Source organism: Ranitomeya imitator, chromosome 8 (genome assembly GCF_032444005.1).
Source record: "Ranitomeya imitator isolate aRanImi1 chromosome 8, aRanImi1.pri, whole genome shotgun sequence".
NCBI classification, from domain to species: Eukaryota; Metazoa; Chordata; class Amphibia; order Anura; family Dendrobatidae; genus Ranitomeya; species Ranitomeya imitator.
In genome coordinates this window covers 8,585,002-8,657,090 of record NC_091289.1, presented here as the reverse complement: position 1 = coordinate 8,657,090, position 72,089 = coordinate 8,585,002, and the positions used below count along the sequence as shown (strand labels likewise).

The following is a 72,089-nucleotide window of genomic DNA, read 5'->3' as shown; positions in this document are numbered from 1 at the left end:
GCAACAAAAAAGCAAAAGGCACTTAGCTATACAGAGCAGCAGGTCACAGGAACAATCAGGAGAAGCTCAGATCCAACACTGAAACATTGACAAGGAGCAAGGATAGCAGCATCAGGCGGAGTTAAGTAATGAAGCAGTTAACGAGCTCACCAGAACACCTGAGGGAGGAGGCTCAGAAGCTGCAGTACCACTTGTGACCACAGGAGTGAATTCAGCCACAGAATTCACAACAGAACACCCACTGAGCTCAAAACCTGCAATGCTACCAGCAGGGAACACCCACTGAGCTCAAAACCTGCAATGCTACGAGCAGGGAACACCCACTGAGCTCAAAACCTGCAATGCTAGGAGCAGGGAACACCCACTGAGCTCAAAACCTGCAATGCTACAAGCAGGGAACACTCTCTGACCTCAAAACCTGCAATGCTACCAGCAGGGAACACCCACTGAGCTCAAAACCTACAGGGAACACCCAATGAGCTCAAAATTTGCAGCTCAACAAGCAGTGAACGCCCACTGAGCTCTCAACTTGCAACCCCATGATCAGGGAATGTCTGTGATAAGCAACGGAAGCAGATTGAAAAAAATCAGCCAATACTTTGTGACACTGTAGACTGAGCGTCCATCCAACCATATCTATGTGTATAAACGGATGTGTTTTATATCGGTGGCTGCGTGTTTCCATGTGTCTTTGGAAAAGAAAGCTTTTGGTACCGTAACCAGCTGAAAACAGATTCATTGCTCTCAGTAGGAGAAGCAAAATAGTAATTTTGTAGTTAAGAGACATCTTAATGGCTAACACAAATAAAACTACAAGATAATTATTTTGTTTCTTCTGCTGAGAGCAATCAATCTTTTTCCATTTATCTTTGGCTTGCGTGTATGTTTTTCCTAAGGAAAATCACAGAAATTAAAACCTTTTTTTATCACCATAAACTGCATCAAATTGCAATCCCAGCTCTGCTGCACTCTGTACAATTATCAGAAATCGGAATTGTTGAATTCTCGAGATGTCTCGTTACGCAGGGATTTTTTGAGAACCGCCCCATTTTCAGGCACACGCACTGGCGGTTTCTGAGAATCCCGTGATATGTAATTTCACAAACACCTGCCAAGCCCGCTGCCTGCACGCAGAGCGGCGAATCCTGTGCAGGGCTGGTGCCCATTAAAGAGGTGGCGGACGTGGAGCTGATGCCTCCATTCCACGCTGGCCGACCAGGACGTCCTAGACCTGAGAAAATAATAGAGGAAATGGATGCTGCTGGGGCTCATGTCTTGTTTTTTTGTTGCTCCTCTGCCTGCTGGGAGTTGTAGTTGTCAATACAATAGAGTAGGGACTATGTCCCTTATTATTAAATCCCCGCCCTCCCATCACATGGAATTATATCTTTCAGAAATTCATGGGGTTCAGATGTTTGGCCTTGTTTGTGACAACCTTTCTTCTGAGGTTGAAATGTGCTCAGAGTGGTTGTCGCTTCCCTTCATGTGGTGCAATGAAAACCCTGGGGATTCCAATAAATTAGGTGATAATCCCCTTTGGACCATGTGCACCCTCAGCACCACGCTGCCCCTTTTCTGCGGATTACCACCCTCCTCACTCATTTGGTTCCTCAAATGCCAAAATTATTTGTGGTGGAATATGACAGCGATTGACCGATGCTTGTCAGTGTCCGCTACCAGGGATGTATGGGTTAAGGAAAAAGGGAGTTTTGAGTCACGGTTCAAATTAGCTGATAAATGTAGTCGTATTAATTGCCTGTAAATGCAGTACAGAGTGTTTCAGGAGAGCAGTGTTCAGTCACAGACTATAGTTACGTAGTAGAAGAAATCGAGGATGGCAGGAGAGAAGTGTGCCGATCTCATGAGATGTCAGAAACCAAAGTTTCATAGAAAAGCAGCAGCACAGAGTATTTCTGGAGTGTGGTGTTCTTAGTGGAAGGAGCAGGGTCTCTGGCAGCGCAGAGTGTTTAAGGCAGTGCTATGCTATTCATACTGGAGGTCACAGGCTGAACGTTACATATTGGTAGAAGTCCGGTCCCTAGTAAGTATTTCAGGAGAGTTGACCTTGTGATGGGGAAGGTTACTTTTACTGTGGGATAACACTGGCCCTCAGGGACCCCTTGTGCTTATGGGGTTTTTCTAACAACAGTTTTTGGGTAGATCTTGGCCATTTCTCAGGTGATTCCATGTTTCCCTGTCGTGTCCTCAGGTAATTCAGTGTTTCCCTGCCATGTCCCCAGGTGGTTGTGTTTCCCTGCCGTGTCCTAAGGTGGTTCAGTGTCTCCTTGCCATGTCCCCAGGTGATTCAGTGTTTCCCTGCCGTGTCCTCAGGTGATTCAGTGTTTCCCTGCCGTGTCCCCAGGTGGTTCAGTGTTTCCCTGCCATGTCCCCAGGTGATTCAGTGTTTCCCGGCCGTGTCCTCAGGTGGTTCAGTGTTTCCCAGCTGTGTCCTCAGGTGATCCAGTGTTTCCATGCCATGTCCCCAGGTGATTCGGTGTTTCCCTGCCGTGTCCCCAGGTGATTCAATGTTTCCCGGCCGTGTCCTCAGGTGGTTCATTGTTTCCCGGCCGTGTCCTCAGGTGATTCAGTGTTTCCCTGCCGTGTCCCCAGGTGATTCAGTGTTTCCCTGCCATGTCCCCAGGTGATTGTGTTTCCCTGCCAGGTGATTCAATGTCCCCAGGTGATTCAATGTTTCCCGGCCGTGTCCTCAGGTGGTTCAGTGTTTCCCGGCCGTGTCTTCAGGTGATTCAGTGTTTCCCTGCCGTGTCCCCAGGTGATTCCATGTTTCCCTGCCGTGTCCCCAGGTGATTGTGTTTCCCTGCCGTGTCCCCAGGTGGTTCAGTGTTTCCCTGCCATGTCCCCAGGTGATTCAGTGTTTCCCGGCCGTGTCCTCAGGTGGTTCAGTGTTTCCCAGCCATGTCCTCAGGTGATTCAGTGTTTCCCTGCCGTGTCCCCAGGTGATTCAGTGTTTCCCGGCCGTGTCCTCAGGTGGTTCAGTGTTTCCCAGCCGTGTCCTCATGTGATTCAGTGTTTCCATGCCATGTCCCCAGGTGATTCGGTGTTTCCCTGCCGTGTCCCCAGGTGATTGTGTTTCCCTGCCGTGTCCCCAGGTGATTCAATGTTTCCCAGCCGCGTCCTCAGGTGATTCAGTGTTTCACGGCCGTGTCCCCAACTGATTCCGTGTTTCCCTGCCTTGTCATCAGGTGGTTCAGTGTTTCCCTGCCGTGTCCTCGGGTGATTCCGTGTTTCCTGGCTGTGTCCCCAGGTGATTCAGTTGTTTCGCTGCCATGTCCACAGGTGATTCAGTGTTTCCCTGCCATGTCCCCAGGTGATTCCGTATTTCCCGGCCGTGTCCCCAAGTGATTCCGTGTTTCCCTGCCTTGTCATCAGGTGTTCCGTGTTTCCCTGCCATGTCCCCAGGTGGTTCAGTGTTTTCCTGCCGTATCTTCAGGTGATATACTCGTATATGGAAGGAACTAAAGCTCAGAGATCATAGAAAGAGCCACGGAAACTTCAGGATGAGAAGACTGTATGAAAGAATTGGCCAAAATCCCACCTGAGCAATGTCTGCGACTAGTTTCTCCATACAGGCGGCGTCTTGAAGCTTCATCACTAGCAAAGGCTTTTATACGAAGTATTAATCACGTCAGTAAGTGTGTGCAAAACTTTTTCCCAGTGTAATTTCTCATTATTACACAATTTATGGACATCTATGGTGATTTTCTTTCCTGTGTGGATTGGATGGATTACCAACATCTAGTGAGAATTTCATGTCAATAGCAGCTTTACAAATAGATTTCCTTATTTTACTCTCAGTAGGTGTATAAAAAACGGACATTACTGAGCGGCAAACCAGTTATTCAAACAGGAACCTGATTTTAAGAGCTTACAATCTACAAGGAAAAGAAGGACACTGACCACAAGAGCTTACAATCAATAAGGAAAGGAGGACACTGACCACAAGATTCTACAATCTATAAGGAAAGGAGGACACAGACCACAAGAGCTTACAATCAATAAGGAAAGGAGGACACTGACCACAAGACCCTACAATCTATAAGGAAAGGAGGACACTGACCACAAGAGCTTACAATCTATAAGGAAAGGAGGACACTGACCACAAGACCCTACAATCTATAAGGAAAGGAGGACACTGACCACAAGAGCTTACAATCTATAATGAAAGGAGGACACTGACCACAAGACCCTACAATCTATAATGAAAGGAGGACACTGACCACAAGACCCTACAATCTATAAGGAAAGGAGGACACTGACCACAAGAGCTTACAATCTATAATGAAAGGAGGACACTGACCACAAGACCCTACAATCTATAATGAAAGGAGGACACTGACCACAAGACCCTACAATCTATAATGAAACAAGGATACTGACCACAAGACCCTACAATCTATAATGAAAGGAGGATACTGACCACAAGACCCTACAATCTATAATGAAAGGAGGATACTGACCACAAGACCCTACAATCTATAAGGAAAGGAGGACACTGACCACAAGACCCTACAATCTATAAGGAAAGGAGGATACTGATCACAAGACCCTACAATCTATAAGGAAAGGAGGACACTGACCACAAGACCCTACAATCTATAATGAAAGGAGGACACTGACCACAAGACCCTACAATCTATAATGAAAGGAGGACACTGACCACAAGACCCTACAATCTATAAGGAAAGGAGGATACTGATCACAAGACCCTACAATCTATAAGGAAAGGAGGACACTGACCACAAGACCCTACAATCTATAATGAAAGGAGGACACTGACCACAAGACCCTACAATCTATAATGAAAAGAGGACACTGACCACAAGACCCTACAATCTATAATGAAAGGAGGATACTGACCACAAGACCCTACAATCTATAATGAAAGGAGGACACTGACCACAAGACCCTACAATCTATAAGGAAAGGAGGATACTGATCACAAGACCCTACAATCTATAAGGAAAGGAGGACACTGACCACAAGACCCTACAATCTATAATGAAAGGAGGACACTGACCACAAGACCCTACAATCTATAATGAAAGGAGGACACTGACCACAAGACCCTACAATCTATAATGAAAGGAGGATACTGACCACAAGACCCTACAATCTATAATGAAAGGAGGACACTGACCACAAGACCCTACAATCTATAATGAAAGGAGGACACTGACCACAAGACCCTACAATCTATAAGGAAAGGAGGACACTGACCACAAGACCCTACAATCTATAAGGAAAGGAGGACACTGACCACAAGAGCTTACAATCTATAATGAAAGGAGGACACTGACCACAAGACCCTACAATCTATAATGAAAGGAGGACACTGACCACAAGACCCTACAATCTATAATGAAACGAGGATACTGACCACAAGACCCTACAATCTATAATGAAAGGAGGATACTGACCACAAGACCCTACAATCTATAATGAAAGGAGGACACTGACCACAAGACCCTACAATCTATAAGGAAAGGAGGACACTGACCACAAGACCCTACAATCTATAATGAAAGGAGGATACTGACCACAAGAGCTTACAATCTATAAGGAAAGGAGGACACTGACCACAAGACCCTACAATCTATAAGGAAAGGAGGATACTGATCACAAGACCCTACAATCTATAAGGAAAGGAGGACACTGACCACAAGACCCTACAATCTATAATGAAAGGAGGACACTGACCACAAGACCCTACAATCTATAATGAAAGGAGGACACTGACCACAAGACCCTACAATCTATAATGAAAGGAGGATACTGACCACAAGACCCTACAATCTATAATGAAAGGAGGACACTGACCACAAGACCCTACAATCTATAATGAAAGGAGGACACTGACCACAAGACCCTACAATCTATAAGGAAAGGAGGACACTGACCACAAGACCCTACAATCTATAATGAAAGGAGGATACTGACCACAAGACCCTATAATCTATAATGAAAGGAGGACACTGACCACAAGACCCTACAATCTATAATGAAAGGAAGACACTGACCACAAGACCCTACAATCTATAAGGAAAGGAGGACACTGACCACAAGACCCTACAATCTATAATGAAAGGAGGATACTGACCACAAGACCCTACAATCTATAAGGAAAGGAGGACACTGACCACAAGACCCTACAATCTATAATGAAAGGAGGACACTGACCACAAGACCCTACAATCTATAAGGAAAGGAGGATACTGACCACAAGACCCTACAATCTATAAGGAAAGGAGGACACTGACCACAAGAGCTTACAATCTATAAGGAAAGGAGGACACTGACCACAAGTCCCTACAATCTATAAGGAAAGGAGGATACTGACCACAAGACCCTACAATCTATAAGGAAAGGAGGACACTGACCACAAGACCCTACAATCTATAATGAAAGGAGGACACTGACCACAAGACCCTACAATCTATAATGAAAGGAGGACACTGACCACAAGACCCTACAATCTATAATGAAAGGAGGACACTGACCACAAGACCCTACAATCTATAAGGAAAGGAGAACACTGACCACAAGACCCTACAATCTATAAGGAAAGGAGAACACTGACCACAAGAGCTTACAATCTATAAGGAGGACACTGAGCACAAGACCCTACAATCTATAAGGAAAGGAGGATACTGACCACAAGAGCTTACAATCTATAAGGAAAGGAGAACACTGAGCACAAGACCCTACAATCTATAAGGAAAGGAGAACACTGACCACAAGACCCTACAATCTATAAGGAAAGGAGAACACTGACCACAAGAGCTTACAATCTATAAGGAGGACACTGAGCACAAGACCCTACAATCTATAAGGAAAGGAGAACACTGAGCACAAGACCCTACAATCTATAAGGAAAGGAGAACACTGACCACAAGACCCTACAATCTATAAGGAGGATACAGACCACAAGACCCTACAATCTATAAGGAAAGGAGGATACTGACCACAAGAGCTTACAATCTATAAGGAGGACACTGAGCACAAGACACTACAATCTATAAGCGGATAATAAATACATGAATGTGCAGTCTTCAGCCGGTATCTGTGTGGTCGTTAAGTATCTGAATGAGTAAAAATGATTTCAAGGTGACATGAGCGGGGATTTAAGGTCCCAGAGTCTGAGCAATCTGCATATTAATAGTGAGCGGCACAGAGCGCTACTAACATGAAGGAAGCGGTGATCCGGAGCTTTCATCTACCACTGTTTGATGTCAGTGTATAGAGCCGCAGGAGAGGGGTGATCTTCCCATTCAATGGGGGAGGGGGATGTATTTATGTTTATTACTCCAGCAGACCCATCCCCCGCATTGTTATTATGGCTTGGGTTTCGAGTTTGAGCTGGGTTGGTGCATAGAGCTCCTCTGCTAATGAATTAGCGTGACCCCTGACCCGGCTTAGAATCTTACAATAATGCACCTGGAAACCTGAGATTTCCATATTATCCGGCAGGTGAATGGCTCCATTGTGCGGTGATCGATGCCGAGTTATCACATCTTTATATGTAGGAATTCAAACTATTCGTGACCTGTTATTACATTGATATGAGTAATTAAAGGGAAGGTTCTATGTTTCATGTTATTTTAATGAAAAGGTAAATCTAACAGACAGTTATTCCTGAGTTATGACCCCTACACTAAGCATTGGTCTAGTCCTCTATTCAGTGTGGTTCCCATTGTAGCACCATGGATGAGAGTATGCGGGTAGCTCCCCCTACTGGAAGCTGCAGACAATCTTATCATGTATCTCTATACAGGAGCTCCCCCTAGTGGTGACTGCAGACAGGAAGCTGCAGACAATCTTATCATGTATCTCTATACAGGAGCTCCCCCTAGTGGTGACTGCAGACAGGATTTTATCATGTATCTCTGTATACAGGGAGCTCCCCCTAGTAATGACTACAGACAGTATCTTATCATGTATCTCTGTACACAGGGAGCTCCCCCTAGTGGTGACTGCAGACAGGATCTTATCATGTATCTCTATATACAGTGAGCTCCCCCTAGTGGTGGCTGCAGACAGGATCTTATCATGTATCTCTATATACAGTGAGCTCCCCCTAGTGGTGGCTGCACACAGGATCTTATCATGTATCTCTATATATACAGGGAGCTCCCCCTAGTGGTGACTGCAGACAGGATCTTATCATGTGTCTCTGTATACAGGGAGCTCCCCCTAGTGGTGACTGCAGACAGGATCTTATGTATCTCTGTATACAGGGAGCTCCCCTTAGTGGTGACTGCAGACAGGATCTTATCATGTGTCTCTGTATACAGGGAGCTCCCCCTAGTGGTGGCTGCAGACAGGATCTGATGTATCTCTGTATACAGGGAGCTCCCCTTAGTGGTGGCTGCAGACAGAATCTTATCATGTACCTCTGTATACAGGGAGCTCCCCCTAGTGGTGGCTGCAGACAGAATCTTATCATGTACCTCTGTATACAGGGAGCTCCCCCTAGTGGTGACTGCAGACATGATCTTATCATATATCTCTGTATACAGGGAGCCCACCCCTAGTGGTGACTACAGACAGGATCTTATCATGTATCTCTGTACACAGGGAGCTCCCCCTAGTGGTGGCTGCAGACACGATCTTATCATGTATCTCTGTATACAGGGAGCTCCCCCTAGTGGTGACTGCAGACAGGATCTTATCATGTATCTCTGTATACAGGGAGCTCCCCCTAGTGGTGACTGCAGACAGGATCTTATCATATATCTCTGTATACAGGGAGCTCCCCCTAGTGGTGGCTGCAGATAGGATCTTATCATGTATCTCTATATACAGGGAGCTCCCCCTAGTGGTGGCTGCAGACAGGATCCTATCATGTATCTCTGTATACAGGGAGCTCCCCCTAGTGGTGACTGCAGACAGGATCTTATCATGTATCTCTGTATACAGGGAGCTCCCTCTAGTGGTGACTGCAGACAGGATCTTATCATGTATCTCTATATACAGGGAGCTCCCCCTAGTGGTGGCTGCAGACAGGATCTTATCATGTATCTCTGTATACAGGGAGCTCCCTCTAGTGGTGACTGCAGACAGGATCTTATCATGTATCTCTGTACACAGGGAGCTCCCCCTAGTGGTGACTGCAGACAGGATCTTATCATGTATCTCTGTATACAGTGAGCTCCCCCTAGTGGTGACTGCAGACAGAATCTTATCATGTATCTCTGTACACAGGGAGCTCCCCCTAGTGGTGGCTGCAGACAGGATCTTATCATGTATCTCTGTATACAGGGAGCTCCCCCTAGTGGTGACTGCAGACAGGATCCTATCATGTATCTCTGTATACAGGGAGCTCCCCCTAGTGGTGACTGCAGACAGGATCTTATCATGTATCTCTGTACACAGGGAGCTCCCCCTAGTGGAGACTGCAGACAGGATCCTATCATGTATCTCTGTATACAGGGAGCTCCCCCTAGTGGTGACTGCAGACAGGATCCTATCATGTATCTCTGTATACAGGGAGCTCCCCCTAGTGGTGACTGCAGACAGGATCTTATCATGTATCTCTGTATACAGGGAGCTCCCCCTAGTGGTGACTGCAGACAGGATCTTATCATGTATTTCTGTATACAGGGAGCTCCCCCTAGTGGTGACTGCAGACAGGATCTTATCGTGTATCTCTGTATACAGGGAGCTCCCCCTAGTGGTGGCTGCAGACAGAAAGTTAACAATGTACCTGAATTCCAGGTTTCTTTCCTCACAGGATTGTCCAGACTGGATACAATTGTAACGCTTTATCAGTTGTGATAAGTTTTTTTTTGTTCATTGACTAATAATAAGCAAAAACCCTGTACAATTGAATCACAAAATGTGAGCAAGTTACAAACGTTTTCACCATATTACAATAACTTTTCCCCAGTATTACTGCCCCCTATAGAAAGAAGTCTTTTCACATCTGACTGTATTTGCTCTGTCTCCCATGTTGCTGTGGACATGGTATAGGTTTGATCTTCGGCTTCTGCTCCCTGGTGTAATGTCCTCCATAGAATCGCTTGTTCCTGAGATTTGATCAGACTTTGCATATCTCTCCCGATTCTTGGCTCTGTTCTCCACATCTGTTCTTAGTTGGGAGCTGCTGGGGATGGCGTCCATATCAGAAGGTGATCCTGGGCCGGCTCTGTAGGTGTGTGTCTGTGCCGAATTCCATTCTAAATGGATGAGATTACCGAGAGATCGACTCCATGGAGATAGGAAGCCTGTCATCTATCTACCTTCCCCTATGTGCTGTCATAATGCGCTATACAGTAATCACGGAAGGCATCACAAGCGAGGAAAGTGCGGATTGTAAAAATGAACTGTTGGCGACTGTTCAACAGCTCCAAGACGTACAAGATGTGAAACTCACGCAATCCGTGCAGCGAGACACTAAACGGCAGGATTGAATGACTCTTACTCTTTTATACTGGGCTCTAACCAATCGCATCCCTCGATCTGTGCTACTGCTAGAGCCAATCAGGCAGCAGAACAAAAACTGCACTGGGCATCATAATTGGCTGTTACTCCTGAACTTCCTCCTGAGATGCATGATTAAATGTCTGTCTGCTGCCACCACTAGGGGGAGTTTAGAGGTGGTTATTGTATGCTAATTGTATAGTGATGGCTGCAGGCAAGATCTTATCATGTATCTCTGTATACAGGGAGCTCCCCCTAGTGGTGGCTGCAGACAGGATCTTATGTATCTCTGTATACAGGGAGCTCCCCCTAGTGGTGGCTGCAGACAGGATCGTATGTATCTCTGTATACAGGGAGCTCCCCCTAGTGGTGGCTGCAGACAGGATCTTATCATGTATCTCTGTATACAGGGAGCTCCCCCTAGTGGCGGCTGCAGACAGGATCTTATGTATCTCTGTATACAGGGAGCTCCCCCTAGTGGTGGCTGCAGACAGGATCTTATCATGTATCTCTGTATACAGGGAGCTCCCCCTAGTGGTGGCTGCAGACAGGATCTTATCATGTATCTCTGTATACAGGGAGCTCCCCCTAGTGGTGACTGCAGACAGGATCTTATCATGTATCTCTGTATACAGGGAGCTCCCCCTAGTGGTGACTGCAGACAGAATCTTATCATGTATCTCTGTATACAGGGAGCTCCCCCTAGTGGTGGCTGCAGACAGGATCTTATCATGTACCTCTGTATACAGGGAGCTCCCCCTAGTGGTGGCTGTAGACAGGATCTTATGTATCTCTGTATACAGGGAGCTCCCCCTAGTGGTGGCTGCAGACAAGATCTTATCATGTATCTCTGTATACAGGGAGCTCCCCCTAGTGGTGGCTGCAGACAGGATCTTATCTTGTATCTCTGTATACAGGGAGCTCCCCCTAGTGGTGACTGCAGACAGGATCTTATCTTGTATCTCTGTATACAGGGAGCTCCCCCTAGTGGTGACTGCAGACAGAATCTTATCATGTATCTCTGTACACAGGGAGCTCCCCCTAGTGATGGCTGCAGACAGGATCTTATCATGTATCTCTGTATACAGGGAGCTCCCCCTAGTGGTGGCTGCAGACAGGATCTTATCATGTATCTCTGTATACAGGGAGCTCCCCCTAGTGGTGACTGCAGACAGGATCTTATCATGTATCTCTGTATACAGGGAGCTCCCCCTAGTGGTGGCTGCAGACAGGATCTTATCATGTATCTCTGTATACAGGGAGCTCCCCCTAGTGGTGGCTGCAGGCAGGATCTTATCATGTATCTCTGTATACAGGGAGCTCCCCCTAGTGGTGACTGCAGACAGGATCTTATCATGTATCTCTGTATACAGGGAGCTCCCCCTAGTGGTGGCTGCAGACAGGATCTTATCATGTATCTCTGTATACAGGGAGCTTCCCCTAGTGGTGGCTGCAGACAGGATCTTATCATGTATCTCTGTATACAGGGAGCTCCCCCTAGTGGTGGCTGCAGACAGGCTCTGATCATGTATCTCTGTATACAGGGAGCTCCCCCTAGTGGTGGCAGCAGACAGGATCTTATCATGTATCTCTGTATACAGGGAGCTTCCCCTAGTGGTGGCTGCAGACAGGATCTTATCATGTATCTCTGTATACAGGGAGCTCCCCCTAGTGGTGACTGCAGACAGGATCTTATCATGTATCTCTGTATACAGGGAGCTCCCCCTAGTGGTGGCTGCAGACAGGATCTTATCATGTATCTCTGTATACAGGGAGCTTCCCCTAGTGGTGGCTGCAGACAGGATCTTATCATGTATCTCTGTATACAGGGAGCTCCCCCTAGTGGTGGCTGCAGACAGGCTCTGATCATGTATCTCTGTATATAGGGAGCTCCCCCTAGTGGTGGCAGCAGACAGAATCTTATCATGTATCTCTGTATACAGGGAGCTCCCCCTAGTGGTGGCTGCAGACAGGATCTTATCATGTATCTCTGTATACAGGGAGCTTCCCCTAGTGGTGGCTGCAGACAGGATCTTATCATGTATCTCTGTATACAGGGAGCTCCCCCTAGTGGTGGCTGCAGACAGGATCTTATCATGTATCTCTGTATACAGGGAGCTCCCCCTAGTGGTGGCTGCAGACAGGATCTTATCATGTATCTCTGTATACAGGGAGCTCCCCCTAGTGGTGGCTGCAGGCAAAATCTTATCGTGTATCTCTGTAAACAGGGAGTTCTCCTTCAATGGAAGTCTTCAAACAGAGGCCGGACAGACACCTGTCTGGGATGATTTAGTGAATCCTCCTTTGAGTAGGGGGTTGGACCATATGACCCAGGAGCTCCCTTCCAACTCTATGATTGTAGTACAATGCACCAAATAACGTAGCCCATCTTTATCTTTCCACCATTAAGATATAGTGGGTTGTGCTGTAGTTTGCATGATTTTCTGGATTAAGTGATAGTGAATCTGTCAGCCCATAACTTTTCACCTCCCCTCCTCTCCAGCCTCCAAAAATTATGGCCATTAGCAACAAGCTGCTAATTTTCCGAATGTCTCTAGAATTCACGGACGGTTGGGAGGCAGCTGCCCGCCTGGCATACGGTGTTGGTATTTTCTTTTGCTGCTTTAAATGTGTGAATGGTCTTGTATATTTTTTACGGTCCATTCAGCTCTGACCCAACCGCATAGGGAGAACCGTGTCCTGCAGCGCCATCTAGTGGCCACCATAGAGTGGCACAGCCCCCTGCCCACAGTATTCAGTGCTCCTCTTGTGCAGAAGGCTGTGCCACCTCTCCCTGCTCCTCACTCTCTTCAGTCTGCAAGATGTGAGGGGTTACTAGAGAGGAGGCTCCTGAGTAACAGTCAACCTGTGGAGGAGGGAGGGTCAGGCAGTTATCTCACAGAGGTGAGGAATCTCTCCCTGGACCTCAGCTGGGGGGTTCTTTTGGGGACCGTGGATGTTGACTCCTCTTCTGCAGCATTGTGTGGACTGAGCTTCTTGGAGACCACTCTAGCCTGGGCATTGCACAGAGGGTGGTGGTCCTCCTCACCAGGGGTTTAGGTGCAACATTTTGGACTTTTTTGTCTGTGACGAATGCTAGGACCTGAGCTACCTGCATCTGCTGGATGTGACCTTCTGGGACTTATCCTAATCTATCAGTATCTATACAATGCAAGAGGCTGCACTCCGCTTTTCGATAACTGTCCAGGGGGGGTCTACATGTCCTGAGGGGAAGGAGGAGCTGGCGGAGACCACCTCTTAACCTCATATTCAAGCTTGAAGATTGCAAGCACTGGTCCAGTCACTGGTTTGGAGAGACCCTGTGCTGGTTGGTCCTGGGGGGCCAGGGGAGATGCTCTCCTCCAAGGGATGATGCCAGTTTAAGAAAACTAAGTGGATTTCTAGCTGGACCTGGAGATGGCGGGATTGTGCCTGAATATAGATTGTTCTGAGCTACTTAACGCTTCATGGGTCAACTCCAGCATGGAGAACCAGAATCACAGCTCCAACACCACCAGGGACCCCCTAAAAAGGAACGAGGAGGTGGCCAAGGTGGAGGTGACTGTGCTGGCCCTCATCCTGTTTCTGGCCCTGGCTGGGAACATCTGTGTCCTCCTTGGGATTTACATTAATAGACACAAGCACTCTCGCATGTACTTCTTCATGAAGCACCTGAGTATCGCGGACTTGGTGGTCGCCTTGTTCCAGGTGCTCCCTCAGCTCATCTGGGACATCACCTTCAGGTTCTATGCTCCAGACTTTGTGTGCAGGCTGGTCACTTACCTGCAGGTGGTGGGGATGTTTGCTTCTACCTACATGCTCCTGCTCATGTCCCTGGACAGGTGCTTGGCCATCTGTCAACCCCTGAGGTCTCTGCACAGGAGATCAGACTGTGTCTATGTCCTCTTCGCCTGGATCCTCAGCTTTCTTCTCAGCACCCCCCAAACCGTCATCTTCTCCCTCACAGAGGTGGGCAATGGGGTCTATGACTGCAGAGCTGACTTTATCCAGCCCTGGGGACCCAAGGCTTATATCACATGGATAACCCTGGCTGTGTACATCATCCCAGTGATGATCCTCAGCATCTGCTATGGGCTTATTAGCTACAAGATCTGGCAGAACATTCGCCTGAAGACTGTGTGTGAGAGCAACCTGAGGCTGAGCACCAGCAGAAGAGCCACCCTGTCCAGGGTCAGCAGTGTCCGGCTCATCTCCAAGGCCAAGATCAGGACTGTCAAGATGACCTTCATCATAGTGCTGGCGTACGTCGTGTGCTGGACGCCCTTTTTCTTCGTCCAGATGTGGTCAGTGTGGGACCCCAACCCCCCTAAGGAAGGTAAGAAGTTCCTAATGGCTGCAGGCTGAGTCTTGGCTGGAAATGGATGAAACCTTGGAGCCAAAATCTGCTACAATGTGTTCTGCACTTTTCACAAACCTCCCTCTGAGGATGTTGTGTTTCGCCTTCACCCTGGTGCCTCTGGTGGTTTTCTTCAGTCTTCTCTCTGGTTGGACACTTGTGTCCTCTTTTAAAGTTGCATGTTCTTATTGACTTGGCCCCAGGGTTGAGGATTTGTGCACTGCACAGGAGTGATGATGATTGCACTGATGTGTAAATGTATCTTTCCTGTTATGCCCAGGAGTCACATTATTATTATAGTTCTATCCATTTACTGATGTCCGACAGAGTTCAGACCCCTAGAAATGAGGCCGTATCTGCTCCCAATCTATCGCTGCGGTACTTTACGCCACTATTTGCACAGAAAGTATGGTGGTGCATGCCGGCAATAAATCTGGTGCATTCATCTCTCCCCATTTTCATAAGTAGTTTAAAAAAAAGCGTAACGATATCTAAAATGCATGATCACTTTGCCGCTCTATTTGTACAGCAGGTTTTGCTGCATTTTACTGCTTCGTTTTTGCTGTCTCTTGTGCATGCTGATAAAGGTTAGTGCCCCCCCTCCCCCCCCCCCCCCCCCCCAAAAAAAAAAAAAAAAAATTGTGATGCATCTTCCTTCCTTAATGTTTTTGCATCAGAAACCCAGCAAAACCTGATACCTGGTTTTTTTTTTTTTGCTGCATTTTTGCACTTGCTCAGTTTCCTATGGATGTAAAAACGCTGCAAATACGCTGAAAGAAGTGATATGCTGCAGTTTTCCAAATCTGTCAGTAAAAAAAAAACAATGTGTGTGCTTGACATTTCTGAAATCTCATAATAATAAATAATAATAATTGTATTTATATAGCGCCAACATATTCCACAGAGCTCATAGACTTTGCTGGTAAGGTAAAATGCAGCTGAAAATTTGCTTTAAAAAGGCAGCAAAAAAAGCTGCAAGAACGCAACGTGTGAACATAGCTTTAGAATCCCTTTTCGCCTCTTGCGCTCCTGTCCTTTGCTCGGTTACATTGTTCCCTCTACTCTTCCATCTCCTAATAATCCACAGACTCCGATCTCCCTGATAAATGTCAAAAAACGGACATTTCCTGTTGCTTTTAACCCCTTCATGACCCAGCCTATTTTGACCTTAATGACCTGGCCGTTTTTTGCAATTCTGACCAGTGTCCCTTTATGAGGTAATAACTCAGGAACGCTTCAACGGATCCTAGCGGTTCTGAGATTGTTTTTTCGTGACATATTGGGCTTCATGTTAGTGGTAAATTTAGGTCAATAAATTCTGCGTTTATTTGTGATAAAAACGGAAATTTGGCGAAAATTTTGAAAATTTCGCAATTTTCACATTTTGAATTTTTATTCTGTTAAACCAGAGAGTTATGTGACACAAAATAGTTAATAAATAACATTTCCCACATGTATACTTTACACCAGCACAATTTTGGAAACAACATTTTTTTTTGCTAGGAAGTTATAAGAGTTAAAATTTGACCAGCGATTTCTCATTTTTACAACGAAATTTACAAAACCATTTTTTTTAGGGACCACCTCACATTTGAAGTCAGTTTGAGGGGTCTATATGGATGAAAATACCCAAAAGTGACACCATTCTAAAAAATGCACCCCTCAAGGTACTCAAACCCACATTCCAGAAGTTTTTTAACCCTTCAGGTGCTTCACAGCAGCAGAAGCAACATGGAAGGAAAAAATGAACATTTAACTTTTTAGTCACAAAAATTATCTTTTAGCAACATTTTTTTTATTTTCCCAATGGTACAAGGAGAAACTGAACCACGAAAGTTGTTGTCCAATTTGTCCTGAGTACGCTGATACCTCATATGTGGGGGTAAACCAATGTTTGGGCGCACGGCAGGGCTTGGAAGGGAAGGAGCGCCATTTGACTTTTTGAATGAAAAATTGGCTCCACTCTTTAGCGGACACCATGTCACGTTTGGAGAGCCCCCGTGTGCCTAAAAATTGGAGCTCCCCCACACGTGACCCCATTTTGGAAACTAGACGCCCCAAGGAACTTATCTAGATGCATAGTGAGAACTTTGAACCCCCGGGGGCTTCACAAATTGATCCGTAAAAATGAAAAAGTACTTTTTTTTCACAAAAAAATTCTTTTAGCCTCAATTTTTTTCATTTTCACATGGGCAACAGGATAAAATGGATCCTAAAATTTGTTGGGCAATTTCTCATGAGTACACCGATACCTCACATGTGGAGGTAAACCACTGTTTGGGCACATGGTAAGGTTCGGAAGGGAAGGAGCGCCATTTGACTCTTTGAATGAAAAATTATCTCCATCGTTAGCGGACACCATGTCGTGTTTGGAGAGCCCCCGTGTGCCTAAACATTGGAGCTCCCCCACAAATGACCCCATTTTGGAAACTAGACCCCCCAAGGAACTTATCTAGATGCATATTGAGCACTTTAAACCCTCAGGTGCTTCACAAATTGATCTGTAAAAATGAAAAAGTACTTTTTTTTTTCACAAAAAAATTCTTTTCGCCTCAGTTTTTCATTTTCACATGGGCAATAGGATAAAATGAATCCTAAAATTTGTTGGGCAATTTCTCCCGAGTACGCCGATACCTCATATGTGGGGGTAAACCACTGTTTGGGCACACGGCAGGGCTCGGAAGGGAAGGCGCGCCATTTGACTTTTTGAATGGAAAATTAGCTCCAATTGTTAGCGGACACCATGTCGCGTTTAGAGAGCCCCTGTGTGCCTATGCATTGGAGCTCCCCCACAAGTGACCCCATTTTGGAAACTAGACCCCCCAAGGAACTTATCTAGATGCATATTGAGCACTTTAAACCCCCAGGTGCTTCACAGAAGTTTATAATGCAGAGCCATGAAAATAAAAAATAATTTTTCTTTCCTCAAAAATGATTTTTAGCCTGGAATTTCCTATTTTGCCAAGGGTAATAGGAGAAATTGGACCGCAAATGTTGTTGTCCAGTTTGTCCTGAGTACGCTGATACCCCATATGTGGGGGTAAACCACTGTTTGGGCGCACGGCAGGGCTCGGAAGGGAAGGCACGCCAATTGGCTTTTTAAATGGAAAATTAGCTCCAATCATTAGCGGACACCATGTCACGTTTGGAGAGCCCCTGTGTGCCTAAACATTGGAGATCCCCCACATATGACCCCATTTTGGAAACTAGACCCCCAAAGGAACTAATCTAGATGTGTGGTGAGGACTTTGAACTTCCAAGTGCTTCACAGAAGTTTATAACGCAGAGCCATGAAAATAAAATAAAAATTTTATTTTCTCTAAAATGATCTTTTAGCCTGCAATTTATTATTTTCCCAAGGGTAACAGGAGAAATTTGACCCCAAAAGTTGTTGTACAGTTTCTCCTGAGTACGCTGATACCCCATATGTGGGGGTAAACCACAGTTTGGGCACATGTCGGGGCTCGAAAGTCAAGTAGTGACATTTTGAAATGCAGACTTTGATGGAATGCTCTGCGGGCGTTACGTTGCGTTTGCAGAGCCCCTGATGTGGCTAAACAGTAGAAACCCCCCACAAGTGACCCCATTTTAGAAACTAGACCCCGAAAGGAACTTATCTAGATGTGAGGTGAGCACTTTGAACCCCCAAGTGCTTCACAGAAGTTTATAACACAGAGCAGTGAAAATAATAAATACGTTTTCTTTCCTCAAAAATAATTTTTTAGCCCAGAATTTTTTATTTTCCCAAGGGTTACAGGAGAAATTGGACCCCAAAAGTTGTTGTCCAGTTTCTCCTGAGTACGCTGATACCCCATATGTGGGGGTAAACCACTGTTTGGGCACACGTCGGGGCTCAGAAGGGAAGTAGTGACTTTTGAAATGCAGACTTTGATGGAATGGTCTGCGGGCGTCACGTTGCGTTTGCAGAGCCCCTGGTGTGCCTAAACAGTAGAAACCCCCCACAAGTGACCCCATTTTGGAAACTAGACCCCCCAAGGAACTTATCTAGATATGTGGTGAGCACTTTGAACCCCCAAGTGCTTCACAGACGTTTACAACGCAGAGCCGTGAAAATAAAAAATCATTTTTCTTTCCTCAAAAATGATGTTTTAGCAAGCAATTTTTTATTTTCTCAAGGGTAACAGGAGAAATTGGACCCCAGTAATTGTTGCCCAGTTTGTCCTGAGTACGCTGATACCCCATATGTGGGGGTAAACCACTGTTTGGGCACATGTCGGGGCTCGGAAGTCAAGTAGTGACGTTTTGAAATGCAGACTTTGATGGAATGGTCTGCGGGCGTCACGTTGCGTTTGCAGAGCCCCTGGTGTGCCTAAACAGTAGAAACCCCCCACAAGTGACCCCATTTTGGAAACTAGACCCCCCAAGGAACTTATCTAGATATGTGGTGAGCACTTTGAACCCCCAAGTGCTTCACAGACGTTTACAACGCAGAGCCGTGAAAATAAAAAATCATTTTACTTTCCTCAAAAATGATGTTTTAGCAAGCAATTTTTTATTTTCTCAAGGGTAACAGGAGAAATTGGACCCCAGTAATTGTTGCCCAGTTTGTCCTGAGTACGCTGATACCCCATATGTGGGGGTAAACCACTGTTTGGGCACATGTCGGGGCTCGGAAGTCAAGTAGTGACGTTTTGAAATGCAGACTTTGATGGAATGGTCTGCGGGCGTCACGTTGCGTTTGCAGAGCCCCTGGTGTGCCTAAACAGTAGAAACCCCCCACAAGTGACCCCATTTTGGAAACTAGACCCCCCAAGGAACTTATCTAGATATGTGGTGAGCACTTTGAACCCCCAAGTGCTTCACAGACGTTTACAACGCAGAGCCGTGAAAATAAAAAATCATTTTACTTTCCTCAAAAATGATGTTTTAGCAAGCAATTTTTTATTTTCTCAAGGGTAACAGGAGAAATTGGACCCCAGTAATTGTTGCCCAGTTTGTCCTGAGTACACTGATACCCCATATGTGGGGGTAAACCACTGTTTGGGCACACGTCGGGGCTCGGAAGGGAAGGAGCACCATTTGACTTTTTGAATAAAAGATTGGCTGGAATCAATGGTGGCGCCATGTTGCGTTTGGAGACCCCCTGATGTGCCTAAACAGTGGAAACCCCTCAATTCTTACGCCAACACACCCCTAACCCTTATCCCAACTGTAGCCGTAACCCTAACCACAACCCTAACCGCAACACACCCCTAACCACAACCCTAACCCCAACACACCCCTAACCCTAACCACAACCCTAATTCCAACCCAACCCTAACCCTAAGGCTATGTACCCACGTTGCGGATTCGTGTGAGATTTTTCCGCACCATTTTTGAAAAATCCGCGGGTAAAAGGCACTGCGTTTTACCTGCGGATTTCACCTGCGGATTCCTATTGAGGAATAGGTGTAAAACGCTGCGGAATCCGCACAAAGAATTGACATGCTGCGGAAAATACAACGCAGCGTTTCCGTGCGGTATTTTCCGCACCATGGGCACAGCGGATTTGGTTTTCCATAGGTTTACATGGTACTGTAAACCTGATGGAACACTGCTGCGGATCCGCAGCGGCCAATCCGCTGCGGATCCGCAGCCAAATCCGCACCGTGTGCACATAGCCTAATTCTAAAGGTATGTGCACACGCTTTGGAAAACGCTGCGGATCCGCAGCAGTTTCCCATGAGTTTACATTTCAATGTAAACCTATGGGAAACAAAAATCGCTGTACACATGCTGCCGAAAAACTGCACGGAAACGCAGCGGTTTACATTCTGCAGCATGTCACTTCTTTCTGCGGATTCCACAGCGGTTTTACAACTGCTCCAATAGAAAATCGCAGTTGTAAAACCGCAGTGAAATGCGCAGAAAAACCGCGGTAAATCTGCCATAAATCCGCAGCGGTTTAGCACTGCGGATTTATCAAATCCGCTGCAGAAAAATCCGCAGAGGACCAGAATACGTGTGCACATACCGAAACCCTAACCCTAACCCTAACCCTACCCCTAACCCTACCCCTACCCCTAACCCTACCCCTAACCCTACCCCTACCCCTACCCCTAACCCTACCCCTAACCCTAACCCTAACCCTAACCCTACCCCTAACCCTACCCCTAACCCTAACCCTAACCCTAGTTCTAACTCCAACCTTAGTGAAAAAAAAAAAAAATTCTTTATTTTATTATTGTCCCTATCTATGGGGGACAAATGGGGGGGGTCATTTACTGTTTTTTTATTTTGACCACTGTGATAGATTATATCACAGTGATCAAAATTCACATTGGAACGAATCTGCCGGCCGGCAGATTCGGCGGGCGCACTGCGCATGCGCCCGCCATTTTGGAACATGGCGGCGCTCGGGGAAGAAGACTGACGGACCCCGCCAGGATCGGTAAGTATAAGGGGGGGAGATCAGGGCACAGGGGGGGGAGATCAGGGCACGGGGGGGCGTCGGAGCACGGGGGGGGAGGGATCGGAGCAAGGGGGAGAGTGATCGGTGTGCGGGCGGGTGGATCGGTGTGCAGGGGGGGGGATCGGTGTGCAGGGGGGGTGGTTCGGAGCACGGGGGGGGATCGGAGTGCGGGGGGGTTTGATTGGAGCACGGGGGGGTGTGATTGGAGCACGGGGGAGCGGACAGGAGGACGGGGGAGCGGAGCACAGGACGGAGGGGAGCGGGCCACAGATCGGGGGGCTGGGGGGGCGATCGGAGGGGTGGGGTGGGGGCACATTAGTATTTCCAGCCATGGCCGATGATATTGCAGCATCGGCCATGGCTGGATTGTAATATTTCACCATTTTTTTAGGTGAAATATTACAAATCGCTCTGATTGGCAGTTTCACTTTCAACAGCCAATCAGAGCGATCGTAGCCACGAGGGGGTGAAGCCACCCCCCCTGGGCTAAACTACCACTCCCCCTGTCCCTGCAGATCGGGTGAAATGGGAGTTAACCCTTTCACCCGATCTGCAGGGACGCGATCTTTCTGTGACACAGCATATGCGTCACAGGTCGGATTGGCACCGACTTTCATGACGCATACGCTGTGTCACAGGTCGGGAAGGGGTTAAAGGCTTTTAAATTGAATTTCTAAAACTTTCTAATATACTTTGTGTTTCGATTCCTCCTCATTGTCCAGATCTCTGCTTGCTGTTGGTGAACAGGAATATTATTATTCACACTCCGGACTGAAACTCTCTACAGACCTAACACTTCTCACTTCTGAGGTTTTGTTACACTTACATCCAGTCCAAACCATGCTCTGTGAGCAGAACACATCTCCAGCACATATGTCTCCTGTCCTGATGCCTTGTTACAATGTATCAGTGCACGTCACATCTTTATTGTCCGCACTGGATACAATTTTACCAGATCATCATTTGTTGGACTTTTTCTAGTGTTTTGACTGTAGAAAGTCTCCATTCACTGCCGCAAGCGGAGGTCATAATGTTCAGGAGGAATGTGATATAAATTGTATTAGAAATTTGCTGAACTTGTTGATTGATAAGCTGCAGTGGAAAGTGTCAGCGGCTCCTGGCCCGCAGGTAGTTGTGCCTTTTAGCGACTTGTTTTCTAGGTTGGGGGCTTCATTTTGGAGACTTCTGGACTCCTTGGTCCCGAGCAGTGATCCTTCCTAACCTGCTACTGGACTACAACTCTCAGCATGCCTGGTGTGGAGTATCTGAGGGCCGTGTAGGATAATGTCGGGGGTCTATTTGTGTTTCTCGGGCCTGTGATCTTCTATAATTGGCAACCCCCTATATTTCTATAATTACTGTGACATTTACTGGAGATGGCAGAATGTAAACCTCATACAGGAAAAACATCTGGATATTTAACCCCTGCATGGACCAGAATCCCAGAGACCCACTCCCAGCATATTTCTTATGACATGCTGGTGCTTGTAGTCCCATGACGACCAGAGAGGCATCTGTTGCCTAAATCTGCAATCGCCCATCAATCAATCATCAGATAATGATCTCCCTCATAGTCCCTGGTTTGCAGGAATACCTCGCAGCCTATAACTGACGGCCACAATATACACCATGCATGCTGGCTGTTTCCTCTGCTAAGTGCTGGACAGGGATCGGCGGGATCTGTGAATCTTGTCACATCATTTATATGTAATCCACGTCGGTCTGATTTGTCCATATTGCGGTTTTGCGCTTTATTTTCGCAGTTCGGAGGCGGCTGTGGGGGAGACGGAATTAGCATAAAAATAAATGCAAAGCAGGATCCGCCAGCAGCTAGCCTACTTGGTGATGGTTTCCAGATGGCATTTATAACTTTCGAAGCCATGCATTATAGATTATACATTTATGTTACAGATCTGATCCCTTTATTCCTCCACGAGCCGAGTGCACGAGAGCGAGAATTGCGGCTCAGTAAAGGGGAGCTCCTCCGTATCGTCTGTGACCTCGATACACGAAGACCACCGCTTTTCCCACCAGTCTTGATGAATGTGGTGGAGTAAGATGCACCAAATTCATTTAGGGTCCGCGCTTCGTCCTACCCTAGCTTTGCCCACTTTGGTGGGGATGACCAGGTCTGGGGTAAAACCGCCAAGGGCCCGGATTCATTATTGCGTTCACACATATTTGTCTCAAAGGCGCTCGGCCGCTCCTGCCGTCCTAAATCCTTCCTGTCTATAGATTTCTGGGAACACGTGATACCGGAGCCTAGGGGCAGAGCGCAGAACCTGTCCCACCGCTCCGGAGCTGCACTTCAAATGGGTGGAGCCCCCTCCTTTATAAACTCTGTTCCTACATGTGGAAGTATTAGAACCCCCCTATTATTGGTGCATAAAGCATCTCAAGGATGCACTTAGCAGCCGGACCCCTCTACACCAAAGTCTGGGATATCAGGGCCTGCTGGGAGTTGTAGTTGTGCAAACATAGAGCCACAGATTGTAGCCCCCTAATGTTAGCGGTGCATCAGCAGGAGGTGATGGATGTGCGGCTGAGGGTGTTACACACGCGTCTTGTGCTTCGCCTTTTGGATGCCATTACAGTCCGGACACGTCCAGAAGTCGCCGCTACTGCGATTACAAAGAAAGCAATTCTCCGAATCTCATCCAAGTGTTTAATATAAAAATAAGATAAAATGTTTGGACCCAGGGAGATTTTCTGTGCGGGATAATTACACGCGGCCCCGCTGGCACTCCCATCAATCACCCTGGTGTCTTCTACCTGCAGGCGAAAAATGCAAATATAAGGAAACGAACTGGAAAAAACGCAACTCTCACATAGGAAATAAAGGGGAGCGCAACCCAATAAGCGTCATTCTCGATCGTCCGCTGTCTCCCCCGACTGCCCCCATACACAGGAACGCGCTTGTGTTCTCTATGAGACTCTGCTGAGAGCAGCTTATCACTTATCTCACCCAACGATCTCCTGGGGGCTGCATACGTAAAAGACCAACGTCCTCCCCCCTGCAAAGATCGATGAGCTCGGCTGACAGTCTAATGTGTATAGGGGCCATCAGTGATGTCAGAAGGCGGCCCTGGACTTAGGTGTTTGAGATCCCAATCATGCTCTCATCCACAAGGTTAGCACAGATGGTGGAGGATGCGGGCATTGTCTGTTGTTGTGATAACTTTGGAGATTGAAAATCACATTCCACAAATTTCTGATGTTTTTTTCCATCGATCAGATGTTGAGTAAAGCTACAGAAGTCCAGATTCTACAAACATTCTCCATATATCCACAGAGACAATTATCCAGGACACGCAGCTTGTACGCGTGCGGCACTGGCGCCATTTTTTAACGATGTTAAGATTGAGAACTTCGGGGGCTGAAAATGTTTACAAATGAAGACTTGGCTTTGAATAAAACTTTTTAATTTCCTCTTGACTCAGCTGCTTTTCCAGGCGCGGCGTGATGGTGTAATCCAGAGAGCTGCAGCCATTTGGCATCTTGGCCCCGAGTCCATTAACACCGTGTCCTTCCACCGTCTGCAGACTCCTAATTGACTTTGATATCATATACCCGCTCCATGATTGGCGGCACTCGCCGTGTTCGTTCAGCATCACCGCTGACCTGTAGATTGGAAGCTTAATGTGCGGAAGTCCAGGCCATTAAGGCGCAGCTGTTCTGCCCGTTAATGAAGGCCTGGGCCGGCGCGGCAATATTAGCTGCGCACAAATTACGGTACTTTATTGGCGTATATGACAGTGGTCCATGTTGTTTGGTGCCAGGTCTCCAGCACAATAAACACACAAATCACTAATACATTATTAACATTTACACTTCCAAGAGTTCTGACACTTTGTAACAGACTTTGGGGCCAATTTATCAAGCTTCAGTTTCTGGTTTACATCTGTTTTGAGATGTGGCAACATTTGTGAGTAACTTGTAATTGCGCAAAAATATATTTTGCAACTTTTAACATTTTTACTCCAGTCCCAGTAACTTTAATAATAATAATCTTTATTTTTATACAGCGCTAACATATTCTGCAGTGCTTTACAGTTTTGCACACAATATCATCACTGTCCCCGATGGGGCTCACAATCTAGATTCCCTATCAGTATGTCTTTGGAATATGGGAGGAAACCGGAGAACCCGGAGGAAACCCACGCAAACACGGAGAGAACATGCAAACTCCTTGCAGATGTTGTCCTTGGGGGAATTTGATCCCAGGACTCCAGCGCTGCAGTGTTAACCACTGCGCCACCGCGCTGCCCCCTTTATGAAAAGTGTTGAAATGGGCGCAGCCAGATACATCCAACAAATTCCTCATAATTTAGGCCACAAAAGTCCCTGACGGCCGCTCATTCCTGGCGGTGACGCACAGCAGCTGGAGGGAGGCGTCTTATTGAATTTGATCCCAGCCGATCTTCGCACCCCCGTGGTGATCGATCCAGGCCTGACCGGTAGTGACGGCATTAGGTAGGGCGGCTAGGCTGCAGGATCGATTGGTCACGCCTGGACTCATTCAAGGGTTTCCTGAGCCCCGGCTGGACCTTTAGGGTAAGTTCACACAGGGCATTTTTCCTGCTGTTTTATTTATTTATTTATTTTTGCTGCGTTTTTTTTATGCTAATTTTCAGCTGCTTTTTACAGTACCAGCAAAGCCTATGAGATTTCTGAAATCTCCCGCACACATTGGTTTTTTGTGTGATCAGTATTTTCTGCTTTGCTGCTTTTTCTGGACATAGAGCATGTCACTTCTTTCAGCATTTTTGCAGCGTTTTTCACCCATTGACTTGAATGGGTGTTGAAAACACGCTGCAAAACCGCAGGTATCATTATTTGCTGCTGAAAATTTAAGGACACTAGCATGGACAAAGAAAAAAAAATGCACCAAATACACAACAAAAATACACCTAAACCTGCGTTTTTGACGCAGCTTCTTTCCTGCCAAAAAGATCAGGTTTTGCTGCAGCAAAAACGCCCAGTGTGAACATACTCTTATGCCCTAGGAGCAGTTTTCGATTGAACACATCTTTTTATTTTGCACCATTGTCCCCTTGACAACTCCAGAGCCCCCCGACATTTCCTATTGATTCTCTTGCTCATAGACGCCCACAGTCCGCTTCTTCAGAGCACTATAATCCAGCCTCTGTTCTCAGCCTCCAAACCTCGCAGGACTCCACAACTTAAGTGCAACCTTGAGGTCCCGTCCACGTCCGTGGTTCTCTATGGACCTTCTTCATGTCACCTCATTGATCTCCGCTCTCCAAAATACGACCATGCCATGGGGAATGTTCCTGCGAGGTCTAACCGGTGCACAGAAAATTTCTCTCGCTCCTTTTCCATTATTAAAGGGCTCATTCAACTTCACATCACAGCGTGACGTGTACAGAAAAACATCTACACTGACACATTGTAACAAAGTCCAGCTATGTAAGCTGGAGGACTTGGAGCACAATTCATCAGGGGTTTGTTTTTTAAGTCTCTTCATTAACAGTTTTTGCGCCAAGTTCTTTGAAATTGTGTGTAAAGGAAAAAGTGTAATAATCCGCACTGGTGTATGGTAATAAATCCAGGCTCACACTAGGATAATGTGGTTTTTTTATTTCGTCTACGTGTTTCGCAGTACAATGCTTATTCTTCAAGACAAAAACAACATATAGAAGTTCTTCAAAATGGAGCACACGGATCAATTCTTTTATATTTGTCTTTTGCCTTTTTTGAACAAAAAGTTCCATAATCACTAAAATGTTTCAAAATTTACCCCAAAATTTCAGGAGTATATAAAATCTGGTGAGATTCTGGTATTCGATGACTTGTGCACAAACATTTTGTAACTTTTTAAACATTGATGAAAAAGCCACAAACATCCGAGAAACAAATCTCACAACAAACTGGTGAATGTAAAACGCAGACAAGTGAATGCACTAAAAATAAGGCGAAAGCTAAAAGAACTTTGTGGAAATCAAATTAGGTGAAAATCAACAATAACGAGAAAAAAAGACACAAATGCAATAATGAATCGCTCTATTTCTGATAAAGTTTATAATTCCTGAATATGAGGGGGAAGGCTGCTAATTCACTGACCGCAAAGAGAAAATGTGGAGGAAAGAAAACATCAAATATACAGGAAATAAAATCACAGAAGACCAGAAAGAAATAATAAATTACCAAAGCAGAATCATTTCCCATATTTATAAATCCAATGACGATCTGATAACTACTACTCGGAGAAAAGATTAATTTTATTGATTTTTATTTTTTTTATGTCTGGAGATAAGAAACGTCAGAGTTATTGACAATCGGAGACAATAATCATGTTCTCACATTGTAGCTAAAAGTAGATTAACTCGTCACCTGATCAAGAGAACTACAGAATTACTGCAACGTAGACAGATTAGGTAGAATCAGTATTATAGTAGTTATATTCTTGTACATAGGGGGCAGTATTATAGTAGTTATATTCTTGTACATAGGAGGCAGTATTATAGTAGTTATATTCTTGTACATAGGGGGCAGTATTATAGTAGTTATATTCTTGTATATAGGGGCAGTATTATAGTAGTTATATTCTTGTACATAGGGAGCACTATTATAGTAGTTATATTCTTATACATAGGGAGCACTATTATAGTAGTTATATTCTTGTACATAGGTGCAGTATTATAGTAGTTATATTCTTGTACATAGGGAGCACTATTATAGTAGTTATATTCTTATACATAGGGAGCACTATTATAGTAGTTATATTCTTATACATAGGGGCAGTATTATAGTAATTATATTCTTGTACATGGAGCACTATTATAGTAATTATATTCTTGTACATAGGGGCAGTATTATAGTAGTTATATTCTTGTACATAGGAGCAGTATTATAGTAGTTATATTCTTGTACATAGGGGCAGTATTATAGTAGTTATATTCTTGTACATAGGAGCAGTATTATAGTAGTTATATTCTTGTACATAGGGGCAGTATTATAGTAGTTATATTCTTGTATATAGGAGCAGTATTATAGTAGATATATTCTTGTACATAGGGGCAGTATTATAGTAGTTATATTCTTGTACATAGGAAGCAGTATTATAGTAGTTATATTCTTGTACATAGGGGCAGTATTATAGTAGTTATATTCTTATACATAGGGGAAGTATTATAGTAGTTATATTCTTGTATATAGAGGCAGTATTATAGATATATTCTTGTACATAGGGGCAGTATTATAGTAGTTATATTCTTGTACATAGGGGCAGTATTATAGTAGTTATATTATTGTATATAGGAAGCAATATTATAGTAGTTATATTCTTGTACATAGGAGCAGTATTATAGTAGTTATATTCTTGTACATAGGGGCAGTATTATAGTAGTTATATTCTTGTACATAGGAGCAGTATTATAGTAGTTATATTCTTGTACATAGGGGCAGTATTATAGTAGTTATATTCTTATACATAGGGAGCAGTATTATAGTAGTTATATTCTTGTACATAGGAGCAGTATTATAGTAGTTATATTCTTGTACATAGGGGCAGTATTATAGTAGTCCTATTCTTGTACATAGGGGCAGTATTATAGTAGTTATATTCTTAGTTGCTGACTAGATTCATATATCTATTGTGTCATTTTCTGCAGTCATGAAACGTTTTCCATACTGAATTGTGCATATAAATCTATTTGGATATATTTGTATGCGGGGACATATTTTTCTGATTATTAGAACATCTTGGTCTTCTGCTCCCAATATTTTTACAAGACAATTGTCTTTGAATTCTTCCAGTTATTTATTATTTTGACCTTTTCCGTGCGAGTCGCGCTTCCTACTTTGCATTCGCTCTTTTACACGTGTCCATATTTGAGTCGTCTGATCCCTGTGTAATTTTCGTGTTCCCAGTAACATGTCATTGGCCGGCCACTTCTCGTTAATCACGGTGATACATTTTGAGGTCAGAAGACTCTAATTAAATTGATTTTCGTGGAATCACTCCTGTATCCACAACAGTCGGGCGCTCGGATTCTGTTTTGGGCACAATGATGGAGATATAATAGTCATTATGTCATAAATCTGCCAGTTTCAGACGAGCATTCTCCTAAAAATACACGGCATAGACATGACGTCAGGGAGCTCAGTGGCTGCTCGTAACGAGCCCTCGGAGAATTAGAATCTTGGCTTTGGAGAAAGTATATAAATTTGATAAAATGGCGATTGCTCAGACTAGGACTAGACGTGACGGGGGAGATACGTGGCCGTATTCAGCGCCTTCTATAGTCGTTTCTATGATTGCCCGATAATCCAGAAAACTCGATAATCTTGGACCCATGATGATGGACGAGAGGAATCATATTTTATTGTGACCGCGATTGTGGTCAGTGTCCGTGAAGGGCGAGTAATGTGGTCAGCGGTAATGAGCACAGACTGCCCGGGTGGCGGTATTATTTATTAACAGCTGCGGTATAATCATCGCTGGATGAAGAAGAGGTGAATATCCGGAACTGGAAACCAAAGAATGTGAACAGCCGAGACAGAGGAGGCCGCCATCGCCCCCCAATACCGAGGCCGTGACCGGCAGAGGTCGCGGCTGTGGCCCCCGGCTCCTCACGCTGTAATATCAGATTTCTGTTTGTGTTGCTGATTTACCAATTCTAAAAATCTGGCATGAATTAGCGAAACCCCGAGTTCAGGAGCCCAGTCCTGGGCAAATCAATGACTGACACATCTGCAAAGAAAAGTAGTGTTGCTACCTTATATCAGGACATGCTGGGACTTGTAGTTTTGCAAACTCTAGAGTTACAACTTTGTCCATTTTTCATTCTGTAATTGAATAATGTCATATTCTCTAGACACCTCCAGAGCTGCATTTGAGATTTTGTTTCTGTGCAAGTCCCCTGCTGGTTCAGTCTCTGTATAGAGGAAACATCACGTCCTTAGGTGCCGCTCACCGCAGTGCATCATGGGAGCTCAGCTGGGCAAAATGGGGCATGCCGCCCTGGGGGGAGTACAGCACGCAGTGCAACTATTTCATTTTGCAATGCATTTTCTCTTCATTTTTGACAGTTTGCCTCAGGATTATTCGGGGCAGTGTTGTCCTTCCTGTCTGTCTGAGGGGGGCGCTGTGTTTGGCTATCAGGTTTCTCAGCCTCCTGCGTCACCCTAGCGTGGCAGATACTGGGAGAAATATGGCCCAGGATTAGTAAAACATGGCTGCTTTCTTCCTGAAACAGCGCCCTCCTTGATTACAGTTTATGCATGGTATTGCACCTCGGCTCCTTTCATTCCAATGGGACTGAGTAGCAATATTACCTCCATTGCTTCTGAAAGAAAGCAGCCCAGTTTTCTTAGGCTAGTTTCACATTTGCACTTAAAAACGCAGCGTTTAAAACGCAAACGCAGGTGGTGAAAAAAACGCGTGCAAACGCTGCATTTTTTAGACGCATGCGTTTTCGCATGCATTAAAAAAATGCGGCATTTTTACGCGTTTAGATGCGTTTTTTTCCTGCATTTGCGCTTTTGAAACGCATGATGAGAATTGTGTGACAGCTGCCAATCATAAAAATCAACTAGAAAACCCACTAGAAATAGAAATAGCTAGGGTTAGGGTTAGGATCCCTTTATTACCTTGGTGGGTGGTTAGGGTTTGGATCCCTAGGGTTAGGGTTTGGATCCCTTTATCACCTTGATGGTGGGGGGTGGCTTATCAGTGTGTAGACTTGTTTTTTTCTATTAAAGCGCATGCGTTTAAAACCGCAACCAAACGCATGTGCTTAAAAACGCATGCGTTTACATAGACAGCATTACGTTTTTTTGCCGCAAAAAAAGCATGTGTTTTTTTGCCGCAAAAAAAAGCCTCTAGAAATTACTACATGTTGCATTTCCGCAACAAAACGCAAGCATAGAAACGACGCATGCGTCGTCAAACGCGGCAAAACGCATACAAAAAACGCATGCGTTTTTAATGTTAAATATAGGGGGGAAAAAACGCATGCTTTTTTTGCGCTAAAACGGAAGCGGGAAAAGACGCAAATGTGAAACCAGCCTTACCCTGGACAACCCCTGAGGTAAGGGAGGACAGTAAGCCCCTTATGGGGGCCTCCTGATTGCTGAGGATGCCTTATGGGGGCCTCTGCGGGTCACTGAACCCCTCCTTGTGCTCTGTTTTTGATGTGGCGCACTGCAATGTTCATCATCCTCTTGAGATTACAATAAGAGGAGTGCGCATCCATGAGCGCTGAGTGATCAGGAATAACACACAAGTGCATCCCAAGTTGTGGGTCGGTGGTTTGTCACTTCAGTCAGCAGCTTATACAGAGCCCTCCAGTAATGGGATCCACCCGTTCCTTCCCAGGGGGTCAGGATAAAGTGTCGGGGTCCCTACGGTGTATTTCCTGGGGACAGGTTCAGCTCGGGACAAAGTCTCTGGTACATGAAGGAAACAATAAGGAAATGATTGAAGTTCTGCTGGAATTCCTCCTCATTTCCTGACATTATTGCTTTAGGCATCAGCTTCCCTGGAATCCACCGTCCATCAGAGTTATCCCAAAATTCCTTCATCCCTCGGCAGGAGGGCGCTGATACATTTCGGCTTTTCGCAGTTCACATGTGTCTTTCACACTTCTCATCATTGGCGCATCCTAGTGGGGAAGGCGAAGGGAAGGTCATTATCATCAGTGGATCGCGACGAAACTTGGTATAAAGCCAAAGCCATCCATAACCTTTCTCCTCCGTATATTTCCAAACTAATCTCTCAATAGCTTCCCTCACGTAATCTCCGGTTCTCCCAAGACCTTCTCTCCTCCACACTTATTCGCTCCTCACCCAATCGCCTCCAAGACTTCTCCCGAATATCCCCCATCATCTGGAATTCTCTGCCCCAACACGTCCAGTTATCCACCACATTTGGATCCTTCAAACGAAACCTGAAAACCCATCTCTCCTAGACCTGTCCTCTGCCTTCAACACAGTTGACCACTGCCTCCTACTACAGATCCTCTCTTCCTTTGGGGTCAAAGACCTCGCCCTATCCTGGATCTCCTCGTACCTTAACAACGGCACATTTAGCGTCTCCTCCCATACTACGTCTACATCTCGCCCCCTCTCTGTTGGAGTCCCTCAAGGCTCTGTCCTTGGGCCCTTACTCTTCTTAATCTATACACTCGGCCTGGGACAACTCATAAGGTCCTATGGCTTCCAGTACCATCTATATGCCGATGACACTCAGATCTACCTCTCTCGCCCAGATGTCACCTTTCTGCTCTCCAGAATCCCAGAGTGTCTATCGGCCATATCCTCCTTCTCCTCTCGCTTCCTCAAGCTCAATGTGGACAAATCTGAACTCATTATCTTTCCTCCATCTCGCATATCTTCCCTACCTGATCTATTTCTCAAAATAAATGAAATCACACTTTCCGTTGTCCCCAAAATCCGCTGCCTCGGAGTAACCCTGGATTCTGCCCTGTCCTTCAAACCGCACATCCAAGCTCTCGCCACCTCCTGTCGCCTCCAGCTCAAAAATATCTCCAGAATCCGTCCTTTCCTCAACCCTCATTCTACCAAAATGCTTGTGCACGCCCTAATCATCTCCCGCCTCGACTACTGCCACATCCTCCTCTGAGGCCTCCCTTCTAACACTGTCACACCCCTCCAGGGCCATCCTTAACTCTGCTGCCCGCCTAATTAATCTCTCTCCTCGCTACACTCCTGCTTCCCCTCTTTGCAAATCTCTTCACTGGCTCCCATTCCCTCAGCGTATCCTGTTCAAATTACTAAAGGTACCGTCACACTAAGCGACGCTGCAGCGATACCGACAACGATGTCGATCGCTGCAGCGTCGCTGTTTGGTCGCTGGAGAGCTGTCACACAGCGTGTGTGACACCGATCCAGCGATGTCTTCACTGGTAACCAGGGTAAACATCGGGTTACTAAGCGCAGGGCCGCGCTTAGTAACCCGATGTTTACCCTGGTTACCAGCGTAAACGTTAAAAAAACAAACACTACATACTTACCTTCAGCTGTCTGTCCTCCGGCGCTCTGCTTTCCTCTGCACTGTCAGCGCCGGTCAGCCGGAAAGGAGAGCGGTGACGTCACCGCTGTGCTTTCCGGCTGACACAGGATGCAGGAGGAGTGCAGAGAAGCACAGCGCTGGGGACAGACAGCTGAAGGTATGTATGTACTGTTTGTTTTTTTAACGTTTACGCTGGTAACCAGGGTAAACATCGGGTTACTAAGCGCGGCCCTGCGCTTAGTAACCCGATGTTTACCCTGGTTACCAGTGAAGACATCGCTGGATCGGTGTCACACACGCCGATCCAGCGATGTCTGCAGGGAGTCCAGCGACGAAATAAAGTTCTGGACTTTCCTCTGCGACCAACGATCTCCCAGCAGGGGCCTGATCGTTGGTCGCTGTCACACATAACGATTTCCTTAACGATATCATTGCCACGTCACAAAAAGCAACGATATCGTTATGTGTGACGGTACCTTAACACTGACCTACAAAGCCATCCATAACCTGTATCCTCCATATATCTCTGAACTAATCTCCCGATATCTTCCCTCACGTAATCTCCGGTTCTCCCAAGATCTCCTCCTCTCCTCCACGCTTATTCGCTCCTCACCCAACTCCAAGACTCATCCCGAACATCCCCCATCATCTGGAATTCTTTGCCCCAACACGTCCGACTATCAACCACATTTGGATCCTTCAAAAGAAACCTAAAAACCCATCTCTTCAAGAAAGCCTACAACCTGTAATGACCACACGGCCACCTCAACACCATCGGAGCTACTGCAACCCCCCGACCTCCTGTCTCCTTCCCCACAATCCTGTAGAATGTAAGCCCGCAAGGGCAGGGTCCTCGCCCCTCTGTATCAGTCTGTCATTGTTAGTTTGTTTACTGTGATATCTATAACTCTATGTAACCCCTTCTCATGTACAGCACCATGGAATTGATGGTGCTATATAAATAATAATAATGACCGGTACTAAGTTTAGGGGGCATATCTGGGGGTAAGGAATACGTGGAGGACAGATTTACTCATCCTATCCTCTACTCCATTCACATCCAGAGCTGCCCACAAAATTCTACTGGCATATCTATCAACAAGCCGCTAAGCCTGGGTGGCACGGTGGCGCAGTGGTTAGCACAGCAGCCTTGCAGCGCTGGGGTCCTGGGTTCTAATCCCACCCAGGACAACATCTGCAAAGAGTTTGTATGTTCTCTCCGTGTTTGCGTGGGTTTCCTCCGGGTTCTCCGGTTTCCTCCCACATTCCAAAGACATACTGATAGGGAATTTAGATTGTGAGCTCCATCGGGGACAGTGATGATAATGTGTGCAAAAACTGTAAAGCGCTGCGGAATATGTTAGCGCTATATAAAAAAAATAAAGAAAAATAAAGAAAGAAGCCTGGCCCAGGGCAGAAAGCTCAATCATTGCCATAAATGTTCCAGATGGGATGGCCTGATACCAAAGTGCAGAAGCTGTGGTTCTACCCAGGTCCTGGAGCTTGAGGGCTCCCACATAAATGGGCACCAGATCTATGGAGGTCATGTGATATGTGGCCCCAATACAGATTTTACATCAGGGCCCGGAGCTTTCGTTTTTCCACCAACACATTGAGGCTTCTTCATATGCCTATAGCCACTTTTCTCAGAAGTCTCCCGGAGGGAAGAGGTTATGGAGATGGACAATGTGTATGACACATGAACGGTTAAGATTTCCATTTGATCGCCTCCATAACCCTGACTGGTAGAAACTTCCCAAAGTCCCAGCACTTCGTCATATTTCATAATTTTTGGCGGTGCTCCCTGAACAAACTGCAGTGTTCTCCTCCGCTCCTCACTAAAGCTGCTGTTCTGCGCTCGTAGCGATCATCGGCTCTAATTTATTTGGATATTATTGTAACCTCTGTGATGTTTCGGCTGGAGCTCGTTGCTCATTTCTTTTTTAAAAGCCAATACAAGCAGTCACGGGAAATATTTATTCGGCGCCAAATTACTGGAATGACCACGGATTCTTTTACTCGCGGCATCTGGAATCGATCTGTTGGCGCTTGTGATTAATCTAAAGATCGATTGCTACACTTTGTCTAACGCTCACAACTCTGCTTCCTCTTGTGCTGCCAATATGCGACGATGACGATGCTGAAGTCCGGGAAATGAGAGCAAACTGCAGAAAAGGACATTGTTCAAATCAGGAGTTTCAAAATTAGCAATTTTGCAATTTTCACTGGGGCCACCGGGGATTTTCTGGACACATATTTTTCATCCTTTCTTTCTGGATACATATTTTCCAACCTTTCGGGAAAATTCTCAGCAATTTCTTTTTCTGGAAAAGTAGGACTACAATGACTGATAACATCTCTATACATACAGCTAATAACACGGGATCCACCATTCACAATAGGTGATGTCACAGCTCACCTCCTCCTCCTGTACAATGACTGATAATACCTCTATATAGAGTAGATAACACAGGATCCACCATTCACCATAGGTGATGTCACAGCTCACCACCTCCTCCTCCTGTACAATGACTGTTAATACCTCTATATACAGCAGATAGCACAGGATCCACCATTCACAACAGGTGATGTCACAGCTCACCTCCTCCTCCTCCTCCTGTACAATGACTGATAACACCTCTATATACAGTAGATAGCACAGGATCCACCATTCACAACAGGTGATGTCACAGCTCACCTCCTCCTGTGCAATGACTGATAACACCTCTAGATCCGATACGATACACTTTATTGATCCCGTGGGAAATTATGGTATCACAGCAGCACAGTAGATAACACAGGACCCACCATTCACAATAGGTGATGTCACAGCTCACCTCCTCCTCCTGTACAATGACTGATAATACCTCTATATAGAGTAGATAACACAGGATTCACCATAGGTGATGTCACAGCTCACCTCCTCCTCCTGTACAATGACTGTTAATACCTCTATATAGAGTAGATAACACAGGATCCACCATTCACCATAGGTGATGTCACAGCTCACCACCTCCTCCTCCTGTACAATGACTGTTAATACCTCTATATACAGCAGATAGCACAGGATCCACCATTCACAACAGGTGATGTCACAGCTCACCTCCTCCTCCTCCTCCTGTACAATGACTGATAACACCTCTATATACAGTAGATAGCACAGGATCCACCATTCACAACAGGTGATGTCACAGCTCACCTCCTCCTGTGCAATGACTGATAACACCTCTAGATCCGATACGATACACTTTATTGATCCCGTGGGAAATTATGGTATCACAGCAGCACAGTAGATAACACAGGACCCACCATTCACAATAGGTGATGTCACAGCTCACCTCCTCCTCTTGTGCAATGACTGATAACACCTCTATATACAGTAGATAACACAGGATCCACCATTCACAATAGGCGATGTCACACCTCACCTCCTCCTCCTGTACAATGACTGATCACACCTCTATATACAGTAGATAACACAGGATCCACCATTCACAATAGGTGATATCACAGCTCACCTCCTCCTCCTGTACAATGACTGATCACACCTCTATATACAGTAGATAACACAGGATCCACCATTCACAATAGGTGATGTCACAGCTCACCTCCTCCTCCTGTATAATGACTGATAACACCTCTATATACAGTAGATAACACAGGACCCACCATTCACAATAGGTCATGTCACAGCTCACCTCCTCCCCATCCCTTCAAAATTACTTTTGCACACGCTCATTAGACGCTTCAATATAACAGATAGGGTCGGGGTCTATTGCTGCTAATGTATGTGAAGATTTCCTCGAACAACAGGGTGTTAGAGGCTATAAAAGCCCCAGTGACCAGTGTGATACTGCAAGATTTCCATTTTTTATTTGTAATAAAAATTGTGATAACAATAAGTAAATAGATGTAGCACAGAAGCCTGAATTAGCAATAGGCGATTTTATGACGATCGCTTGCCTTTAAGGCATTAGTGTCCCTTTAATTCAGGATAGGTCCATAGACGCAGACTCCGGCGCCATCTTGCCGTTCTCCATATTTGCACACTTGACTCCCGGATGATACAGTTGTGCATTGAGTGATCGTAGGCTAGGTTCACACTAGCGTTGCGCCGCCCTGCGTCGGCGACGCAACGCGCGACGCACGTAAAAACGCGCGCAAACGCGCGCAAAAACGCGCGCGTTTTGCGACGCGTGCGTCGTTTTTGACGAAAATCGGACGCACAGAAAATGCTACAATGTAGCGTTTTCTTGCGTCCGACGCTAGCGTCGGAAACGACGCACGTGGCAAAAACGCCACCAAAAACAACGCACGCGTCCCCTATGTTAAACATAGGGGCGCGTCGCCGCTGCGTCGCCGGCGCAACAGCGACGCACATTGGCGGAACGCCAGTGTGAACGTAGCCTTATGGCTTTGTCCTACATTGCGCAGACCGATGTCTCGCAGGTTTTGGCGCAGGACATGCTGGGTTTCCACTTCAGTCCGCTTATTATTGCCGCTTATCTCGATGATTGAGGACCCTCCCTGTGGTGCCTGAGATCAGGCTGTATACTGATTGTGGAGGGACAGGATATCAGGGCTATTCAGAGCTAGGTGCCCACCTTTCTGGAGCCCACCCGCCACATATCTTATCTCTTGGCCTTCTCCACTTCCCCTTTATTTCAGGAATCTTTAGGTATTGTTGTTGTTGTTATCAACCCCGGGTATTTTTAGAATATAACCCCTCTAAGTATTGTACTGGGGGCTGTGCATTACAGATGGAGGAAAACAGGCGCTCTACGTCGCCCTCCTCTGGAGAAACACTGATCACTTGTCATAACTGCATATTGCAACTTTCAACTTTGGGAGCATAATAATCCAGACTATTGCTGCTATTAATAAATGCAAGGGGGTCTTTGTTGCGACACTTATTTTTTTTCAGCACGAAAAGTTTTGCAATACATTTTATTGTCATTTCAACAAACTTTGCATTCATCAGCAGTACCTGCAAATTTTAGAAACATTTTAAAATATCTTATTAGAGATGAAAGTGCTTCTTTTTCCACTTATACACCATTATTATTATTCTTGACCCCTACCTCCTCAGGCCATCATTCACTCCAAAAAAACTGCCCAAATCCAACTGCACTGCCTGCTCACTGAGGAATCAGATTACATACAGGTCAAGGGAGTAGAAGGAAGAGGGAGCAGAGTGGAAGAAAGATGCAGTGAGAGACACTGTTGCTTTCATGCAAGTATTTCACCACAGAACAGGATTCACAGCTACATTGCTGAGTAGTACTGCAGTATAATATCCATCCTGCTTTTTGTAGGTGTTTTATCTTACCAAACAGCTGGATTTGCTACTTGTCTGCTCACTACTGCTGTATAATATCCTTAATGCTGATGCTGCTTTCTAGCAAATGTTTTATCTCACTGCAGTGCTGAATTCACAGTTACACTGCTCAGTACTGCTGTATAATGTCCTCCATGCTGCTGCTTCTAAACATGTGCTACATAGAGACAGGAGAGCAGGAATCCCTCATGCCTGTGTGTGCTGTACATGGCATCCAAGGGGTAACGTTTCTCCTTGTGGCGAGTGACTTGTCAAGTCTGACATGCCAAGATGAGGAGACTTTAAAGCCTTGCAATGCCCCTCTGGCAAATACACCCCTATAACGAGCCTTGTCGCATGACTTTGGATAAAAGCCAAAACCAAAATTTCAATTTGCAGACACTGTTTTGTGGTACTGCCCCTCATCAGTGCAAAGTGTGAGATCTGGTTTGGTTGGGTGAGAGGAGTCTGACTGGGTTCGAAGAGGTAATGTTTCTCCTTGCGGAAAGTGACATGTCAAGCTTGATATGCCAAGGTGAGGAGACTTTTCAGCCTTGAAATGCTCTGCTGGGAAATATTCAAGTTCTCTGGTTTTAGCTTTTGTCCTAAGTCATGTGACAAGGCTCGTTAGAGGGTCGACATTGACTTTTAGGATTGCTACTTCCAATAGGTGGCGCTAGAGTTCTAGTTCTCTGAAGCGACACTTTGCTGTAAATGGGAGACACCATAGCAGCTAATCTACATCCACTAGCTCAGAGACAACTGAAAATTAGAGAAAGAGGCTATAAAAGGGAAAACGTTTGACAAATGCAGGATACAAGTCATATAATGGCCAGATATGGTGATATTCCTCATGTGCAGCCTAATGACGGTTTATCTTGAAATAAGGGTTAGGCTTTAAGTATTTGTAATGCTGTTATACAGTGAGTGTATAGAAACTTCATACATAGAGGGTCTATAGGGGGTGCAAAGATAATAGCCCCATCCAGGCAATTGCCACTGATACCCACCAATGCTGCATGAGAGCGGCGGTCCGCGCAGGCAGAGTGGAGACACTTGACCTCTCGTGTTTTTTAGCGGGACCCCCTATGCAATGATGCTCCATATTACGCGGTATGTGGGGTCCATACAGCCGCGTAGAATAGTTCACAAGATGATTGAGTGTAAATTAGTATCATGTATCATCTGAGGACGAGGACTCTGCACATGATGTGCCGCAGCGCTCTAAGCAGCACAATTAACAACCACTGAACAAATATGAACAGAATAATAGCAAATAGAAACATAAATATCAAAATATTGACTTTATATTCTCAATTATACAAAGTAAATATTATCTTGTGTTTTCACAACTAACATTTCCATCTGCAGTAGAGCCTCATCAGCGGCCCCCGATCATTATTATATTATCAGTGGCCCCTCACATTATTATATTATCAGCGGTCCCCCACATTATTATATTATCAGCGGCCCCCCACATTATTATATTATCAGCGGTCCCCCACATTATTATATTATCAGCGGCCCCCCACATTATTAAACACTTCTCAAAAAAATAAAGGGAACACTTAAACAAAATATAACTCCAAGTAAATCAAACTTCTGTGAAATCAAACTGTCCACTTAGGAACAACACTGACAATCAATTTCACAGGCTGTTGTGCAAATGGAATAGACAACAGATGGAAATTATTGGCAATTATCAAGACCCCCTCAATAAAGGAGCGGTTCTGCAGGTGGGGACCACAGACCACATCTCAGTACCAATGCTTTCTGGATGATGTTTTGGCCACTTTTGAATGTTGGTTGTGCTTTCACACTCGTGGTAGCATGAGACGGACTCTACAACCCACACAAGTGGCTCACGTAGTGCAGCTCATCCAGGATGGCACATCAATGCGAGCTGTGGCAAGAAGGTTTGCTGTGTCTGTCAGCGTGGTGTCCAGAGGCTGGAGACGCTACCAGGAGACAGGTCAGTACACCAGGAGACGTGGAGGGGGCCGTAGGAGGGCAACAACCCAGCAGCAGGACTGCTACCTCAGCCTTTGTGCAAGAAGGAACAGGAGGGGCACCGCCAGAGCCCTGCAAAATGACCTCTAGCAGGCCACAAATGTGCATGTGTCTGCACAAACGGTTAGAAACAGACTCCATGAGGATGGTTTGAGTGCCCGACATCCACAGATGGGGGTTGTGCTCACAGCCCAACACCGTGCAGGACGCTTGGCATTTTCCACAGAACACCAGGATTGGCAAATTCACCACTGGTGCCCTGTGCTCTTCACAGATGAAAGCAGGATCACACTGAGCACATAAGAGTCTGGAGACGCCGTGGAGAGCGATCTGCTGCCTGCAACATCCTTCAGCATGACTAGTTTGGCAGTGGGTCAGTAATGGTGTGGGGTGGCATTTCTTTGGGGGGCCGCACAGCCTTCCATGTGCTCGCCAGAGGTAGCCTGACTGCCATTAGGTACGGAGATGAGATCCTCAGACCCCTTGTGAGACCATATGCTGGTGCGGTTATCCCTGGGTTCCTCCTAATGCAGGACAATGCCAGACCTCATGTGGCGGGAGAGTGTCAGCAGTTCCTGCAAGATGAAGGCATTGAAGCTATGGACTGGCCCACCCGATCCCCAGACCTGAATCCCATTGAACACATCTGGGACATCATGTCTCGCACCATACACCAACGTCATGTTGCACCACAGACTGTCCAGGAGTTGGCGGATGCTTTAGTCCCGGTCTGGGAGGAGATCCCTCAGGAGACCATCTGCCGCCTCATCAGAAGCATGCCCAGGTGTTGTACAGTAGGGAGGTCATAGAGGCACGTGGAGGCCACACACACTACTGAGCATCCTTGTCTTGAGGCATTTCCACTGAAGTTGGATCAGCCTGTAATTTGATTTTCCAGTTTGAGCATCATTCCAAATCTAGACCTCAATGGGATATTCATTTTGATTTACATTGACAATTATGTTGTATTGTTCTGAACACATTCCACTATGTAATGAATACAGATTTACAACTGAAATATTTTATTCAGTGATATCTAGGATGTGTGATTTTAGTGTTCCCTTTATTTTTTTTTTAGCAGAGTATTATCAGCGGCCCCGCTCATTATTATATTGTCAGCGCCCCCCCACATTATTATATTCTTATTCTTGCAGCCAGTTCTTCTAATTGTTTATATCTCGTTTTGGAAGTGTAACACTGTCACCTACAGGTCATGAGCGGTATTGCAACACTGTACAGCCTGCGGGGATTTCTGCAATGTGTTTGTCAGTGGCAGGAGGTTCTGGTGCAATCAATATGTCTGCAACATCTGTGCGCCATAGAAATTAATAGTGTACGAGGAAAACCTCACCAGATAACTTGTACAAGTCCATGTCCTTAAGCACAAGTCCTATAACTGACTTCCTCTCAATTTTCTAAGGAATTGAAAATGATAAAATAAGCTCAGCCTTGTTACACCTGTATGTGTTATCATGAGTGACATTTCCTGGAAAATTAATGCACATTGCCCAATTAATGCCATACTATACCCACATAGAGACAATGGTCAGAGAGTGCCATACTATACCTACATAGACACAGTGCCCAGAGAGTGCCATACTATACCCACAGTGCCCAGAGAGTGCCATACTATACCCACAGAGCCCAGAGAGTGCCATACTATACCCACATAGACACAGTGCCCAGAGAGTGCCATACTTTACCCACATAGACACAGTGCCCAGAGAGTGCCATACTATACCCACATACTAAACCTATAACATAATGCACAACTCATAAAAATATAGAAATATAATTTTATTAATCATACAAAAATCACAAGACATAAGTAAACGGGAAAAACAAAAAAAGTGGAAAGAGGTACGGGGTAACACAAGGACCAAAATAGCATATATTAAATAATCAAAATGAAGACAAAGATTATCCACATAAATGAAAATAATGATTGCAACACTGGTATCCACGGGATGTGAAAATAGCAATTTAGTCTGTAACGGGAATACCAACTATCAAAAATTGTATAAATAGTGGTAATGTCACAGGGTATACCATTCAAAAAAACTCGGTAATACCAGAATACTAGTGCATATGGACAAAAATATGGGTAAAAAACCATATAAAAATCATAGGCTATGTGCACACATTATTATAGCAGCAAAATGCAAATTATATAAATAGCAGCATAGCATAGATATTGCACATTAAGTCCATCTGGCAGTGAATAGGAAGCCCCCTGCACAGCAATATAATATAGATAGTGGTACAATGTAAACACTGGTAAACTGGCACAATGTGTTCTCAATTCATCTGAAGCCCGTAAACCAGACGAAAAAGAAATTGTATAAAACAATGGAATACTCAGCTGTCTTAGTGGTCCTGTGATGGCCCGCACACGCCAGAGAGTGCCATACTATACCCACATAGACACAGTGCCCAGTGAGTGCCATACTATACCCACAGAGCCCAGAGAGTGCCATACTATACCCACATAGACACAGTGCCCAGAGAGTGCCATACTATACCCACATAGACACAGTGCCCAGTGAGTGCCATACTATACCCAGAGAGTGCCATACTTTACCCACATACACAGTGCCCAGTGAGTGCCATACTATACCCAGAGAGTGCCATACTTTACCCACATACACACAGTGCCCAGAGAGTGCCATACTTTACCCACATAGACACAGTGCCCAGAGAGTGCCATACTATACCCACATAGACACAGTGCCCAGTGAGTGCCATACTATACCCAGAGAGTGCCATACTTTACCCACATAGACACAGTGCCCAGAGAGTGCCATACTTTACCCACATAGACACAGTGCCCAGAGAGTGCCATACTATACCCACATAGACACAGTGCCCAAAGAGTGCCATACTATACCCACAGAGCCCAGAGAGTGCCATACTATACCCACATAGACGCAGTGCCCAGAGAGTATTGCCCAGAGAGTGCCATACTTTACCCACATAGACACAGTGCCCAGAGAGTGCCATATTTTACCCACATAGACACAGTGCCCAGTGAGTGCCATACTATACCCACAGAGCCCAGAGAGTGCCATACTATACCCACATAGACACAGTGCCCAGAGAGTGCCATACTATACCCACATAGACACAGTGCCCAGTGAGTGCCATACTATACCCAGAGAGTGCCATACTTTACCCACATAGACACAGTGCCCAGTGAGTGCCATACTATACCCAGAGAGTGCCATACTTTACCCACATAGACACAGTGCCCAGAGAGTGCCATACTTTACCCACATAGACACAGTGCCCAGAGAGTGCCATACTATACCCACATAGACACAGTGCCCAGTGAGTGCCATACTATACCCAGAGAGTGCCATACTTTACCCACATAGACACAGTGCCCAGAGAGTGCCATACTTTACCCACATAGACACAGTGCCCAGAGAGTGCCATACTATACCCACATAGACACAGTGCCCAAAGAGTGCCATACTATACCCACAGAGCCCAGAGAGTGCCATACTATACCCACATAGACGCAGTGCCCAGAGAGTGCCATACTTTACCCACATAGACACAGTGCCCAGAGAGTGCCATACTTTACCCACATAGACACAGTGCCCAGAGAGTGCCATACTATACCCACATAGACACAGTGCCCAAAGAGTGCCATACTATACCCACAGAGCCCAGAGAGTGCCATACTATACCCACATAGACGCAGTGCCCAGAGAGTGCCATACTATACCCACATAGACACAGTGCCCAGAGAGTGCCATGCTTTACCCACATAGACACAGTGCCCAGAGAGTGCCATATTATACCCACATAGACACAGTGCCCAGAGAGTGCCATACTATACCCACATAGACACAGTGCCCAGAGAGTGCCATACTATACCCACAGAGCCCAGAGAGTGCCATACTATACCCACATAGACACAGTGCCCAGAGAGTGCCATACTATACCCACAGAGCCCAGAGAGTGCCATACTATACCCACATAGACACAGTGCCCAGAGAGTGTCATACTTTACCTACATAGACACATTGCCCAGAGAGTGCCATACTTTACCCACATAAAATCTCAGACTTCCCGTACGCCCGATCCGCCTCCCAACAATGGGGATTTAACAAGCAGCATTCCATAGGAAGGAAGGACTTAATGTGACCAAGGAGGACATGGCTCTAGAGACAGCGCCAGGACAGAGATCTGACCAATAAGGCTCCAAACTAAACTAATAGATTTCAAAACAATAGAATAGATCTAAAGACTAGATTACATTACAGGAAGATGTGTGATAAAACTGCTGGAAGGAGACAATATCTCCAAATTACAAGTTCACAAACTTTGGAGCGAAAAACTTGGCAGCAGCCCTGGTACGGCCACGTCAAGGTGGCTCCACTGACCAGGCTTGAAGTTCCCCTAGAGATCTGGCAGATGTTATAGCCTGGAAGAAAGTATCTTTTTTGGATAAGGATTTATGAAGAACTTCATCTATTGGTTCAGAGAAAAATCCTAAATCTCTTAGGACTGAGTCCCAATTGTCCAAGTCAGAAGATGGGTGATAAGACTCTATTTAGCAAATTGTTTCAACACTTGTTTTATCATTGGCTCTAATGATGAGATCCATCTTGCCACAAGACTGAGGATGGAAGGTCCATTCCACCAGACATCGCCTAGTGGTTTGGGGGAGAGGGTACATATTTAGGACTCAGTCAAAATACCAACTTAGCACATGACAGAAGACGTAAGGTCTTCTAGCAGAACGATTCAGGCCACTTCAACCAAGAGCCTTAGTCAAGGGTCTACACCCAACCAGGAGGAGCTGAAGTTTGGACCTTTTGAGATTAGGTCTTTTAAAAATAACTTCCCGTAGGACGATCATGATCTTGTATTTACGCAAGTTGTCGTTATTCGCTCTCAATGGGAAATCAAGCTGAATAGACCACCCAGTTCTGCTGTAAGCGGCCCTGGTGGGTTCAGACCTGGACTGTGACAAGAACCTCCATACCTTATCTGATAGCCCACTAGATTAGTATAGGGTCTGGCCAACCATAAGGATATCTGGTGGAATCTCATGAGGTTTGGGCTCAGTGCCCCAAGGCACAGGTTCTGCATCAGGGGGAAGTCATCCAGGTAAATAAGTACAGGTGTCCCCAATATGAGATCCCACCCTGTAAAGTTGTAAAGAAATCCGTGAGGAAACCTCTTCTGTGCCCAGCTGCATGGAGGAGAGCAGACACCTAAGCAAAGGCCTGAGGAACCTAAGTGATACTGGAAAGAGGAGCAGTGGATCGCGGGCGCCTGGTGCTGCCTGTCTGCACTGTGTCCTTACAAGGCAAAATCTCGAAATAGGAACAAGAAGCCTCTTCCAAAGCTTAAAAGACCCAACAGGGGTGCACTGGGCTTCATGGAGAACAACATCCAGAATCCACGGATTGGAAGGAGAACAATACTCACAAAATAATTCTGCATATAAGACTCTTTCCTTTCAATATGGATTACTTGACACAAAGTAGAGGGCTAAGCGGCCTCTTCTGGGGTCAGAGGTCGTGGTTACAAGATCGTTAGGGTCTAATTACATATTCCATCCTAATTACCCCCGTTATAGCGCTGCAGGTTAACGTATAGGAGCCGTGACGCTGCCCTCTTCTGGCATAAGAAGGTAAAACTAGTGGGGTCTCATTGAAATTTCTACTCTTACAATACTGCACGAGCCTAAGGGTATGTGCACACGTAGAATGGTCCACTGCGGATTTTTCCGCAGCAGATTTGATAAATCCGCAGGGCAAAAACACTGCGTTTTTCCTGCGGATTTATCGTGGATTTACCACGGTTTTTGTGCGGATTCCACTGCGGTTTTACACATGCGGTTTTCTGTTATGGAGCAGGTGTAAAACCGCTGCAGATTCCGCACAAAGAATTGACATGCTGCGGAATGTAAACCGCTGCGTTTCCGCACGTTTTTTTCCGCAGCATGTGCACTGCGGATTGTGTTTCCCATAGGTTTACATTGTACTGTAAAGGCATGGGAAACTGCTGCGGACCCCAGCAAAATCTGCAGCATGTGAACATAGCCTAAGTCTGTGTGCACACGCTTCAAAAATGCTGCAGAAATGTTGCCAATTCCTGAACACTACAAAAGACGCCAGGCGTCTTCAATAAGTTATTTTTTTTACTCCTCATGCACTTCTTTATTTAGTTTGTGGAGTTATCCAAGCGTAATCTCCTGAAGAATGGTCAGGTCTCTCTTTTTACCAACTTTGTGTGTTGTGAAAACTGAAGTAGTTAAAATACTATTGAAATTGTGATCAGAGAGTCATTGTTACATTGTGTCAGGGAGAACACCGGAGAGATCACGCAGATACCACTGCAATTACCGATTTGTCAGAGAAAACAACTCCGCTGCCTCCAATCGTCAGGACAATTAGACAGTTGGCTGACAAGTGATGGACGCTTCCACTACTAGGCCGGGTATTGGGGAACTCACAATGAGCGTATGGTATATACTCCTCTCGATTCCAACGCATCGAATATATATATATACAGTATACTCCAGGACAGTCAGTGCCAACTCCACAATAACAAAAGGAAGTGCTCGCTGCCACCACCAATCGCTAATACAGTACGATTAGACACACGTTACAGGTAGCGTATGGCTTCAGGGTGCGGTTTACAGATCAAGAGGAATGGAGCTATTCATTTTTATATATTTAGTCTGAAAAGATAGGCAGTGTTTATAAAAATATACTAAGATGATACATAATGGGAACAAACAATACGGTATATATAATTACATGTAATACAAGGGATAAAAGAAAAAGCACTAAACCTGATGTCACGGAATTGGCTCAGAGCTTAGCAGAAGGAGGTACAGAACTCGCAGCAAGCTGTACCTTCCAGGACTGAAAAATTGCAGAAACCCAAACTCTGACCAACATACCTCCCCTTGATGAGCTCATATGGGGGCTTGTCGTTGGGTGTGCTAGGTCTTTTAGAAGATTATGAGATCCCCAACTTTCAGGAAATCTTCGCCCCTGGAGGTCCCATGTGGGAGATATTGTTGTCATGTTTCCGATCATGATTTTACCCTTCTATAGAGATGAAACATGGCATGGATAGCATCATGCATCTGAACAATATTAAGTTGGCCTTATGGTGATGTGAGTGCATGCGTTATGTTCGCCTCTTTGCTACGACACCGAAAATATATCAGCCATAAATATTGGACAGATGCAAACCCCAATATTCATCACTGGCTCCAGATAGACTGAGATAATGACTTTGAACAGAGGAAGTTCTTGTCTTTAAAATTGTACTTCTCCACCTCTAATTATTCAAATCCTAGATTCGGTGGCTGTCTCTCAGCAGATCCCTGTTATAATTACCTATTCATAGCAGGAGTTCCTACTTCAATGGAGGTTGAAGCATTTGCTCTTTCTCTCTTCCCCTGTTATAATTAACACCATATGTTCAATGTGAGGGTGTTATGTCCCCTCTCCGGAGAAGTCTTTACGGAATTTACCATTTTTCTCTATGACACATAGTATTGCAAGTGTTCTTTCTTGGAGCATGTACCAAGGGTGCTTCTGGGTGCTTTCTGGGTGCTTTTTAGTGCAGGTTGTAAAGAGTTCCCACCTGAAAAGATGTCATATGCACATACCCTTGGAGGTCCTTTCAAGGGTACAGGGAAAAGCTCACAAAATGAGCGACTGCCCTGCATAAAATACATGCATAAAAGTAATTAAAAAAAACAGTCCCTAAAAAACTGATTGAAGGACTGTCTGCACACACATGTAATTCCCGGCACAACCATGTGATGACGGACGCTCCATCGTGTCCACACACCAGTCATACGTGACTGTCAGCATTGCACATCATTCTCACAGACTGTGCCAGGCAGCTGTTGTGCTGTGATGGTATGCAGTCGCCATGGCGATGTCGCGTTGGCATGACATATCTGATAATACCCACTGATCCGCTGGTATGAGTCATACACAGGAATGGAGGTGGGTGGTTTGCGGTGTCCCTTGTGAATGGTGCAGCCCACGCTCCCCCATGAAGGCTCAGTCTGTGTATACAGCAGACATACATGTGTGTTTTCCAGCAGTCCTATGTAAGGTACACTGCACATATATATACAGTAAAACATATCAGTCCTGCGAGTCACAAATTAACCCCAGAAGTGCACGTTACACCTCTGTGACTTGTCGGTGCCAACAGACCCGGATTTGCCGGGAACATCCCAATTTTTTTTTTAAAATAAGTCCTTGTAAATATGACCATAGGTCGGGGTCAAATATTCCAAAATTGGTAACTATGAGCGGTATTTATTTCTAATCAGTATTGTCACCCCTCCATTTCGGGAAGGTCCTGGGCGTTGATGTAAATCTCACTTTCCAAGTTAAGAAAGTTCTCCCTCAGCAGAATCTGGGATGCAACGTTTTTTACTGCCGCCTCTTGCAGACTACATCCCTATCTGCACCCTGTCCCTGATAATTAGGCTGGGTTAGATGTTGCGTATTTGGTGCAGATTTTCCTGCTCTGCATCTGCTGCAGAATCAGTGTTACATGCAGATTTTGGTTTGGTTTTTGGTGCAGATTTCACCCATTCCATTACATGTGATTCGTGCTGATTTTGCACAAACAATTAAAATGCTGCGGATTTTAAAAATGCAACAAAAAAAACAATTTTTGCTCGAATTACACACAAGAATAAATGCAGCTTTCTGAGATTAAATTAAAATGTATCCACCTTGCTGGTTCTTTAGGGTATGTGCACACAATGCGGATTTTGCTGCGGATCTGCAGCGTTTTCGCAGCTGGGGATCCGCAGCAGTTTCCCATGAGTTTACATTACAATGTAAACCTATGGGAAACAAAAACCGCTGTGCCCATGCTGCGGAAAAAAATGCGCGGAAACGCAGCGGTTTACATTCCGCAGCATGTCACTTCTTTCTGCGGATTCCACAGCGGTTTTACACCTGCTCCAATAGAAAACCGCAGTTGTAAAACCGCAGTGAAATCCGCAGAAAAACCGCGATAAATCTGCAGCAAAAACGCAGCATTTTTGCCCTGCAGATTTATCAAATCGGCTGTGGAAAAATCCGCAGTGGACCATTATACGTGTGCACATAGCCTTAATGTGCTGCGGATTTTACTTTCAGAAAATCTGTAGGTAAAATCCATCCGCAAAAAGGGAACGTTTTGCAGACCACGCTCGGTACCCTGGCGCCATGAAAACAGAAAACATTCAGGGAGCGCTGCTTTCCAGGAGGTTTTTGTGGCGTCTCGGAGATTGATCAACTTTGCACAGAATCTGGAATTGGGACAGGTTACAAATTTGATACAAAATATCAGCTTTCTCCATTCTCAAAACAAACTTTACAACTTTTTCAATTTATACAAATTTGCCCAAAAATGAGTTTTCGGTATTTATTCGCATTTTTATTTTATTTATTTTTCTGATGTAGCGCCATCAGTTCCACTTTACAGACACCATCTGTGTCAGGGGCGGGCCCTAGAAAAGTCCCCATTCTTTATTCTGCAGTAGGGCCGGGGGTGACCCCTGTTTTTATTGCGCAGGGCTGCGTCTTTAGTAATGCATATCTGTTTTTCTCTCCGCAGCTTCGCTGTTCATCATCGCCATGCTCCTGGGAAGCCTCAATAGTTGCTGTAACCCCTGGATCTACATGTTGTTCACAGGCCACCTCTTCCACGACCTCCTACAAAGCGTCCTGTGCTGCTCCGCTCGGTACCTGAAGTCTCGGCAGCAGGGGAGCGACCTGAGCACCAGCAGAAAGAGCAACTCCTCCACCTTCGTGCTGAGCCGCAAGAGTTCAAGCCAGAAAAGTATCACCCAGCCGTCAACAGCGTGAAATCCCTTCTGCCCAAAAAATTGAGAAGAGTGCGTCCTGGGAGGGGGGGATCTGTGCTGTGTTCCAGGACAAAAATCAGTTGGAAAGACTAAGATCCACAGTCTAAGCTAAACTTTGCAACTTGTGAGCATGCTGGAGGACACATGCTCGAGGGGGTTGTGTTGGGCCAGTCTCACATTGGGAGCTTTAGCGGTATCTTTAAAGGGGTCTTCTCACTTGCCACAAATATGTATTTTCTGTGCCTAGTGTAAATGCCGCTGTTCTCCCGATTCCGAAGCTGTTTATATTTTGTTCCTGTGCCTCTCCATCCCTGAGATATGGCCTCCTCTTCCCTGTATGTAAATCTAGTCTAGTTAGCCAAAGGGCGGGGTAGTCAAGAATACGCCCACAGAGGGAGGAGTTTTTGACCACACCCACTGGGCTTTAAAAAAAACAACAATGTATCTTCCGTGAAGAAGGGGCCATATCTCGGGAACAGAGAGACACAGGAAGGAAAGAAAAACAACTCTGGATTCAGGAAATCAGTGGCGTTTACACCAGGTAAAGAAGATAACATGTTTATGGCGAGTGACAAATCCCCTTTAACTGATTCTGCCAGGCTGGAGGCTGATGGTGACTCACCAGTTTCCAATCAATGACAGCCAGCAGAGATCTTGAAAATGGATGAAGGATTTGGAACCCAATGACTCATGTTTATTAAAGGGGACTCAGTTCAGACGACATGCTGCCGCCTCTCCATACTGAGACCCACCATAGAAGTAACAGGACACCGTCTCACCCCCCTCCCCCAGTTATAAGCCACGCCCACTGTTTTCTGTAGAATTGTACAAGCTTTATTTGCACAAGACTTGACAATCTTCATATCGTATTTTCACGTCATGAACAGCGCAGTGTGTGAACGCGGCCGGAGGTGAAAGTCGCCTTTACATCACGGCAGTAATCTGATTGGCTTAATATGACGTCATGTGACCTCTCATTGACGCCTCCTTATTCTCGCGGCTCACTTAGCCCCTCCCTCTTCTTTCCGGACCGCCTTTCACCCAATCTGTGTATAAAATGTGTAAAAATGGTAACATTATAATTTCTGTACAAAAACACCACGAATCTCAATAACTTCCATACATGACAAGATTATGGGGGACGTCCGGCGACGGCAGCGCTGAATGAATGGTAATCCTCAATTTACTAGAAGGGTCTATTGAACGCCCACAGCGACCGTCTGACCACCATCGATCAATATAGGAAAAATGGGTAAAATAATTGGTTGTCGGGGCAACTGAATTTCATGGCCTCTCATCTATGGAAACCAGTGCAGCCAGTAAAGCGTTCCTCTGGCAACCAATCAGGTTTTTGCTTTCATTTTCTAACCTACAGTGAAAAAAGAGAGCTGCAATCTGATTGGTTGCTATGGAAAGCAACACTGAGACAAGAACGCGCTGTGGCTCCTATCAACCAATCAGCTTGCTGAATTCACATTCCAGCCAAATCTGATTGGCCACTAATTTTTTTTTTTTTTTTAGGTGAGACAACCAATCAGAGCACAGATTTCATTTTCTAACCTGCAATCGTAAAAAGTAAACTGAAATCTGATTGGACAGCACCTTCAACTTTCCTGCGCACATCGCGGTGTCACAAAGCGATGGCGGCAGAGAGGGGCGGGGCTTCAGACTCGGCGCACCTTGTACATAATGTTTTATAGAGGAATCACTTTTCTCCGCCATTTTGCAGATCACTGATATATTCTGAGAGTTTTATTTTATGTCTTGTAAATAAGAGATATCAGATCTATCTTTAATAAACCGCATTCTGTACCGCCACCTGGTGGAGAGCTGAGTCTGCTTTGTATTCCCTCTAATGAGCCAGCACTTTATGGGGGTCACTCATAAATCTGCTTCTTTCTCCACTTATAAGCCCCTTCTCCCTCCACCCCCTGAACGCATCATTCACAACAGCTATAATCTGTCTTGCCCAGCTGCCTACTGAGGTCTATGGAGAGCGGAGGGGCAGAAAGACACACAAAGACCCATGCTGCTGCTTTCTAGTAAGTGTTTTATCTCACCATAGAGCTGGACTCACAGCTATGCTTCTTAGTATAGCTGTATCATCTCCTCCATGCTGCTGCTTTCTAGCAGGTGATTTGTTGCACCCCCGAAGCTGGATTCAGAGTTATGCTGCTCAGTAATGCTGTATAATGTCCCTCATGGTGTTGCTTTATAGTAAGTGTTTTATATCACATCAGTGCTGGATTTACAGCTACAGGCCTCAGTTTTGCTGAAAATTGTCCTCCATGCTGTTGTTTTCTGACAAGTGTTTTATCGCACCCCACTGCTGGATTCACAGCTACACTGCTCAGCACTGCAGTTTAATGTCCTCCATACTGTTCATTTCTACTAAGTTCTTATTCTCACCTCAGTACTGAATTCACAGCTACATTGCTCAGTATTGCTGCATAATGTGTTTTATCTCACTCCAGTGCTGGACTCACAGCTATACAGCACAGTACCACTGCATAATGTCCCATGTGCTGCTGCTTCTGATAATGTGCTATGTAGAGACAGAATAGCAGTAATTCCTCGTGTCTGTGTGTGCTGACTATGGGAGACATGGCAGCTCATCTCCACTCACTAGCCCAGAGACAACTGAACAATAAGGTGCAGAGACATAGGTGATCCGCACAGTCCTCTTGACATGCTCTGTGCTCTTCTGATCTTTCCATTGCATACCTCTCGATCTGTGACACCGCCCCCCCCCCCCCCCACCACCACCCAGTAGATCAGCACACAACCCCTTGATGGACTTTTTTTTCCATTATGTTGCTCCCCTGTATAAGATAAGCAAATGCATCATCTGAAATACTCTGTGAACAGACAGAGGACGGGGAAGCTGCGCTCGCTAACAACCAATTACAAGTGCGCAAATAAAAACCACTTGGTATTCTCCGAAGGTGCCAGAAAAAAATCTGATTACAAGGTTGTGTGATGTAATGACCAGGAAGGAAAAGCGCTGGGTGCTTTGTAGAAAACATCTGTTGCTTCATGGAAACCATCAACAAGTAGGCTGGTCGCCCAATATGGTTTATATGCGTTTTCTTCAGGAGCCATTGTGGCCAGAACCATTGCAAAATGATACATAGTCAAAATATCATTGTTTATTTTTACTCCATTTTGCTGTTTTTCCTTCTGGAATTGTTTGCATCAACCAATAAACTCATCATCCTCATTAATGTGGAGTCACTGCAGAGTCAGGCAGGGTCAGGGTCACATCTCTTTAAAAACAGGAATGGTAGCACACAATTACTTACACATTGCCAGGAGGAATAAGAGAGGAACAACACAAGTCAGAGTAAGGCTATGTGCACACGTTCAGGTTTTTTCGCGTTTTTTTCGTGTTTTTTCGCGCTAAAAACGCTATAAAAACTCATTAAAAACGCATACATTATGCATTCTATCATTTAGAATGCATTCTGCATGTTTTGTGCACATGGATGCGTTTTTTCCGCGAAAAAAACGCATTGCGGTAAAAAAATTAGCATGTCCATTATTTTTGCGGATTTTCTGCGTTTTTCCCGCAATTATATGCATTTGGGAAAAAACGCACCAAAAACGCCTCAAAAATGCGTCAAAATTGTGGTAAAAACGCATGCGGATTTCTGGCAGAAATGTCCGGTTTTTGTCAGGAAAATTTCTGCAAGAAATCCTGACGTGCACATACCCTAAAGATTCTCCAGATGTATTATTGTATGAGGAATATACTCAATATTCAATCACAGCAGGAGATCGCTACTTGTCAAAAGTACTAAAACAATCAGAAAAAATAATGTGTCCTTCAGCAGCATCATGCTGATGGTTTCCAGGTAACTACTGCTGAGTATTTGCTGCACAGACTGCACCAGCGAGAGAGTAAGCATGGAGGATGTGAGCGAAGCATCATTGCTGGATGGTCCAATCTAGACACATAAATAATTGCTGAGCTAGCTAATCCTCTCCTATGTGATACTGTATGCTGAGCTGTGTATCTAATCCTATCCTGTGTGATACTGTCTGCTGAGCTGTGTATCTAATCCTCTCCTGTGTGATACTGTCTGCTGAGCTGTGTATCTAATCCTCTCCTGTGTGATACTGACTGCTGAGCTGTGTATCTAATCCTCTCCTGTGTGATACTGACTGCTGAGCCGTGTATCTAATCCTCTCCTGTGTGATACTGTCTGCTGAGCCGTGTATCTAATCCTCTCCTGTGTGATACTGACTGCTGAGCCGTGTATCTAATCCTCTCCTGTGTGATACTGACTGCTGAGCTGTGTATCTAATCCTCTCCTGTGTGATACTGACTGCTGAGCCGTGTATCTAATCCTCTCCTGTGTGATACTGTCTGCTGAGCTGTGTATCTAATCCTCTCCTGTGTGATACTGACTGCTGAGCTGTGTATCTAATCCTCTCCTGTGTGATACTGACTGCTGAGCCGTGTATCTAATCCTCTCCTGTGTGATACTGTCTGCTGAGCCGTGTATCTAATCCTATCCTGTGTGATACTTTGTCATTTTGTCCTTTCCCAGATACTTTTCTGCTGCAGATGACACTGTGACGACGTCTCTCATGTGTATAGAGTGCGCTCGCTGACTAAGGACAAGTTCTCTCTTTCTTTTCCACGTTGCGTTTCGGTTCCATTTTCCAGATCTTCTTCATTCGAGAACCAGAACTTTCTTGTGGCTCCTTCTCGCCGAGTATTGGTTAATCATCTGTGCGTCCTCAGAGTGACAGAATGGATACATTGTATCACCGCTTGCTGTCAAATTAAAACACAAGGACTACAGATCTGCACCTAATACTTTTCACAGCTGAGGGTTTGTTACATTGTAGCCAGTGCAGACAATCCTCTGTGAGCTGAACACATATCAGTGGCACAAATCTCTTCTGTTCTGATTGTTTGTTACAATGTATCAGGAGTTCGGGCTGCTTAGTCACAGTGGATTGTACAGACTGGATACAATTGTAACAAAACTTCAGCTGTGAGAAGAATGAGTTCAGTGCAGAGCTTATCAGTCTCTGGGTGTAAATTGTTCTCATTTACTGACAGCAAACAGAGATTTTGAGAATTATCAGGAATCAAAACCCAGACTGCAGGATTTACAAGGATGTTTTACATTCAGGCAGAAAAACCCTTTATAAAAGAAACATAGAGAACAAAGATGAAGATTTGTTACATTGTGTCAGGCTGTAGACAAAGGAACACAACAAATAATGGAAGAAATGGAAAGGTGTAAAAAACGGTAGAAAATGAATGTTCCACTGCGGTGCTGAGGGTTCGGTGCAATGTGTCGGGCTCGGAGCTGCTCAGCCCTGTTTTTGCAGCGTTACTTTGATGGCACTGAAGACTTTCCCCATGGCTTCGTACACCGGGTCACAGAAGGTGCGGACGCACAGGGAGAATGTCCGGCCGGCGCACTGGATCTCTATCAGGTAGCTCTTCACACACGGAACCACGGCCCAGATGTGACAGAAGGAGACGAGAGCGAAGAGGACGCCCCAGAGGATGGACAGGGGTATGCCCACCAGGGCGGAGAGCAGCCGGTAGCACCAGTACTTGGTGACCGTGAAGGTGGCATAACTGGCTTTCCAAACGCCATCAAAGCTGTGGGTCCCGTATGGCTCCGCGATCACGTCCTCAAAGTCCAGCTGTGAAAAGAAGCGACAGGAGCAGGTCAGTGATAGGACCCCCGAATCACATAGGACCCTCCAATCCCCACAGTGATAGGACCCCCGAATCACATAGACAGGACCCTAAACCCACAGTGATAGGACCCCCGAATCACATAGACTGGACCCTCCAATCCCCACAGTGATAGGACCCCCGAATCACATAGACAGGACCCTCCAATCCTCACAGTGATAGGACCCCCGAATCACATAGACAGGACCCTAAACCCACAGTGATAGGACCCCCGAATCACATAGGACCCTCCAATCCCCACAGTGATAGGACCCCCGAATCACATAGACAGGACCCTCCAATCCCCACAGTGATAGGACCCCCGAATCACATAGACAGGACCCTCCAATCCCCACAGTGATAGGACCCCCGAATCACATAGGACCCTAAACCCACAGTGATAGGACCCCCGAATCACATAGACTGGACCCTCCAATCCCCACAGTGATAGGACCCCCGAATCACATAGACAGGACCCTCCAATCCCCACAGTGATAGGACCCCCGAATCACATAGACAGGACCCTCCAATCCCCACAGTGATAGGACCCCCGAATCACATAGACAGAACCCTAAACCCACAGTGATAGGACCCCCGAATCACATAGACTGGACCCTCCAATCCCCACAGTGATAGGACCCCCGAATCACATAGACAGGACCCTCCAATCCTCACAGTGATAGGACCCCCGAATCACATAGACAGGACCCTCCAATCCCCACAGCGATAGGATCCCCGAATCACATAGACAGGACCCTCCAACCCACAGTGATAGGACCCCTGAATCACATAGACAGGACCCTCCAACCCACAGTGATAGGACCCCGAATCACATAGACAGGACCCTCCAACCCACAGTGATAGGACCCCCGAATCACATAGACAGGACCCTCCAATCCCCACAGTGATAGGACCCCCGAATCACATAGACAGGACCCTCCAATCCCCACAGTGATAGGACCCCCGAATCACATAGACAGGACCCTCCAATCCCCACAGTGATAGGACCCCCGAATCACATAGACAGGACCCTAAACCCACAGTGATAGGACCCCCGAATCACATAGACAGGACCCTCCAATCCCCACAGTGATAGGACCCCCAAATCACATAGACAGGACCCTCCAATCCCCACAGTGATAGGACCCCCGAATCACATAGACAGGACCCTAAACCCACAGTGATAGGACCCCCGAATCACATAGACAGGACCCTCCAACCCCACAGAGATAGGACCCCCAAATCACATAGACAGGACCCTCCAACCCACAGTGATAGGACCCCTGAATCACATAGACAGGACCCTCCAACCCCACAGAGATAGGACCCCCGAATCACATAGACAGGACCCTCCAACCCACAGTGGTAGAATTAACGAATCACATAGACAGGACCCTCCAACCCACAGTGATAGAATTAACGAATCACATGGAAAGGACCCTCCAACCCACAGTGGTAGGTCCCCCAAATAAGAAGAACAGGACCCTCCAACACCAGAGTGATAGGCTTAGCTAATCAGATGAACAGAACCCTCAAACCCCACAGTGATAGGACCCCTTTATCAGAAGGGAAGGACCCAGAGAGAGGGAGCGCGATGGGAAAATTCCCCATGGCGCTCTCATTGACATCAGAAAGGTGAAGTGAGTTCATTGGCTGTGAACTCGCAGGACCTGTCAGACAGCACCGCGATCAGGAGAACTTTCTCACGCTCGTGGTGAACTCAGACAGGGAGTAGCAGTTCACACGGTGCTCAGTGTCTGCTGGATGACAGGCTGTATGGTCGCTTCATGTATCCATGCAGCCTGCCATCTAAATGTAGCAGAACTAGACCCATTGTGGGACAGATGGATTATCATAATCTCTGAGGAAAGGTGAGGAATATTTTTTTTAACTATTTTGCAGACAACAATGGCGACGGTGGAATAGGTGAGGTCGTAAGTATAGTTTAATTAAGATTTATTAAAGAAGTCTGTCATTCTTTCAATTAAAAGACTTTTTTCTGGGTGTCTGTGTTTTTATACAATATGACTATGAGGTTAGTAATGGGGGCATCTTATTAACGCCTCTCCGTTACTAACCTCGGGGCTTGATGTCACCTGACAATACAAAGATGACATCAACCCCCCAACCATCATCCCACTTGCCACCGCTACAGGGCAAATAGGATGAGCGAGGCTTTGTACCAGAATTGGCGCATCCTAGAGATGCGCCTTTTCTGGGGTGGCTGAGAGCTGATGTTTTTAGCCTGGGGGAAGGCCAGTATCCATGGCCCCTTCCTAGGCTATTATTATCAGCCCGCAGCTGTCTGCATTGCCTTTGCTGGTTTTTAATTATTAATTTTTAGGGTCCCCCATTTTAATATCCAGTAAAGGCTAAGTATACAGTTGTGAGCTGATATTAATAGCCTGGGAAGCTCCATGGGTATTACCCCCTTCCCAGGCTATAAACATCTGCCCCCAGCTGTCGGCTTTCCCTCTGCTGGTTAAGAAAATTACGCTGGAGCCCATGTCTTTTTTTTTTCAGAAAAATAATCTTTTATTAATTAAATTCATGTCCAGTAATTTACACACACACTGTACTAATTGTATCTGTCACTGACATCAATATATTTACCTATTATATGTATATTTACTGTGAATATTTTTCTGCCCAATGATGACAGAAGTATTATAGGAGTGATACCTTTATTGGCTAACCAGAAAATAATATGTTTGTAAGCTTTCAGAGCACAAAGGCTCCTTCTTCAGGCAAGATTACAAATAGATCTATTTGTAATCTTGCCTGAAGAAGGAGCCTTTGTGCTCTGAAAGCTTACAAACATATTGCCGGCTTTTCATCAATCTATGTACTGTATGTGTGTCACTGACATCTATATTCTATGTGTATATATATTCTACTTGATGGTGGCCCGATTCTAACGCATCGGGTATTCTAGAATATGCATGTCCACGTAGTATATTGCCCACCCACGTAGTATATTGCCCAGCCACGTAGTGCGGTGCACACGGCAGCTTCCGGTCCCAGGGTTGGTATGAGCGCAGGACCTGTGATGACGTCGCGGTCACATGATCGTAACATCATGGAAGGTCCTTCTCGCATACCATCCTTAGCACCGGAACCTGCCGCTTGCACTGCCGAGGACAGCGCCACGTCGGAGGGTGAGAATAACCTTTTCTTTTCTTTTTTTAATTATTATTATTTGTAACATTAGATCTTTTTACTATTGATGCTGCATATGCAGCATCAATAGTAAAAAGTTGGTCACACAGAGTTAATAGCTGCGTTACCGGAGTGCGTTACACCGCGCTCCGGTAACGCTGGCATTAACCCTGTGTGAGCGCTGACTGAAGGGGAGTACGGAGCGGGCACTGACTGCGGGGAGGAAGGAGCGGCCATTTTGCCGCCGGACTGTGCCCGTCGCTGATTGGTCGTGGCAATGGTCGTGGGTGTTTTGCCATGACCAATCAGCGACTTGGATTCCATGACAGACAGAGGCCGCGACCAATGAATATCCGTGACAAACAGAAGGATAGACGGAAGTGACCCTTAGACAATTATATAGTAGATTCTAACCTGTCAGTGTGACTTTACTGTATGCGGCAGATGAATTGCCGGCTTTTCATTAATCTGTGTAACATATATACTGTATGTGTGTGTCACTGACATCTGTATATTCTATGTGTATATATCTATTCTATTCTAACCTGTCAGTGTGACTTTACTGTATGCGGCAGATGAATTTCCGGCTTTTCAAAGGACATCGGTGCATAACACTCGCATGGTCCAAGTGCTGTGCGACTTTTTTCTCACACCCATAGGCTTGCATTGGTGAGTTTTGGCAGAGTCTCGGTGACATTCTCAGCATGCTGCAATTTTACACGCACGTTGAATACGGCTGAGAAAAAAAACTCTGCTGTGAGCTGCCCCATCGATTAACACTCGGCCGAGTGCTATACGATACGATAATATTCAGCCGTATTCTATGGAAGTGTGACGCCGGCCTAAGACTCAGTAACTCGTAGATAAGATCCTTCAAATCTTGCCGTGATAGGACCCCCTGACACATGGACTGAAACCACTAACCCCCACTATGTGACCAGGACTGGCCAAACCATAGAACGCAAGAATGTTTCAGTTCACTAATAGCAAACACAGGTGTAAAAAACATACTGGAGACTTCAGGATTCTCATTGACTTTGCTGGGACTAGGAAATCCTTCAGGTTTTGTGACAAATCTGCACTGAAAAAACGCAGCACAGATGCAACGTGTGTACACAGCCTAACAGACAGCGGGAGCAGCGGCAGAGATTCAGAACTGGACCCATTCTGAAACAATCTGCAGCCAGGGACAGAGATTCTCCGAAATAGCTCAATATATGATCCCTTTAACTATGTGAAATTGGGTTGGAATTGGTACAGCACTAACACTTTTTTTGGTGCGTGAGAAATCCCATTATATGACTGTTCTGCAGCTTGTGTGAGCAGCAAGAGACTCATCATTGCAGATTCCCCATCAGCCCGGAAATTTACTAAAGTTTCTCCTTCTTCCTGTGAGGACGTCCATCAAACAGAATGGTTAGTGATTCTGGGGGACATGAAAGAGGCCGCAGGTTTAGAAACTTCCCCCCAAATTCTCTTTGAAGCTTTGCTGATGGGCAACAAGTTAACTCCATGTTCCCTGCGGAGTCGGCGTCGCTTCCTCTGCTTCCTTCTCATATTGAAGATTCCTCTGCAGTAAAACGATTGCAAAATAAAGACTCAGTAATCAAAAGTATCAGATGGTGGAAGTCGGGCAGCGAGGCCTGATCCACAACTCCGACCCAAATCAGTGTGCTCCAGGAAGGAAATACTAACGTCCCATTATAGCAGTGTCCAGAGGAATCATCACCAGAGACAAATATCTGTCTGTTATCCATCTCATAGAAGTCTTTCCTTTCCTTCCCTTCTTTACTTTCCTTTTGTTCCTTCCTTTCCTTTCTTTCCTTCCTTTCCTTCTGTTCCTTCCTTTCCTTCCTTTCCATTCTTTCCATCTGTTCCTTCCTTTCCTTCTGTTCCTTCCTTTGCTTTCTTTCCTTCCTTTCCTTGCATTCCTTTCTTTCCTTTCCTTCCTTTCCTTCTGTTCCTTCCTTTCCTTTCTTTCCTTCCTTTCCTTCTGTTCCTTCCTTTCCTTGCCTTCCTTTCCTTCTGTTCCTTCCTTTCCTTGCCTTCCTTTCCTTCTGTTCCTTCCTTTCCTTCCTTTCCTTTCCTTTCTTCTGTTCCTTCCTTTCCTTCTGTTCCTTCCTTTCCTTGCCTTCCTTTCCTTCCTTTCCTTCTGTTCCTTCCTTTCCTTGCCTTCCTTTCCTTCTGTTCCTTACTTTCCTTCCTTTCCTTCCTTTCCTTTCTTTCTTTCCTTCCTTTCCTTCTGTTTCTTCCTTTCCTTTCTTTCCTTCCTTTCCTTTCTTTCCTTCCTTTCCTTCTGTTCCTTCCTTTCCTTTCTTTCCTTCCTTTCCTTCTGTTCCTTCCTTTCCTTTCTTTCCTTCCTTTCCTTCTGTTCCTTCCTTTCCTTTCTTTCTTTCTTTCCTTCCTTTCTTTCCTTCCTTTCCTTCTGTTCCTTCCTTTCCTTTCTTTCTTTTCTTCCTTTCTTTCCTTCCGTTCCTTTCTTTCATTCCTTTCCTTCTGTTCATTCCTTCCTTTCCTTCCTTTCCTTTCCTTTCCTTTCCTTTCCTTTCTTCTGTTCCTTCCTTTCCTTCTGTTCCTTCCTTTCTTTCCTTCCTTTCCTTCCTTTCCTTTCTTTCCTTCCTTTCCTTCTGTTCCTTTCTTTCTTTCCTTTCCTTCTGTTCCTTCCTTTCCTTTCTTTCCTTCTGTTCTTTCCTTCTGTTCCTTCCTTTCCTTTCTCTACTGAAGTGTTTTGTTTGAACAATGCAAAAATTTAACAAATATTCAACGTCATTTTGTAGATTTATTGCAAAATTCAGCGGCTTTAAACATGCTTCTGATCCTACGTAAATCCTCATCATTTTCAATATCTCATGCTGTTTCCTGCTTACACAGCTGGAATGTTTGTTACAATGTATCAGGAGAGAACTAGTGCTCTCAGTGAAGACCCCCATCTTTGGCCACAGCTTCCCCATAATGTATCGTGTTAAGGGCTCGTCCACACGATGGTATTTTCGGTCGGAGCGCTATTAGTATTCAGACCAATGTTACCATTTTTTTCACTGACTGAATCTGCATGTGAAGATATCCCAGTGTGCACAATGTTCCTCTGAAAGTCGGATGAGACTCATCCATTCATGTCGATGTGAGCGAGAAAATAATTGGATGCCGCACGGAGCCGCAGTGACATCTGATTGTTACAGATACATTGTAATTCTGGAAATGATTAATTGCTGATGTAAAAAAACAGATTGTACACGAATAGCAAGTAAGAAACAATCGCCCCCTTTTTCTGGATGGAACTCTGAGCAATGTTTTATACCTCTAGGTAGAATTATTAAATGCTTCTTGGATGTTTTCTTGCCCACAACTCATTCTAAAGAGCTCACAGACGCTTCTTACTTTGCAGACGATCCCACCCATAATTTCTGGAGAATTCCCTGGATTCTAATCCCATAGTCGCCCGGACTGAACCGTCCAGCAGTCCTATGTGTTTCTATGGCTACAGACTACAAACAAACCCTGTGTAGTCTGATCCTGACGTCATGCGTCCTGGCATCTGTCCTTTATTTCATGCAGACAAATATGGGAAGGAAGGAAATAAATAAATGAGCAAACCTTGACCACATCGTCATTGATCTTCTTTGGGTCTCTATCCACCAGGTCGATCTCCTTGGTGAGAATGTCTTTAGATATTCTGTCTTCATAGTAAGACTGTTCTTCAGCCATAATGACGTTTCCCTCGGTCGCTTTATGGCTGGTGACTTCGTCTTCAGCCGGTGACTACTTCTACAGCCAATGATTTCCTCTCTGTCTGGTGGCTACTACTGCGGCCAATGATGACCACTATAGTTAGTGACTACTAATCCGCTCTATAGGCAGTGACTAGCCGGTGATTAACTCCCTGTAGCCGGTGACTAACTCCCTATAGCCGGTGACTAACTCCCTATAGCCGGTGACTACCTCCCTACAGCCGGTGACTACCCCTCTACAGCCAGTGATTAACTCCCTATAGCCAGTGACTACCTCCCTATAGCCGGTGACCAACTCTCTACAGCCAGTGACTCCCTATAGCCCGTGACCAACTCTCTACAGCCAGTGATTAACTCCCTATAGCCAGTGACTACCTCCCTATAGCCGGTGACCAACTCTCTACAGCCGGTGACTACCTCTCTACAGCCAGTGACTCCCTATAGCCGGTGACCAACTCTCTACAGCCGGTGACTACTTCTACAGCCAATGATTTCCTCTCTGTCTGGTGGCTACTACTGCGGCCAATGATGACCACTATAGTTAGTGACTACTAATCCGCTCTATAGGCAGTGACTAGCCGGTGATTAACTCCCTGTAGCCGGTGACTAACTCCCTATAGCCGGTGACTAACTCCCTATAGCCGGTGACTAACTCCCTATAGCCGGTGACTACCTCTCTACAGACGGTGACTACCTCTCTACAGCCGGTGACTACCTCTCTACAGCCGGTGATTAACTCCCTATAGCCAGTGACTACCTCCCTATAGCCAGTGACTCCCTATAGCCGGTGACTACCTCCCTATAGCCGGTGACCAACTCTCTACAGCCGGTGACTACCTCCCTATAGCCGGTGACCAACTCTCTACAGCCGGTGACTACCTCCCTATAGCCGGTGACCAACTCTCTACAGCCGGTGACTACCTCCCTATAGCCGGTGACCAACTCTCTACAGCCGGTGACTACCTCCCTATAACCCGTGACCAACTCTCTACAGCCGGTGACTACCTCTCTGTAGCCCGTGACTAGCCCCTGGATGCAGTAAGCCGGACTGAGGATGAGGTTCGTTGCCCGCTGTCGGCTCCTGACATGTGAGCCTCTCCTGGAAGCCGAGGAACAGCTGCCTGGCATAGCTGAGGGGGCTCGCTGTCATATCTGGGCACATGCTATTTCTCAGCTCTTGGATCAGTTTAGGACAAGCGCCCCTCTCACTGATAATAGATGGGGGTCTTCTGCTGTAAATCCTGCCATTCACATACATTTTTGCCTCTGGAATTAACACGCTCAGCTCTGCTAAGTGCCCCTGTACAGGATGGTGGAGGGTGGGCACCACTTACCTTGGAAACTGAAAAATCTGACCTGACTGAACTTATTTCCCCCCTTTCCCTACTCCACAAACTTTAGAGAAAAGTTTCATCACTTTTACAAGGTCTGTAATGCTGGGATTGACCAGGGATTGGGCAATGTGGGCCGTATTGTAGGATGTGATGGGCAGTCGGCCATCTCTTTGGTGCCGCCATATTGCACCCGGCTGTCCCAGGATGTTATGGGTTTTCCTGCGCGGTGTCGGCTCATGGTCCCATCTAATCTTTCCACTTCCAGGATAAGTATTTTCTCGATATCCCATTTTGTGGGTTTGATAAGTGATGTGGCGGTAGACAGAGCTGCGCCAGAGTCGGTGGCACCTCGCCCCTGTGGGAATGTGGACGCTCCCTCTAATGGAGAGGCTGAGCCCGTACAGCCGGCACGTGTGCGGACAGGAGAGCGGATATTTCAGGCACCAGACAGGGTTGTGTTACTATAAGTATGTAATAGAGTGCAGGGTTGAGTATGTCACCACGGAACAGACAGACCAACTGTTGAGGGGAATTTATTAACAGGAGTAAGATTCTCCTCGCAGGGAGTAAACAGGGGGTTAATAGAGATACAGCAAACAGTTAAGCGGAATTGAAACGGTTAATGAATGTTCTTGTAACTTATCAGTCCAGGGCGGTCCTGACTGGAGGGGCCTTATTACAATGTGGGTACAGTCACCAGCAGCGCTTGAAGATCCTGAAGTCTCTCCCCTGTCTCCTGGGAACTGGAGAATCTGGGGTTAAATCTTTGCAGTCTTTTCTCTCAGTGCAGCTGGAAGCAGGAAGTAACAGCCACTCTGCTGCCAGTCTCTGTATATTAGGCTGTCAGTCTCTCTGCAGTAGCAATGCTACACACACACTGACCAATTTACTCTGTCACACTCAGGGGTCCTAGCTTGTCAGTGCAGTCACCGGGGCTGCACACTCAGGTGGGGGTGGTGGGGAAGGGGGGGTGCAGCGCCCTAGGGTCCTGGTCTTTGCAGTAATGTCATTCTCCTCTAGGGGGGAGTGATATTACGTTTGGAGGCAGAGAAGGACAACTGAATCCAGGTATCACAAACATGCAGCACATTTCATACTCCAGGCCATCAGGAGGAGCTCTGATCCTATTTATTAGGGCACTTCTCACACTGGTAAAACTGGTGACATGGGGAGGAAGTTAGGCAGTTGCTGGCTGAGCTTGGCTTAGGTAGTTCGTCCCTGACAGGGGTGGGAGCCTGTCAGAGGCCGAGACAGAAGGACACGGAGCTGCGCCTGCCCTGAGTGCGGCAGCTTTGAGAAAGAGACACTGAAAGAGAACTGTATTGTAGAGAGGGTGAAGAAGTCATAGCAAAGGAGTGGATTTCAGAGGAGTTCTGCCCTGCACAGGCTGCCTCCTTCTGAGGCGCAAGATCCCGGTAGCCGGAACACCGAGGGAGCAACAGTCCTTTATGCCTTGCTCCAGAGACCGGCAGCACAGCTAATTTCACGTTACTGATCCACCCCATACCCAGGAGGCAAGGTGGCACCCACGAGAGGCCGGGGCATGATAGAGTCCCTGTAAAAAGCCTCAAGCCACCGGTCATACGGGTTTGTCCTATCCATCAGGGGGACAGAGAGAGAGAAACATAACATCTGTAACATCTTCAACAGTTGTGAGGACCTTATGAGAGGCTTAGCAGTAAGGGACTACAACACACGGCGCTAGAGGAAGGCTACTGATTTCCACCTGGATAAGGGGACTCTGGATTTGCCTTCACACCGGCCGGACTCTGCCTACCCTGTGATCTGTGCTCTGGACTGTGGATGCTGAAGCCTTCAGTAAAGAGGTAAAGAGACTGCAACCTTGTGTCCTCATTCTTCACTGCGCCATTCACCATCTTCCATCTACACACTGGGAGCCCTAGGGAAATACTTCACCTGTGGGAAGGTATACCATCCAGCTGCCATAACATCACCCCAGCGGACCCCTTAGCAGCATCGGTCACCCTAACCGAATACCACAGGTGGCGTCACGACCATATCCCTTTAAAGACCTTTCCCTTTAACACGGACGTCCCACGGGCCACAGACCGGGTCAGCCACCGTGACATCCCCCTGAGAACCGAAGGACCCGGTACCGAGTACCCCACTGCCCTACGGGGGCGCTCCAGTACCACTCTCTCCAGGGGCGACGTTCCCTCCAGTTAGCAGGACCCCCAGAGGGGTGAGCGGATCTCTGCCACTGCTCTTCTCGGGTAGGGCAATTTCTGGACATGCGTCCCACCCTTCTGCACGACCAGCAGTCACGTCTGCGTCTGTCTGGAGGGCGCTTCAGTCTGGATCGTCGACCTCGGCAGGAGACATCTCTCATCTGCGGTTACTCTTCACTCCAGGATACGGAGTTACACTCTGGGGCCACCACTGAAGCCTTCTTCATGCTGCGCACCTCTCCGCTATCTCTTTCTGGCTGCTTCTGCACGTTACCTCGGGGTATGCCGCTGGTCCCCAAAATGGCAGTCAGGGCTTTCCCCAGACTCTCAATCTCTTCCCAGATTCTTCTTATCTTCAACCGGGAATCCCGGGTTCATGTCATCTCCTCTTCATTCTGACTGGGTGCTCCACAATTGTAGCATGTCGGCAGTCTTCTTCGCCGAGCGGCACTAGTCTCACTATGGGGGCCGGTCTCTCTTTCTTGCACCAGAAGGCTGTACTCTGCAGCAGGGGTCTTCTTATATTCAGCCACTTCCTCACGGACCCGCTTCACCTCCTTCTTCACTTCTTCAAGTCTTGTACCCATTGAAGGGCGGTTACCTCCCCGCTCCAGTCAGGGCCGGCTCCAGGTCTCCAGGTTTTTGAGGGCCCTGGGCGAAAGACTCTCAGTGGGCCCCCCACCCCCGTTAACACATACCACGATTCATGATCGCATATAACACAGCCACGTAGTATATAACACAGCCACGTAGTATATAGCACAGCCACATAGCATATAACACAGCCATGTAGTATATAACAGCCCACGTAGCATATAACACAGCCATGTAGTATATAGCACAGCCCACATAGCATATAACAGCCCATATAGTACATAGCACAGCCACATATTATATAACACAGCCCACGTAGTATATAACATGGCCCACGTAGTATATAGAACAGCCATGTAGTATACAGCACAGCCCATGTAGCATATAACAGCCCATATGGTATATAGCACAGCCACATAGTATATAACACGGCGCATGTAGTATACAGTCATGGCCAAAAGTATTGACACCCCTGCAATTCTGTCAGATAATACTCATTTTCTTCCTGAAAATGATTGCAAACGCAAATTATTTGGTATTATTATGTTCATTTAATTTGTCTTAAATGAAAAAAACACAAAAAGAATTGTCCTAAAGCCAAATTGGATATAATTCCACACCAAATATGAAAAAGGGGGTGGACAAAAGTATTCACACTGTTCGAAAAATCATGTGATGCTTCTGTAATTTGTGTAATTAACAGCACCTGTAACTTACCTGTGGCACCTAACAGGTGTTGGCAATAACTAAATCACACTTGCAGCCAGTTGACATGGTTTAAAGTTGACTCAACCTCTGTCCTGTGTCCTTGTGTGTACCACATTGAGCATGGAGAAAAGAAAGAAGACCAAAGAACTGTCTGAGGACTTGACAAACCAAATTGTGAGGAAGCATGAGCAATCTCAAGGCTACAAGTCCATCTCCAAAGACCTGAATGTTCCTGTGTCTACCGTGCACAGTGTCATCAAGAAGTGTAAAGCCCATGGCACTGTGGCTAACCTCCCTAGATGTGGACGAAAAAGAAAAATTGACAAGAGATTTCAACGCAAGATTGTGCGGATGTTGGATAAAGAACCTCGACTAACATCCAAACAAGTTCAAGCTGCCCTGCAGTCCGAGGGTACAACTGTGTCAACCCGTACTATCCGTCGGCGTCTGAATGAAAAGCGACTGTATGGTAGGAGACCCAGGAAGACCCCACTTCTTACCCCGAGACATAAAAAAGCCAGGCTGGAGTTTGCCAAAACTTACCTGAAAAAGCCTAAAACGTTTTGGAAGACTGTACTCTGGTCAGATGAGACAAAAGTAGAGCTTTTTGGGCAAAGACATCAACATAGAGGTTACAGGAATAAAAAAGAGGCATTCAAAGAAAAGAACACGGTCCCTACAGTCAAACATGGCGGAGGTTCCCTGATGTTTTGGGGTTGCTTTGCTGCCTCTGGCACTGGACTGCTTGACCGTGTGCATGGAATTATGAAGTCTGAAGACTACTAACAAATTTTGCAGCATAATGTAGGGCCCAGTGTGAGAAAGCTGGGTCTCCCTCAGAGGTCATGGGTCTTCCAGCAGGACAATGACCCAAAACACACTTCAAAAAGCACTAGAAAATGGTTTGAGAGAAAGCACTGGAGACTTCTAAGGTGGCCAGCAATGAGTCCAGACCTGAATCCCATAGAACACCTGTGGAGAGATCTAAAAATGGCAGTTTGGAGAAGGCACCCTTCAAATATCAGGGACCTGGAGCAGTTTGCCAAAGAAGAATGGTCTAAAATTCCAGCAGAGCATTGTAAGAAACTCATTGATGGTTACCGGAAGCGGTTGGTCGCAGTTATTTTGGCTAAAGGCTGTGCAACCAAGTATTAGGCTGAGGATGACAATACTTTTGTCTGGCATATTTTTGGAGTTTTGTGTGAAATGATCAATGTTTTGCTTTTTGCTTCATTCTCTTTTGTGTTTTTTTCATTTAAGACAAATTAAATGAAGATAATAATAACAAAGAATTTGTGATTGCAATCATTTTCAGGAAGAAACTGAGTATTATCTGACAGAATTGCAGGGGTGTCAATACTTTTGGCCATGACTGTATAGCACAGACATGTAGTATACAGCACAGCCCACGTAGCATATAACACAGCCATGTAGTATGTAACACAGACATGTAGTATGCAGCACAGCCCACGTAGCATATAACACAGCCATGTAGTATATAACACAGACATGTAGTATACAGCACAGCCACCCTCCCCCCAAGAATGGCCCCATAGTCCAGTACTCAGTTATAGTTACAAAAAAAAAACACTCCTCACCTCTCAACGTGCCCGCGCTGCTCCCTGCTCCGGTCTCGGCGGCTGCCGCTGCACTGCTTGACACACAGCGAGTGTGCGACACCCGCAGCAGCAGTGTCACAGGCAGAGTGGGGAATGATGGGAGAGGGAGCGTCAGGTGACGCTCTCTCCTTCATCATTTGCTTTGAACTTTACCGGCAGACGTGGCATAGTTCACTGCGGCGCCGGGTAAGTTGGCGCTGGCGACAGGCGGGCCCCCCTGCCTCACAGAGGCTCCATAGTGGCTGCTGATGTTCTGCTAGCTGTGGGCCCCTGGGGGAGCGGGGGCCCTAGGCAGCTGCCTGCCCCTAACGCCGACCCTGAATGGGCCCGGCACTTGCCCGGGTACGCTGGGTGCTGACGCCGGCCCTGGCTCCATACCTTCCCCACTGGCACTATCACCCCTTGCTCTTGCGCGTGCGTGCCTCACTCCCGACCTCAGAGAAAGTCATATCTGGCTTTACGCGCATGCGTTCTCGCAGGTCCTGTTTCATCAACACATCTCGCAAGGCTGTCACCAGTTGGTCTCGCAGCACAACGTCAATTGCCCCCACACCTATGCCGTCCTTCCATATGATGGCAGTATGTAGCTCCTGCAGTGCATTCATATATTGCGTCACGGTCTCCCTCTCTCTTTGTACCCGGCGAAACAGTCGCATGCGCAGCTCCCCTACGTCAGTGGGGTCCCCATGCGTCTCCTCAAGTACAGGTAATACTTTGTCCAGGGTATCTCTCGCCTGGGGGGGCGTCTGAGCATAACAGAGTCCCATGCTTCCCCCTCTAGGGTTATCACAGCTATTTCCGTCTGCAGAGCCGGCGTCATAGAATGCATCCGCATCATCCCTCGGATGCGCTCCGTCCAACTCCACCACATGACATCGCTCCCCGAGAATTTAGGCAGGTTAACTAACATGGCTCCCAGGAAGATGCTAGACCTGGGGCCTCCCCCAACTGCTTGGTCTACCCTTTCCGCACTACCGTGTGACATCCTGCCGACTACAACAAGTGTAATAAAGTGCAGGGTTGAGAATGTCACCATGGAAAAGACAGACCAACTGTTGGGGGGAATTTATTAACAGGAGTAAAATTCTCCTCGCATGGGAGTAAACAGGGGGTTAATAGAGATAAAGCGAAAAGTAAACAGTTAAGCGGAATCGAAACGGTTAATGAATGTTCTTGTTACTTGTCAGTCCAGGGAGGTCCTGACTGGAGGGGCCTTATTACAACGTGGGTACAGTCACCAGCAGCGCTTGAGATCCTGAAGTCTCTCCTCTGTCTCCTGGGAACTGGAGACTCCGGGGTTAAGTCTTTGCAGTCTTTTCTCCCAGTGCAGCTGGAAGCAGGAAGTAACAGCCACTCTGCTGCCAGTCTCTGTATATTAGGCTGGCAGTCTCCCTGCAGCAGCAATGCTACACACACACTGAGCAGTTTACTTGTCACACTCAGGGGTCCTGGCTTGTCACTGCGGTCACCGGGGCTGCGCGCTCAGGTCACAGTCAGGGGATACGTCTTCTCGGATTACGGAGGCTTCCAAGTCCACACTCTCACATTCAGCCTCCACTACGGCTGGTATCTCAGCCTCAGGGCCCTCACGGCGAGCACTCTCTTTCGGGGAGCGCGGCGCTGCAGCCTGCTTTCTCTCTGGTGCTGTCCCCTCTGTATCGCGCGCTCTGCTCTTTTCTGACCACACCCCTTTCTCTTCCTCTCTGCCCCAAGCAGTCACATGGTCCCTTCTGTCCAGGGCAGCCGTCGATCTGCACCCAAGAACACAGGTCTCCCAGGGAGATAATCAGCGTACGTCAGGCGGAGGACACTGCACCAATGTGCAGCTACTAAAGTGGGCTTGGGGTGATGAGGGACTCTTACATTGTACTGCAGCCACCAAATGTCCTTTTTTATTATTATTATTATTATTATTATTATTATTATTATTATTATTATTATCATGGGCACAACATCTTGTTTGCAAGTGATATTATTGCAAAATTCAAAGCTCTTCTCCCACCAGTTAAGTGATCATTTTTGTTTTATCACTGGCAGATTATTTGCTTCTAGCAAATAATTCTATTCTTGTATCGCTCTATCTATTGGAATTTTGCTGTTCTACAATAGTTAATTAAAAAATACAGAACTGCAGTGTAAAGTATGGGGAGGGAGCAGCAACCTGAATCTTATAAAGGAGCTCCCCCTAGTGGTGGCTGCAGACAGGATCTTATCATGTATCTCTGTATACAGGGAGCTCCCCCTAGTGGTGGCTGCAGACAGGATCTTATCATGTATCTCTGTATACAGGGAGCTCCCCCTAGTGGTGGCTGCAGGCAGGACCTTATCATGTATCTCTGTATACAGGGAGCTCCCCCTAGTGGTGACTGCAGACAGGATCTTATCATGTATCTCTGTATACAGGGAGCTCCCCCTAGTGGTGACTGCAGACAGAATCTTATCATGTATCTCTGTATACAGGGAGCTCCCCCTAATGGTGGCTGCAGAGAGGATCTTATCATGTATCTCTGTATACAGGGAGCTCCCCCTAGTGGTGACTGCAGACAGGATCTTATCATGTATCTCTGTATACAGGGAGCTCCCCCTAGTGGTGGCTGCAGACAGGATCTTATCATGTGTCTCTGTATACAGGGAGCTCCCCCTAGTGGTGACTGC

At 46.1% G+C, this 72,089-nt stretch overlaps 2 protein-coding genes across 2 annotated transcripts; one reads left to right on the top strand and one right to left on the bottom strand.

Moving 5' to 3' along the window:
• The first annotated feature begins 13,227 nt into the window (after positions 1 to 13,227).
• On the top strand, positions 13,228 to 52,214 carry OXTR (oxytocin receptor). Its single transcript, XM_069736205.1, has 2 exons — positions 13,228 to 14,776; positions 50,147 to 52,214. The coding sequence occupies exons 1-2, from the start codon at positions 13,858 to 13,860 to the stop codon at positions 50,395 to 50,397; spliced, it is 1,170 nt and encodes a 389-aa protein (XP_069592306.1). The 5' UTR covers positions 13,228 to 13,857; the 3' UTR covers positions 50,398 to 52,214.
• A 3,305-nt stretch (positions 52,215 to 55,519) lies between these two features.
• On the bottom strand, positions 55,520 to 64,054 carry CAV3 (caveolin 3). Its single transcript, XM_069736202.1, has 2 exons — positions 62,857 to 64,054; positions 55,520 to 56,069 (listed from the first exon to the last, which is right to left on the bottom strand). Exons 1-2 carry the CDS (start codon positions 62,965 to 62,967, stop codon positions 55,728 to 55,730), a joined length of 453 nt encoding a protein of 150 aa, XP_069592303.1. The 5' UTR covers positions 62,968 to 64,054; the 3' UTR covers positions 55,520 to 55,727.
• Between the last annotated feature and the right edge of the window lie 8,035 nt (positions 64,055 to 72,089).

Excerpts from the sequence above, each read along its gene's own strand:
- OXTR (XM_069736205.1), top strand. The coding sequence starts at position 13,858 with ATGGCGGGATTGTGCCTGAATATAGATTGTTCTGAGCTACTTAACGCT. Across the intron at positions 14,777-50,146 it reads CCCCAACCCCCCTAAGGAAG|CTTCGCTGTTCATCATCGCC; the intron begins GTAAGAAGTTCC and ends TTCTCTCCGCAG.
- CAV3 (XM_069736202.1), bottom strand. The coding sequence starts at position 62,967 with ATGGCTGAAGAACAGTCTTACTATGAAGACAGAATATCTAAAGACATT. Across the intron at positions 56,070-62,856 it reads TCAATGACGATGTGGTCAAG|CTGGACTTTGAGGACGTGAT; the intron begins GTTTGCTCATTT and ends TTCTTTTCACAG.